Source organism: Babylonia areolata, chromosome 22, assembly GCF_041734735.1.
Source record: "Babylonia areolata isolate BAREFJ2019XMU chromosome 22, ASM4173473v1, whole genome shotgun sequence".
NCBI classification, from domain to species: domain Eukaryota; kingdom Metazoa; phylum Mollusca; class Gastropoda; order Neogastropoda; family Buccinidae; genus Babylonia; species Babylonia areolata.
Window position 1 is genome coordinate 16,402,855 of NC_134897.1, and position 72,089 is coordinate 16,474,943.

The following is a 72,089-nucleotide window of genomic DNA, read 5'->3' on the forward strand; positions in this document are numbered from 1 at the left end:
AGACAAAATTACGTAAGCTTAGAGTCAGTTGAAATCTTTAGACTGACGAACGATTAACTGAAATCAAGTATGCTTCTAACTGCTTTGAATGTGTGTGTAAGCACAACAAATATAATATTGCAGTGAACAATACCGGGATTTGATTTAATATATGGTTGGAGCCTTTGTCTAAACGTGGATTTGCATTCAAACCGGGAATGGCGTCACACATTCTGCGCGGGTCGTTGTAGACCAGCAAGTCAGTTGCGAAAACAGCGTCTGCTATAGCTGGTATGGTAAACAGTTTTTGAAGCAAGCAGAGCACTTGGTTATAACAAGAAGGCAATGGAAGGCAACAGATTATCAAAAACTAAGCGTAACCCCCCCCCCCCCCCCCCAAAAAACAACAACAACAAACAAACAAAAAAACAAAAACAAACAACAACAACAAAAAAACAAAAAAACAAAAAAAAACAACCTAGAATAATTACAGTGATGAGCATGAACACCCTACACACACATAATATATATTTATATACCTATCAGAATTGATTTTTTTCTGCAGAAATTTGCCGGAGGACAACACTTCTGTTGCAGTGGGTTCTTTTTCAGTGCGCCAAGTGCGTTCTGCACACGGGGCCTCACTCATCTGAATGACTATATGCCCAATTTAATTTTCTAGTGAAAGTGCGAGAGTGGGATTCAAACCCAGACCCTCACGGGCACTTAACTGGCACTGTGTGTGTGTGTGTGTGTGTGTGTGTGTGTGTGTGTGTGTGTGTGTGTGTGTGTGTGACAATTAAAACTTGAAAAAACTTGAAACGTGTGTGTGTGTGTGTGTGCGTGTGTGTGTGTGTGTGTGTGTGTGTGTGTGTGTGTGTGTGTCCGGGCATGCATGTTTGGACCAGGAGGAGGACAGGGCCTGACGATGACCCTGGCCACAGTAGCACAGTACGTGGGCATGTTCGCCGTGTCTGGTTCCTACTCTCTGCTCTTTGTTTACTACATGGAGGTCTTCCCCACAACCATGAGGTAAGCAGGCCTTGTGTCCGTCTGTCAAGTTCTCAAAACTTATGCAAACTGTCCAGTTATTTATTTATTTATCTATTTAATTTTTATTTTCACCTGACTTCCAAATCACTAAATGGACACACACACACACACACACACACACACACACACACACACACACACACAAATTTCCTGTACATTGTTCAGGAGGCAGACGATTGCCATTGATAAAACAAAATCTGCTTACTCAAGTTTTCACACAAAATTAAAGAAAAAAAAAGAATAATAATGATGATGATATAGTAGGGGGAACTGTGGATTTTTTTTCGTTACAACATCTGCATGCGTTAATCTGTTTTGAATCTTGTCTTGCCACCATGTAAGCCATACGGGTATGCACCACATGTAAGTAAATCAAAAAATAATGACACAAATGTTCAAGAAAAAGGGTCCAGAGGAATTCATTATATCACACGGGTTGTTTCTAATTTCCATGTGAAATCTTGTGAAATAGTAAACGTAAGCTGTTTGTTTTAGAAATATTGGCACAGGCGGAGCAGGAATAATGCCCCGTGTATCCAGCATGGCAGCTCCTTTTCTGCTGCTGTGGGTAAGTCACGAGCATAGATTCAGTTTTGAGATAGAGTAAAGAAGAACGTAAACCTCTCTCTCTCTCTCTCTCTCTCTCTCTCTCTCACACACACACACACACACACACACACACACACACATGCGTGCAAGTAAGCATTATAATCACAGACGTGCACGCAGATACACGCAAACACACACGCACACACACATACACACACGCACAAACACACACACACTCATGCGTGCAAGTACGCATTATATTCACACACACACACACACACACACACACACACACACACACACACACACACACACACACACACACACACACACACACACACACACACACACATTTGTTGGAAACCTATCAATTGTTAACAAAACGATTTATCAGAACAACTTAGTTTGGGTGTGACTGTTATCAATGTAAAATATCATTTCAAAACAGATATCAGAAATGATGCATTTTGCAGATGTCTTTCCCCTTCAGTTTTTGTATCTCACACTTATGTAACTGACAGGATATCAGATAAATCTTTTGTCGTACCAGAATGCTGACAGGTTTGTTTTTTTTCTGAAGATCCTCTGTGTGTGTGTGTGTGTGTGTGTGTGTGTGTGTGTGTGTGTGTGTGTGTGTGTGTGTGTGTGTGTGTGTGTGTGTGTGTGATCAGGCTGAAGAGACCCCCTGGGCCCCAGGAGTGATGGTGGGATGTCTGTGCTGCCTTGCTGGTGCCTCCATCTGGCTTCTGCCGGAAACACGTCACAGGAAGTTGCCAGACACCATCGAGGAAATGAAGGCGTGGAAAAACGAGGTGCCTGATATTCAAGAAAGGATGACTGCAGTTATGAGCAGCCCATCTCCCAACATCTAACTATAAGACATCTAGGTACACAACATTACCGGAGTGACGTGACAGTTTTACTTCTCGAGAGTAATTCTCGGTTTTGACCAGATGAGGCGAAGCTGTATGCTTGTGTTCCATTCGTTTGTTTAATTTCTTCCTCAGCAGAATCATGTATGATGAATTCATGGAGTCATGCATGAGTCATTAGCGTCTTTGCTTGATTTTGTATTATGCAATTTTTTTATATCATTTATCTGGGGTGTTTTTGTAACCCTCTGGTTGGGAGTTTGTGTGGAATGGCCCATGCCAGAGGCATTTTCTGGGTTTCCTTTGATAACAAAACTTTGTACTCACGTTCTGTTTTCCTTTTTCAATGCTTAATATATTTTTTAATGTTTGACATATTTCCATGTAGTTTGTTTTGTGACAGTGTTTTCAGCCCGGTTATGGCCCTGAGGGGTCGGCTAATCTCTGAGCCAAAGGTGAATGCATCATGAGGCAGAAAGAAGGAAGCGACAGAGAGGAAAGATGCAGAGAAAGGCTGAAAACGAAAAACATGATAGAAAAGAGGGAGTTTCTGGCACAGAATTCCAAGATGTGGATATTGTTTATCACTAAAAGACACCCCAGAGCGAACATTGACTTTGTAGATGTCTTAGTGATATGTGATATACTTGCAAGTATTCAGATCTCTGTCTTTCAGAACACATGATGGGCATTTGCTTTTCGCCATTGTCTTGGTTTTTATTCATATTCCTTTGATTGCTAAATGTATTTTTACTTTTGTTTATAATTTTTTTCTCAAAGTACATTAACAAAGTGAACTAATTGGTTGATGCCTGATGTATGGCCTGGATTTATTGGTTACAGGATTTAGCAGTGTAGTTATCAATGTAATGGATTTTTAAAAAGTTTAATCTTTATGTCAACGTGTTCAGTTGGGTCTTTTGATTCAAAGACATTATACCATTTTAAATTGTTGCTTTCCTTAATCATAACTAAAAAAAGTCCTACCTGGATGATTTCTTTTTTATGTGATAATTGGTGTGTGCGTAGTGATCAGGGAAGGTGTGTCGGTAACTCTTCTTCTTCTTCTTTTTTTTGTTGTTTGTTTGTTTGTTTGTTTGTTTTGTTTTGTTGTTGTTTTGCTATTTATTGGCGAGCATTTGAATGAGCTGAGAGAAAAAAATGTTCTGCTAGAATCAGATAATGAAAAGGTATTCTTAACTGAATCTGAATTCAAAGGTCTTGTCAATATGTGTTCAGCCTTGATGAGACCTCCGTGGGCGACTGGGCAGCAAGAAGTAATAGGGAGGGTGTGCAGCCCACTTTCGTCATGTACTTTTCGTCGTTCGCAGAGCGAGAAGTGGGTCATATGACGACATGGGCAGCCCACAACCGTAACTGGCTTCTCTGAGTGTGCACAGCTTTTGATTGGACAACATTTCGGCACAATTTATAAACAGGTCAGTTCGAGTATGTACTGGCAGATATATGACAAGAGACACGCTCAAAGTAAATATAGAAGACTAAAGCAAATAATGTATCTTGTAAACTCCGAAAGTGTTCAAAATCTTTCGTCAGAACAGCGATTTCCACGACGAAATTTTAGCCTTTCGTTGACCTGAAAAAAAAAAGGAAATGGATACGCGTATGCGCACGTGTTTCTCGCTAAAACGAGCCAGGGAACTCCGACGAAAATCTGACGAAATCGGGCCTTCACACCCTCCCTGATAACTAAATGTCTGCGCACTCCTTGCGGATTGTAGTCATGTTAGAATCTTTCTGACCTCTACTATGGGTAACAATGTCTATTGGTAACGGGATTCCACTCCATGTATGTCTTGGTGAAAATGACCATTTAAAGAATATACAGTCCACTGGCTTTTGTTTTGATTATTGCCAAATTGTGTACAGTTAAGATATGTTTCCTTTTCTGTTATTTTCAACACCTGAATGTAAAGTTAAGACTAGGCAATGTCTTTAAATCTTTAATTAAAAAGATGGTGGAACGATTATAAACCATTTTTTGCCATGCACAGGGAATACGGATATGTAAAATCATTATTTTGAAAATGCACTGACTTGGTTTCACAACGTGTAAGTTTTATACCCAGTTGTAAACGTAATTTCCTAGTTTGTTTCCTTGTTATTTGAATATTTATCATTTTAATATTAGTTTGATGCAGTGATTCTGAATCACGTACATAATACAGCTTGGCAAACTTTAATCATATCGTAGTTTTTCATAATTCGCGATACCAAATAACTGTGTTACTATGTTTTTGACCAGCATGTATCAAGGATAATATATTGGTGGCGGGGTATCCTTTGTCAATAAAATACAGATGCCAAAGTCCTGTGTTCCTTGACTTGTTGAGCACCGTGTGGGTCTGACCTGACTGTTCGATGTACAGATGGAGTGTGCCAAGGCGGGTGATTACGTGTGATTCCATGTTTTCTGTAGGTTCTGTCAAGGTGGTTCTGCCCCACAGCTGTGATATTGGCATGGCTGAGACTGGTGGGGACTGTTGAAATGGGACCAATACGGGATGGTGTCAATGTAGTTCAGCCTGATTTACTGATTGCAAATGCCCCGTAAAGCGGTCATTACATGTACGGCCAGGTTCGCCCACTTATCATTTGCAGGTCAGAATGTTCACTATCTTGATGGATCTGGACTGGTGAGTGTTTTTTGCGAGCTAATAAAGGGACAGATTTTGCATTTGATGTCGTAACAGGTATTACAGCCATGGGGTGTGGGGGTATGAGTCCTGGGGGTTTGGAAAAATGGCACCAAGTTCAGTAATATTATGTTGTAGGAGGTTAAAGTTCCTTAGGAGGACATTGCGTACAGGTGGGTTGCGGGGGTGAAAGACAAAGACTGCCACTGGACAGTCTTCAGAGTCTAATGTCACCTTGTGAGTCAGGGTAAGTTCCAGAGCTTGTGTCAGGACAGAAATAGGGTATTGCTAGGAAACCTTGAGAAGGAAGGAATCTTTTCAGCCTGGGTCTCAAAGTCTCAGAAATTACTGCACACGCGCCGCAGTCTCAGGAATCGTAAGTGAGGAATGTTGTTCTTGGTGGTCTGTGAATGGTTGGATGAGCAAAGCAAGTACATGTGTGAATGTATGGGTTTGTAAAAGACGCTCATGTTGAGGGTCTTGCTATCAGGTCGGACAGCAGTGGTGATGTCCAAAAACGAAACTGATGTAGGGAAAATATCATGTATATATCTGAGAGTAGGGTGGAAGTAATAACGTATTCAGTAAATTTCCCTTCATGTTTCTCCTTCTTCTTCTGGAAGTAGTAGTAGCAGTAGCATTGTATCTTTTTTGTTTGTTTGTTTTGTTTGCTTGTTGAATTTCTTTGCCCTGAGGGCCGGATGAAAAAACCAACATGTCCTTGCTTATCCCACTTCCCTCATTACAGGAAATTCATTCTCATTCTTCGTCATCTGTTTCAATTAATGTAATACTACAGGCTTGGAAGATCTTCACGGTCACGGTACTTAAGAAACCAATCCCCAGCAGTAAAATCATTACAGACCTGTGGATGTGACAGCATTTCACCCACTGTAGGAAGACATTGTCGGGAATGGCCAGATGGCAAAACTGAGGCAGAAGTGAAGCTACTCATAAAAGAAAACAGTAAAGAAGAGGACATCATCATATGCGCAGATGGCTCAGTCACCAAAGACTAATCCCGTTGGGGATTCACTGCGAAATAATTGTTTTATGGAAAAAAAAACAATTAGGGAAGAGAATGCTGCCTACAAAGTCACAACCTCCAGGCTTACGATAGAAGTTGAAGCTGTGACACATGCTCTCCAGTAGCTATCATCTATCCATATGCCGGGAAACCAACATGCCATGATTCTAACGGACTCAATGAATATCATACAGAAAAATGAAAGTGGAATGGGAAGCCCAGAGTGGCATGAGGCAATGCACAACTTTCAGATTCAAAAGCGTACATGGTCACACTGCCTGGGACATGCATGTGATAAGGGAAATGAGCGAGCTGACAGACTCACTGGTAACGCAACAACTAGGAAGATCGGAAATCCTCAGAAAAGTCAAAGAATTCCAAAAAGAACAGGTGGAAGGCCATCACACCATCGATCGCCTCAAAGAAATAAAGGTAGAGTAAGGGAACGGCCGTTAAGTATAGCATGAAAGGTAGAGCACGATGCTTTGCAAATCAAACGAATATTAGCATCTTTTCTAAACCAACATTGCGCAGATTTCTTCAAAACGAAACTGCGTTTTCCCAAGTACAATATAGACTGAGCAACACGCTAGACGCGACGTTCCTGGCATCAGAGATCTTTTTCCAACCCCTCTTGCGGCCAATCAGTGGCAACCTGTGTGTGGTGCGCGCGCGCGCGTGTATGTATGAGTCCGTGTGTGCGCGCTCGGGTATGTAAGTGTATACATGTGTCATGAGAGCTCTCTGCACGTGTGAGCACATACATATGTGTATTTGCTTAAGTGTGTGTGTGGGTGTGGATGAGGGTGTGACGATTGTGCGTCGCGGGGGCTACGATGTATGTGTGTGTGTGTGTGTGTGTGTGTGTGTGTGTGGTAAATGGCAATGAATTCTTTTTTTCTGTCGCTACTTTGTCTGTCGACTCCACATCTGGCTTCAAAATAGAGAAAAAAGCATTTCTTTCCATACATACCAAATGTATGACAATGCACTATCTCTGGGGTCCGATCGTTCCAGTTTGCCTTTGGCCTCGACCTCTCTAAGTGCTAATGTAGTTATGCAAGAGAGAATGAGAGAGACGACAAGTCTAGATGTTGCGTTGGTGGATAGATATTTCCGAATGGAACTGATGCGTCGCAACTGACAGAAGCAGGATTGACATGCCTGACTGATAAATGTTTGCATGTACAGTGTGTTGTCAAGGTTGGATGTACTGCCAAGTTTGATTGTGTCACTTGTGATGGAAGAGAGTTTTTGTTTAGTTCCTATGATCATTACTTCGGTTTTGTGTGTGTTCAATTGTAACTTATTTAGATTCATCCACTTTTGAATGTCCAGGAAGTAGTCAAATGTTTCTTGCAAAAGCTAGGGCAATTTTTCAGGGGTATCACTCTTCTGAAGTTGAGTGTCATCAGCATAAGAATGATTACTAACATTGTGGTGGTTGATAATTTCAGCCAGAGGAGCAGTGTACAGTATGAAAAGAACTGGACCTAAAACAAATCCGTATGGGACTCTGTGCATTACCTGTAATTGGAGAAATTAAAAAGCATGTTGGTGACAGATCAAAACGTGAGTTTTGACAGGAATCTCCAAAATTGTGTCGTTTGCAAATAGACCATGGGGTATTTTGACGCGAATTATTTGCGAACGATTATGCACAGTTACTGAGCGCTCTCACAAGGGTGTGTTTGTGTGTGGTGTGGGGCATGTGTGTGTTTGTGTGTGTGTTTGTGTGTGTTTGTGCATGTGTGATCAAAACCAACAATATAACTACAACAGTCTGGTGTGATGTTCCAGTACTATGTTATATCTGATGAATTGAAGACCTGCTCCTGTTTTCATTGCCCACATGCACCAAAACTCATGTTCGCAACCATACTTACCAGTTCCTTTATCTTCAGACACTTCTGATATTTCAAACGTTAAAAAGGAGTAGACGAAGTCTTACATTTGATGATTCCACGACCTGTTATCTGTTCATATGTGTTTATTCATTCATTCGTAAATTCTTCATTATTGATTGTTGTTTTCTGCTTAAATTTTCATTTATCATTTATTTCGTCCAATCAGTTATTTAGCTTTTGTATTTCCTTTTTCACCTCTACCGACATACATTTACTAACTTACTTTCAGTTAACAGCAACAGCTTCCTCTGTTTTGTTTTTTTCTGAAGCCTGTATATCAATTTAGCATTGGAAATCATTATCTGGCCACATTCAGTCATTATTCAGGAAATGTGCGGGGAACTATATGCGCATGTGTGCACTTGCATGTTAGCGAAAGTGTATTGAATATGTGTGTGTCTGTGTGTGTAAATGCGTGCATGCATGCATGTATGCTTGTGTGTGTGTGTGTGTGTGTGTATGAAATGTTATCAAACTGCTGTTTTAACCCACTGTTCTTATTCCATGATTCTTTTTCCCAATAAAACATAACTGTTTACTTGCGCAAACAAGTACACAGTTACATTTTGCCACATCTATTGTTGATTTTTGCTTTTGATTGTTTTGACTGATTTATATTCTTTTTTTAAAATGTATTTATTAATGGTTTGCGTATGTAAACACACGTAGATCAAGAGAGAAAGAGCACACCAAGCAGACAGAGACACAGAGAGAAGGAACTGAAAATTGTGCAAGAAGAGGGAACAGAGACACAGAGAGAGATGGTGAGAAAGAGAGAGTCAACACTGCATTATCACCAGACAGGTCAGGCAGAACACGCCACCTTGTACGCCATAAAGATAACCGCAAGGGTGTCAAGTGCCAGTCAAGTGTCCCTCGGCGTGACTATGATCTCAACTCACGCTGAATCCTCGATCCTCTTCTAGCCTTTATCTTTTCCCAGTGTGTCGCACAGCTTCTCCCCATAATCACCAATATTGTCAACTCATCCCTTCTCACTAGAACGTTTCCATCCACTTTCAAAACTGCAATCGTCCAGCCTTTTCTGTAGAAACCCAACCTTGACGCAAACCTTCCTTTCCTGTCCAAACTCCTTGAAAAAGCTGCCCTGAAGCAGCTCAACAACCACTCGTGCTTCAACAATCTCTTCCACCATTTTAGTCTGCTATCGTGCTGACCACAGCACCAAAACCACTATCATTCACATCCTAAACAATCTACTGCTAGCGTCCAACTCGGGAAATATTTCCCTTCTCACTCTTCTTGACCTGTCAGCCGCCTTTGACACAATATACCATTCAATCCTTCTTTCCCGTCTTCTTTTTACATTTATCAACGGCATTGTTCTCAACTAGTTCAAATCTTATCTCACTGATCGATTCCAGTCTGTCATCGTCGATAATTTCCAGTCTGAACCCGTTAAAATCGAACACAGAGTCCCATAGGGATCTGTTTTAGGCCCAGTTCTTTTCATACTGTACACTGCTCCTCTGGCAGAAATTATCAACCACCACAATGTTAGTAATCATTCTTATGCTGATGGCACTCATCTTCAGAAGAGTGATACCCCTGAAAAGTAGCCCTAGCTTTTGCAAGAAACATCTGACTACTTCCTGGACATTCAAAAGCGGATGATTTTAAATAAGTTATAATTGAACGCAGACAAAACCGAAGCAATGATCATAGGAACTAAACAAAAACTCTCTTCCATCACAACTGACACAATCAAACTTGGCAGTACATCCAACTTTAACAACACACTGTACATGCAAACATTTATCAGTCAGACATGTCAATCCTGCTTCTGTCAGTTGCGACGCATCAGTTCCATTCGGAAATATCTATCCACCAACGCAACATCTAGACTTGTCGTCTCTCTCATTCTCTCTTGCATGACTACATTAGCACTTAGAGAGGTCGAGGCCAAAGGCGAACTGGAGCGATCGGACCCCAGAGGTAAGTGCATTGTCATACACTTGGAATGTATGGAAAGAAATGCTTTTTTTCTCTATTTTGAAGCCAGATGTGGAGACAGACAAAGTAGCGACAGAAAAAAAAGAATTCATTGCCATTTACCACACACACACACACACACACACACACACACACACACACACATCGTAGCCCTCACGACGCACAATCGTCACACCCTCATCCACACACACTTAAGCAAATACACATATGTATGTGCTCACACGTGCACAGAGCTCTCCTGACACGTGTATACACTTACACACTCGCGCGCGCACAAACGCACTCATGCATACACACACATGCGCGCACGCACCACACACAGGTTGCCACTGATTGGCCGCAAGGGGGGTGGGTAAAAGATCTCTGATGCCAGGAACGTGGCGTCTAGCGTGTTGCTCAGTCTATATTGTACTTGGGAAAAGACATTTTCGTTTTGAAGAAATTTGCGCAATGTTGGTTTAGAAATGATGCTAATATTCGTTTGATTTGCAAAGCATCGTGCTCTACCTTTCATGCTAGACTTACGGCCGTTCCCTCACTCTACCTTTATTTCTTTGAGGCGATCGATGGTGTGATGGCCTTGCACCTGTTCTTTTTGGTATTCTTTGACTTTTCTGAGGATTTCCGATTTTCCTAGTTGCGTTACCAGTGAGTCTGTCAGCTCGCTCATTTCCCTTGTCACCTGCATGTACCGGGCAGTGTGACCATGTACGCTTTTGAATCTGAAAGTTCCGCATTGCCTCATGCCACTCTGGGCTTTCCATTCCACTTTCATTTTTCTGTATGATATTCATTGAGTCCGTTAGAATCATGGCATGTTGGTTTCCAGGCATATGGATAGATGATAGCCACTGGAGAGCATGTGTCACAGCTTCAACTTCCATCGTAAGGCTGGAGGTTGTGACTTTGTAGGCATCATTCTCTTCCCTAATTGTTTTTTCCATTAAAAAAAAAAAAATTTCGCAGTGAATCCCCAACGGGATTAGTCTTTGGTGACTGAGCCATCTGCGTATATGATGATGTCCTCTTCTTTTCTGTTTTCTTCTATGAGTAGCCTCACTTCTGCCTCAGTTTTGCCATCTGGCCATTCCCGACAATGTCTTCCTACAGTGGGTGAAATGCTGTCACATCCACAGGTCTGTAATGATTTTACTGCTGGGGATTGGTTTCTTAAGTACCGTGACCGTGAAGATCTTCCAAGCCTGTAGTATTACATTAATTGAAACAGATGACGAAGAATGAGAATGAATTTCCTGTAATGAGGGAAGTGGGATAAGCAAGGACATGTTGGTTTTTTCATCCGGCCCTCAGGGCAAAGAAATTCAACAAGCAAACAAAACAAACAAACAAAAAAGATACAATGCTACTGCTACTACTACTTCCAGAAGAAGGAGAAACATGAAGGGAAATTTATTGAATACGTTATTACTTCCACCCTACCCTCAGATATATACATGATATTTCCCCTACATCAGTTTCGTTTTTGGACATCACCACTGCTGTCCGACCTGATAGCAAGACCCTCAACACGAGCGTCTTTTACAAACCCATACATTCACACTTGTACTTGCTTTGCTCATCCAACCATCCACAGACCACCAAGAACAACATTCCTCACTTACGATTCCTGAGTCTGAGGCGCGTGTGCAGTAATTTCTGAGACTTTGAGACCCAGGCTGAAAAGATTCATTCCTTCTCAAGGTTTCATAGCAATACCCTATTTCTGTCCTGACACAAGCTCTGGAACTTACCCTGACTCACAAGGTGGCATTAGACTCTGAAGACTGTCCAGTGGCAGTCTTTGTCTTTCACCCCCGCAACCCACCTGTACGCAATGTCCTCCTAAGGAACTTTAACCTCCTACAACACGATACTGAACTTGGTGCCATTTTTCCAAACCCCCAGGACTCATACCCCCACACCCCATGGCTGTAATACCTGTTACGGCATCAAATGCAAAATCTGTCCCTTTATTAGCTCTTAAAAAACACTCACCAGTCCAGTGGGCAAGTTTTCTGTGAGGTCTACACTCAGCTGCAGATCCATCAGCATAGTGAACATCCTGACCTGCACCATGTTTAGCAAATCATAAGTAGGCGAAGCTGGCCGTACCTGTAATGATCGCTTTACGGGGCATTTGCGATCAGTAAATCAGGCTGAACTACAAATGACACCATCGCGTATTGGTCCCATTTCAACAGTCCCCACCACAGTCTCAGCCATGCCAATATCGCAGCTGTGGGGCAGAACCACCTTGACAGAACCTACAGAAAACATGGAATCACACGTAATCACCCACCTTGGCACACTCCATCTGTACATCGAACAGTCAGGTCAGACCCACACGGTGCTCAACAAGTCAAGGAACACAGGACTTTGGCATCTGTATTTTATTGACAAAGGATACCCCGCCACCAATATATTATCCTTGATACATGCTGGTCAAAAACATAGTAACACAGTTATTTGGTATCGCGAATTATGAAAATCTACGATATGATTAAAGTTTGCCAAGCTGTATTATGTACGTGATTCAGAATCACTGCATCAAACTAACATTAAAATGATAAATATTCAAATAACAAGGAAACAAACTAGGAAATTACGTTTACAACTGGGTATAAAACTTACACGTTGTGAAACCAAGTCAGTGCATTTTCAAAATAATGATTTTACATATCCGTATTCCATGTGCATGGCAAAAAATGGTTTATAATCGTTCCACCATCTTTTTAATTAAAGATTTAAAGACATTGCCTAGTCTTAACTTTACATTCAGGTGTTGAAAATAACAGAAAAGGGAAACATATCTTAACTGTACACAATTTGGCAATAATCAAAACAAAAGCCAGTGGACTGTATATTCTTTAAATGGTCATTTTCACCAAGACATACATGGAGTGGAATCCCGATACCAATAGACAGTATTAAACATAGTAGAGGTCAGAAAGATTCTAACATGCCTACAATCCGCAAGGAGTGCGCAGACATTTAGTTATCAGGGAGGGTGTGAAGGCCCGATTTCGTCAGATTTTCGTCGGAGTTCCCTGGCTCGTTTTAGCGAGAAACACGTGCGTATACACGTTTCCATTTCCTTTTTTTTTTTCCCCGGTCAACGAAAGGCTAAAATTTCGTCGTGAAAATCGCTGTTCTGACGAAAGGATTTTGAACACTTTCGGAGTTTACAAGATACGTTTTGTTTTATAATCACACCTATTATTTGCTTTAGTCTTCAGTATTTACTTTGAGCGTGTCTCTTGTCATATATTTGCCGGTACATATTCCAACTGACCTGTTTATAAATTGTGCCGAAATGTTGTCCAATCAAAAGCAGTGCACACTCAGAGAAGCCAGTTACGGTTGTGGGCTGCCCATGTCGTCATATGACCCACTTCTCGCTCTGTGAACAACGAAAAGTCCATGACGAAAGTGGGCTGCACACCCTCCCTATTACTTCTTGCTGCCCAGTCGCCCACGGAGGTCTCATCAAAGCTGAACACATATTGACAAGACCTTTGAATTCAGATTCAGTTAAGAATATCTTTTCATTATCTGATTCTATCAATTAGAACTTTTTTTTTCTCAGCTCATTCAAATGCTCGCCAGTAAATAGCAAAACAACAACAAAACAAAACAAACAAACAAACAAACAAAAAAAAAAAAAAAAGAAAGAAGAAGAAGAAGAGTTACCGACACACCTTCCCTGATCACTACACACACACCAATTATCATATAAAAAAAGAAATCATTCAGGTAGGATTTTTTTTTTCCAGTTATGATAAAGGAAAGCAACAATTTAAAATGGTACAATGTCTTTGAATCAAAAGACCCAATTGAACACGTTGACATAAAGATTAAACTGTTTTAATCAATTACATTGGTAACTACACTGCTAAATCCTGTAACCAATAAATCCAGGCCATGCATCAGGCATCAACCAATTAGTTCACTTTGTTAATGTACTTTGAGAAAAAAAATAAACAAAAGTAAAAATACATTTAGCAATCAAAGGTATATGAATAAAACCCAGACAATGGCAAAAAGCAAATGCCCATCATGTGTTCTGAAAGACAGAGTTCTGAATACTTGAAAGTATACCACATATCACTAAGACAGCTACTGCTTGCTGTATAATGACGCAAGAGATTCCATTACATAGTCAATTTTCGCTCTAGGGTGTCTTTTAATTATAAACAATATCCACATCTTCTCGGAATTCTGTGCCGGAATCTCCCTCTTTTCTATAATCCTTTCGTTTTCAGCCTTTCTCTGCATCTTTCCTCTCTGTCGCTTCCTTCTTTCTGCCTCATGATGCATTCACCTTTGGCTCAGAGATCAGCCGACCCCTCAGGGCCATACCCGGGCTGAAAACACTGTCACAAAACAAACCACCTGGAATTATGTCAAACATTAAAAATATATTAAGCATTGAAAAAGGAAAACAGAACGTGAGTACAAAGTTTTGTTATCAAAGGAAACCCAGAAAATGCCTCTGGCATGGGCCATTCCACACGAACTCCCAACCAGAGGGTTACAAAAACACCCCAGATAAATGATATAAAAAAAATGCATAATACAAAATCAAGCAAAGACGCTAATGACTCATGCATGACTCCTGATGAATTCATCATACATGATTCTGCTGAGGAAGAAAATAAACAAACGAATGGAACACAAGCATACAGCTTCGCCTAATCTGGTCAAAACCAAGAATTACTCTCGAGAAGTAAAACTGTCATGTCACTCCGGTAATGTTGTGTACCTAGATGTCTGAAAGTTAGATGTTGGGAGATGGGCTGCTCATAACTGCAGTCATCCTTTCTTGAATATCAGGCACCTCGTTTTTCCACGCCTTCATTTCCTCGATGGTGTCTGGCAACTTCCTGTGACGTGTTTCCGGCAGAAGCCAGATGGAGGCACCGGCAAGGCAGCACAGACATCCCACCATCACTCCTGGGGCCCAGGGGGTCTCTTCAGCCTGATCACACACACACACACACACACACACACACACACACACACACACACACACACACACACACACGCACACACACACACACACACATGCACGCACACACACACAGGATCTTCAGAAAAAAACAACAACCTCTCAGCATTTTGGTATGACAAAAGATTTATCTGATATCCTGTCAGTTACATAAGTGTGAGATACAAAAACTGAAGGGGAAAGACATCTGCAAAATGTATAATTTCTTATATCTGTTTTGAAATGATATTTTACATTGATAACAGTCACAACCAAACTAAGTTGTTCTGATAAATCGTTTTGTTAACAATTCATAGGTTTCCAACAAATGTGTGTGTGTGTGTGTGTGTGTGTGTGTGTGTGTGTGTGTGTGTGTGTGTGTGTGTGTGTGTGTGTGTGTGTCTGTGTGTGGAAATATAATGCGTACTTGCAAGCATGAGTGTGTGTGTGTGTGTGTGTGTGTGTGCGCGCGCGCGCGCGCGTGTGTGTGTGTTTGCGTGTATCTGCGTGCACTTATGTGATTATAATGCTTATTTGCACGCAGGGGTGTGTATATATATATGTGTGTGTGTGTGTGTGTGTGCGTGCGTGTGTGCATGTGTGTGTGTGTGTGCGTATGTGTGTGTGTGTGTGTGTGTGTGAGAGAGAGAGGGGGGGGGGTTACGTTCTCCTTCACTCGGCTATGTTTTCTATTTCAAAACTGAATATATGATCGTGACTTACCCACAGCAGCAGAAAAGGAGCTGCCATGCTGGATATACGGGACATCATTCCTGCTCCGCCTGTGCCAATATTTCTAGAACAAACAGCTTACGTTTACTATTTCACAAGATTTCACATGGAAATTAGAAACAACCCGTGTGATATAATGAATTCCTCTGGACCCCTTTTCTTGAACATTTGTGTCATTATTTTTTTTTATTCACGCACATGTGGTGCATGCCCGTATGACTTACATGGTGGCAAGACAAGATTCAAAACAGATTAACGCATGCAGATGTTGTAACGAAAAAAAATCCACAGTTCCCCCTACTGTATCATCATCATTTTTTTTTTTTTTTTTTTTTTTTTTTTTTTTTTTGTTGTTGTTGTTGAAAACTTGAGTAAGCAGATTTTGTTTTATCAATGGCAATCATCTGTCTCCTGAACAATGTACAGGAAATTTATGCGAGTGTGTGTGTGTGTGTGTGTGTGTGTGTGTGTCCATTTAATGATTTGGAAGTCAGGTGAAAATACAAATTTAATATAAAATTACCTGGTCAGTATGCATACGTTTTGAGAACTTACAAACACAAGTCCTGCTTACCTCATCGTAGTGGGGAAGACCTCCATATAGTAAACAAAGAGCAGACAGAAGGAGCCATTCAAGGCGAACATGCCCACGTACTGTGCTACTGTGGCCAGGGTCATCGTCAGGCCCTGTCCTCCTCCTGGTCCAAATATGCATGCCCGGACACACACACACACACACACACACACACACACACACACACACACACACACACGTTTCAAGTTTTTTCAAGTTTTAATTATCAAACACACACACACACACACACACACACACACACACACACACACACGCACGCACGCACACACACACACACACACACACACACACACACACACACACACAATCACACACACATACAGTGCCAGTACAGTACCCGTGAGGGTCTGGGTTCGAATCCCACTCGCATTTTCACCAGAAAATCAAATTGGGCATCTACTCATTTGGATGAGACGATAAAGTGAAGTCCCGTGTGCAGAACGCACTTGGCGCACTGAAAAGAACCCACGGCAACAGAAGCGTTGTCCTCTCTCAAATTTCTGCAGAAAGAAATCAATTCTGATAGGTATACAAATATATATTATGTGTGTGAAGGGTGTTCATGCTCATTACTGTAATTATTCTAGGTTTTGGAGGTTTTTTTTACGCTTAGTTTTTGATAATCTGTTGCCTTCCATCGCCTTCTTGTTGTAACCAAGTGCTCTGCTTGCTTCAAAAACTGTTTACCATACCAGCCATAGCAGACGCTGTTTTCGCAACTGACTTGCTGGTCTACAACGACCCACGCAGAATGTGTGACGCCATTCCCGGTTTGAATGCAAATCCACTTTTAGACAAAGGCTCCAACCATATATTAAATCAAATCCCGGTATTGTTCACTGCAATATTATATTTGTTGTGCTTACACACACATTCAAATCAGTTAGAAGCATACTTGATTTCAGTTAGTTGTTCATCAGTCTAAAGATTTCAACTGACGCTAAGCCTACGTCATTTTGTCTCGCCACAAACCACTCCAACTAAGTGTACATGATTGCCCAAGCTCTAATCTGTGTTTCTGACACAGCGTATTTAATAATATCTCTTTTGTCAGATCAGTAAACTACAAGTATTATATACTGGCAGAATCGTCCCAATTCCATCTTTAAATCTATTCTATCTATGTTTGCCTACATTAAACTGATTTAATGCAGTTTGTAATTTTCTGCAATGAGCTCACTAAAACTGACCCTGTTCAGGTGAATTGAATTAAGATTATAAATTCATCTTAAATAACCAACACTTGATTTTATACTCATTAGAACGTAGGCGTTGAGCTCTTTCTTTTGCGACTTATCCAACGTAAATCGGTTCAGGAATCATTTAGAAATCTATCACTGAACACCTTGTAACTAACACACTGCTAAGCAAATTTAGGAGGCTCGGGCACGATTCGCTTCACGGGCCACGCTTGCGTCAGTGCAGTCCGCTTAACTTGCATAAATAATTTGGTGGAGTGGGTATCAAGTAGTCACTTTCTACCTGGTCAGTCATTGACCAGAGCCGCTCTCTTTCTCTCTTGCTGTTTTGCAAGCAGTGTGTGTGCGTTGTCCCAGAGGCTGATATCTCGCTAAGTATCACTGTAAGTACCCCATTTAGAATGTGCTGATGATTTGTCAATTGTATTCTTTGACACAGTACTTTGTGTTCATACGAGTATGTTCAGTTATTGCTTTTTTCAGTTAATTCTTTGTTAAGTTATTGCTTTGACATGTAGTTTCATTTTCATCTCTCTCTCTCTCTCTCTCTCTCTCTCTCTCTCTCTCTCTCGGCCCCCACCCCCACCCCCCACCCCCCACCCCCACCCCCACACATACACAACTCACACACACATACACACACACACACGAATGCACGCACGCACATATTCATATCTATGGCATAATGAAACACATCAAAGATGACGGAACGGATAGCCGAACATTTTTTCAAGCCACACGCTCAATCCTATGTGGCGAAATCAATTTCGATTATTTTTTCCTTGCTCTATCAAACACTCATTTAAGAAGTAAATTCAGCCCAATTGAGAGAACACTTCTTTGAAGTGTCTGTCTCACTAACCCAATGCTGCCATTCCAACAGAGATGAACAGAAACAATCCAGCCAGCAATATATAAACGAATGCCAGTGGTCTGCGATTGAATCTGAAAAAACAAACAAACAAGCAAACATCTCTACAATATAAGCATATAAAATGTGAGGTAAAAAATGTAATGAAGCAAACATGAACAACATCATATATGCCTTATCTCACGAACACTTAGTACAATAGACCTACAATTTAGGGGAATATATAAAAGAGAAAGCCTGAACTTCCTCTTGCATTCTTTCTTGAAGGTGGATTTTGTGCATGTGTATAACATTAATTTTGTTCAGTCACACGGCTGGTGACTTTGTGCAGAAGAGGGGATGACTGGCTGTTGCAGGATTCCAAGAATTGTGGAGATGGACTTTAACTATGCGTCTGGTAGTGATTGTGAAGAGAGTCTGGAAGTATTCACATTATCGGCTGATGATGGACATCTTGTCTGTGAGACAAGCCTGGCCGGCCATCTGCACCACGCAAAGGACTCTGGACCTGGTGTGAAGGGCCGTATAACGCCTTCGGGGCTTCTGAAAAACCTCAGTTGTTACCAGCGTCTGCGCAAAGCTGAGTTCTTTTTGCGAGTTTGTTCCGCCACTCGCTCTGGATTACTCAAAGCTCTGGTTCCCTTTTTGTCGTATTCTGACATTACACGATTCGCTTAAGCTGCTCTTTCTCATACCCACACCCTTGCTACAGGCACTGAATTTATTCAGTATATATTCATTATGCTTTACACCAGCGGATGAAAGACAAAGTTAAAACAGTTTCAATAAAGCATCTATATAATCCTGCAACTCGTTTTTGCAAACAAATACATTAGAATTAACTTTGATGTCTGTCCTTTTGCATCCAACAAATTCGAAAATGGCATTAAAATTTGTATTAGAAGGAACTTCAGCTTCTTGTCAATAATGGTTCCTAGGTGTTTGCACTCATGCAATCTTTAAGCCGTTACATCATCGATAAACAGATCAAGTACTGCAAAGGGATATTTGTTCAGTAAAATCTTTTTTTTTTAATTTGTTTTCTGAACATATAGAGCAACGCAGTCCTCTTTACACTTGGGGAAGATTTTTGACTGGCTCAAAGTAAACTTTGTCATGATTTGTCAGATTTCATCAGGCTGTCATCAGTATACTGCAGCAAAGGAGTTGTGTTTAAGCCAGTGCATTCATTTGTATACAGACCAAACTTAATAGGTGGCAGGACTGTCCCTTGGGGAGCACCAGTGGAGAGCAGACGGACTGAGTTCTGTTAACAATAAAACTGTTGACAAAAAATAAGGCTTGAAATGATATAAGTTAAATGGGGATTCGTTTCATTAATTGCAGATGAACGGCATAAATGCCCACGAAAAGTAAATAAATAAAATGCTTACAAACGAATTCCATATCTCCATGTGAGTGTATGTATGGTGCAAGTGGGAAGGTAGTGTGGTGTGACTGAACAGATAGCTTAACTCACATTCCTGGTGATTAATTTCGAACAGAACACCCAATTCAGAAATTGACTGACCTTTGCATGAGAAACAAAGCCACAAGGGTGGAGGGGATGTCTTGGAGGTTCAGGAGAGCAAAGTTGAGGAACCTGTTCCCAGACAGTTTGGCAGACCCCAGCATCACCGAGTAGTAATACAGACCGGATGTGACCCTGATCACACAAGAACACTGGTAAGCACATCGACATATTCCAAATTCATTGACATTTTACAGATTGCTGTAAGACGAAGGTGAGGAGTTTTGCTTTATATGGCACACGTGGTAACAAGATACTGTTGCAGTGAGTAAATTCAGTACAATAACTGGATATATCTGACAACAGAAAAAAAGGTCTATAATGCTGAATACATACAAATACCAATGTACTTCCAAACACAATTATTAGATTTTATGTCAGGTCAGGTCATTAGATCTGCTACTGGTAACCTGAAATCCAGTACAACCTGTTCAGGGTCGGATTGCCGGCGACTAAACCGGCAATCCCACCGCTCCCTTCCGGGACTGGTGAGGCGGGTGGCTAGACACCCTTATGGAATTAAAAACGATATCCATAAAAGGGCGTCGGCTCAGGAGAGCCACCGACGGCCATCTAGCTCCACCGTGCTGTGTGCATGCTACACGCAGTTGGTCCCCGAGGTGTGTCTACCCATGCATGCGAAGTCTGGATCCGGCAGAATCTGCGGAAGAAACCTACCGGTTCAACGGATAGGAAGGCGGTTACAGCAACGCACTGTGGAGTGCAGAAAGCAAGATGAGACACCAAAAGGATATCTTGGTCACCCACTGCATCCGTGCTCATCCTCCAGTCGTCTCGACTTAGTCTTGCCACTGGAAATTGGTGGACCCGGACGAGAGAGTGAGGTTGATGTTGCGCAACTCCTCTTCACTTTAAACAAACTCATCGCGCAAGTCATCAGTCATCCTTATTGACCTTTCATCCTTCATCATTTCATCACCCCCAAGTCCTGTGGCGACAGGTGAGCGACGAAACGACAGGTGTGGGTACACTGGCAGTCACAGCCGCAGACCTACACGCAGGTGGCTCAGGCCATAGGGTCGTTCTTCATCGACAGGAGCAGCGATGGAGCTCGGCAGCCGTCTGAGCGTCTGAGCAGCCCTCTTTAGGAATGCACTGCACACCTCCCTGGCATGAGGAAGGGGCTAGAAAAGGTGCCCTAAAAACTGCCTGCTCCATATCACCCTGGCCAGCATACCGCGGCTGGTGGGGACCCTACATCAGCGGTCGAAACAAAGAGAAAGAAAAGAAAAAAAACAAGGATCGTTCCTCTCACCATTGGTGCTTGGAACATAAGGACTCTCCTGGACAGAGACAACGCGGACAGTCCCAAAGGAGAACGGCACTAGTTGCATCCGAACTTTCCAGATACAACATCGATATTGCAGCCTTGAGTGAGACTCGGCTTGCAGGCGAAGGCGAGCTCTGTGAACGGGGATCTGGTTACACCTTCTTCTGGAGTGGACGAGGAAGCGAAGAGCGACGTGAGGCTGGCGTTGGTTTTGCAGTAAAAACAGCACTTGTCAGCAAGCTAGCTGGAATCCCAAAGGGAGTCAATGATAGGCTTATGACCATGAAACTCCCACTGGCATCTGGCCAGAAGCACCTCACCATTGTCAGTGCCTACGCCCCAACCATGACCAACCCGGATGAAGTGAAGGCGAAGTTCTATGAGGACCTTCACTCTGTCATTGCTGCTATCCCTAAAGCAGACAAGCTCATCATTCTTGGGGACTTCAGTGCTAGAGTTGGCTCTGACTACATCTCCTGGGATGGAGTGATTGGAAAGCATGGCGTGGGCCACTGCAACCCAAATGGATTGCTTTTGCTTCAGACCTGTGCAGAGCACGAACTACTGATAACCAACACAGTTTTCTGCCTCCCTACCCGTAACAGGACGTCATGGATGCACCCTCGCTCAAAGCATTGGCATCTCATCGATTATGTCATCGTCAGGAAAAGGGATAGGCAAGATGTACGTGTAACAAAGACCATGTGCGGCGCTGAGTATTGGAGAGACCATCGCCTTGTAGTCTCGAAGCTGAATATTCGAATCCAGCCCAAGAGACGCCCCCAAGGCCAGAAGGCTCCAAAACAGCTGAACATCGCTAAGATGAAAAACATCACCATCAAACAGACCTTTGTGGAGCTGCTGGAAGATCGTCTGGAATCCGCCTCTCTGGACAACCAGAATGTGGAGTCCGACTGGAGGACCCTGTGCGACCTGATCTATAGTACAGCTTCAGAGACCCTGGGACCCATGACCAGAAAGCACAAAGACTGGTTTGATGAAAACTGTGATGAAATCAAGCAGCTTCTGGATGAGAAACACCGTCTGCATCAAGCCTACCTGAGCAACCCAAAGTCCACATCAAAAAAGGATGCGTACAATGCCATCCGCAGGACTGTTCAGCAAAAGTTACGTCAGGTGCAGGATAAGTGGCTGAGTGACAAAGCTGATGAGATCCAGGGATATGCTGACAGGCATGATATGAAGAGGTTCTATGATGCCTTAAAAGAAGTCTACGGCCCCGCATCCTCAGGATCATCCCCCCTCCTCAGTGCAGATGGGAATACCTTGATCACCGAGAAGGAGAAAATTCTCAAACGCTGGGCCGAGCACTTCAACAGTGTCTTAAATCGCCCTTCCTCCATAAATGATGAAGCCATAGACCGTCTCCCACAAGTCCCCATCAACGAAGCACTGGACGATCCGCCAACACTTCTTGAGACCCAGAAAGCAATCCGTCTGCTATCCAGTGGCAAAGCACCTGGCTCAGACTCCATACCAGCAGAGGTCTACAAGGATGGAGGCACTGTGCTGACTGAGAAGCTCCATCAGCTGTACTCACTCATGTGGAAAGAAGAGACGATCCTCCAGGATTTCAAAGATGCATCTATCATTCACTTGTACAAGCGAAAGGGGAACCGGCATGCCTGTGATAACCATCGGGGCATTTCCTTGCTCTCCATTGCAGGCAAGATACTTGCCAGGATCCTACTAAACCGCCTCACAGCACACCTTGACCAAGGTCTTTTGCCTGAGAGCCTATGTGGATTCCGGAAAGAGCGCGGAACCACCGACATGGTGTTTGCTGCAAGGCATCTGCAAGAGAAATGTCAGGAGCAAAATGCTGATCTGTTCTCCACCTATGTCGACCTCACTAAAGCCTTCGACACCGTGAGTAGAGAGGGACTGTGGAAGATCATGGCCAAGTACGGATGCCCTCGGAAATTTATTTCCTTGGTCAGCCAATTCCATGAAGGCATGCAGGCTCGAGTCCAGGACAATGGCGAAATATCTGCTCCTTTTGCTGTCACAAATGGTGTCAAGCAAGGCTGCGTCCTGGCTCCAACGCTGTTCAGCCTCATGTCCTCTGCAATGCTTACTGATGCCTTCAGAGATGGTGATGTTGGAATCGGCCTAAAGTACCGAACAAATGGCAAGCTGTTTAACCTCAGAAGGCTTCAAGCAAAAACGAAGGTCATGACAGACATCATTAGAGACTTTTTGTTTGTTGATGATTGTGCCCTCAACGCTGGATCTGAAGCTGACATGCAACTCAGTGTCGACAAGTTTGCCACTGCCAGCAGGAACTTCGGCCTTACCATCAGCACGAGGAAAACTGAAGTTCTCCATCAGCCAGCCCCAGGGAAACCCCACGTTGAGCCCAACATCACAGTCAACGGTCAGAGACTCAGTGCGGTGGGGCGGTTCACATACCTTGGCAGCACACTGTCACGAAATGCGACCATCGACTATGAAGTGAATGTCAGGATTGCAAGAGCAAGCGCAGCTTTTGGTAGACTCTATGCAAATGTCTGGAACCGAAGAGGCATTGGTCTTGAGACCAAACTTAAGGTCTACAGAGCAGTAGTTCTCCCCACACTACTGTACACCTGCGAAACTTGGACAGTGTACCAACGACATGCCAAGAAGCTGAACCACTTCCACACAACGTGCCTAAGGAAGCTACTGAACATCAACTGGCAAGACAGGACCCCAGACACGAACACGAAGGTGCTTGCAAAAGCCACCCTTCCCAGCATCTTCACCATCCTGATGCAGTCCCAGCTTCGCTGGGCTGGACACGTGGCGCACATGCCAGACCATCAGCTGCCCAAAAGGCTCTTCTATGGCGAGGTACAACAAGGGAAGAGATCACACGGAGGTCAGATACTCTGAAAGTCTCTCTGAAAGCGTTTGATATCAACCCTGACTCCTGGGAGGAATCTGCAGTGGACCGTGACAAATGGCGTGCTGCTGTGCACAAAGGCACCAAGTTGTGCGAGGCCAACAGGACTGCTGCAGCTGTTGAGAAGAGGCAGGCCAGAAAGTCACGGGCAAACAAGCTCCCTGACAATGATATGCCTGTCTTTGTCTGCCCCAACTGTCAGCGAACATTTCGTGCGCAGATTGGACTATTCAGCCATCTGCGCACTCACAGATAGATTCATGAGCATCCCCCCCAACCACCACCACCACCCTCCCCCCATCCCCCAGCTGGATGACAACGATGGTCATCATCGATCTCGATGGACACACACCACCATTGGATTTTAACATGTGTGTGTGTGTGTGTGTGTGTGCGTGCGCGCGCGTGTGTGTGTGTGTGAATACATACCAATGTATTTGAAACTCAAATTAGCATATTTTAACTTGTGTGTGTGTGAGTGTGTTTGTGTGTGTGTGTGTTTGTGTGTGTGTGTGTGTGAGAGAGAGAGAGAGAGTGTGTGTAGTGTGTGTGTGTGTGTGTGTGTGTGTAATAAATAGATGGATAGATAGAAGGAGAGAGAGAGAGAGAGAGAGAGAGAGACAGAGAGACAGAGAGACAGAGAGAGAGGGGGGGGTGGTGGTTACCAGACAAATGTGACGACAATAAATGGCACAAGAACGACACGGTGTCGAAACAAATCCAGCACTGTGTACTTTGCGGAGAACACCTCAGTTTCTGGCATCAGCTGGCTGCTCCCTTCGTCACTGTCATTACCAGGACCACCCTCCTCTGGATCTCTTTGATCCGACCCACTGCCTCTTCTCTCAGCAGAAATATCATCAGTCTTCTCGTCATTCAGCATGTCTTCAGTCGTCTCTTCTTTGTGCTGGTCTTTCTTGATGACGCTTGAGATGGTTATCTGTTCTACAATTGTATGGGAAGAATCAGTTTGATCACAGTCATCAAAGTTGTTACGAGTGGAGACTGGTCCCTTCAGCAATGTTTTGATATTCTCAAAGTCTTTGCCATTCATCCGACAGGCTTTCTTCAGGATTCTCTCTGCTTCTTCAATGTGTCCGGTTGCCAACAGCCAGCGAAGGGATTCGTCCAAGAACCTGCACAGAATGATGTTTAAAAACACGGAAATAGTAAGTACCGTAGTTTAACGACTGAATCTGCTTCAAAACTAGAGTCGAAAACCACTGAAAATGGGTTACAATATCTACTAATTGTAATATCGTTCATGTATGACCGAAATTTGCCGGTAAGACGAGCCCCTGAATGGAGGACGCTAAAATAGGATTTTACCACCATGAGGTGCTTAACGTACATTGTTCCGGAGCAGCATTGTGCTGCTGAAGTGTTGCGAGTCATGTGTTGTGCCTACAGTGCCGCAATAGCTGAAATGATGTCATAGGAGTACGGTTAATCTCCGTTGCGGCGTTTCTGTGTCTAGAGGTCAATTTGTCAGCTAGTTAGTAAAATAACATTTCCATGCTATCCCATCCAGGTCTCGAATGGCGTTTAACAGAATGTCAAAAATATGTGGACAAATCTGCACTGCTGTGATCAGCTTCTCGTCGTCCTTGATGTTTCCGTGTTTGTCAAGGAAAAGCAATGCACTATCAAAGTGTCGAAAACCATGAAACTTCCAGTCCCTTGAACGGACGGATGAAGAAACAACAATAAAAACACAACCGTGCATGCATGTTTGTAAAAACATCGTGGAATGTCGTCTGTGTTCAGCATGAACGTTCATGCTTTTTGGATTGCAGCTTATCTTTCGTTTCAGTCTTTCTGTCTTGAAGCCCCTGCTTTGAACGTCATTGGCAGTCTTTAGAAGAACTCTCTATATCTCTTCACACACAGTAGATATGTAGATGGATAGACAGATTGATACATGGTCGGATGGAAGGGCAGATAAATGGACGTATAAATAAATACGCGCCCATGTGTATGTGTATGTGTGCGTGTGTATGTATTTTGCGAATGCGTATGCGTGTATGCATGCACGTATGTATGCGCGCGCGCGCGCGCGCGCGCGTGTGTGTGTGTGAGCGAGAGAACTTTGCAAAGTGCTCCCATGCACGTGCGTCGGTTTACCATGGTGAAAGAAGACTGAAGACATAAAGAGAGCAGAAGGTCAGGCTGAGGTATCTCCAGGACACTCCCTGCAGACAGTAGGCCACTATGGCCATGAAGACACAGCCTCCGGCCCACATTGTGTTGGACATCACACTTCCAATGCTTCGCCATTTGCGGTCTATCAGCTCCATGAACATCGTATAGCTTGAGCGAACCATGGCCTTGCAGACACACAAAGTAAATCTAATAGTTGTGCTTCAAAGTGCATTGGTATCATATGTATTCACACAGACAGACAGACAGACAGACAGACAGACACACACACACACACACACACACACACACACACACACACACACACACACACATACATACATACATACACACACAAATCATTACACATTTCCCATTCTCAAACCTAGGGTAGGCTCCTATGGACTGACCAGCACGTTGCGTTCATGAGAAGGTCAGGCATCTGCTCACCGTCCCCTCTTTTTTGTTGTTGGTGTTCCAAAGCAGATGTGTAGCTCGTATGGATCAGTCTACACTCTTAGACACCTCCTAGGACGGGCGCAACAGCCGAGTGGTTAAAGTGTTTTACTTTCAATCTGAGGGTCCCGGGTTCGAATCCGGGTCACGACGCCTGGTGGGTAAAGGATGGCGATCTCCCCGGTCAACAGATGCGCTGACCTGCCAGTGCCTGGGCCCACGTCTTGTGTATACCCATGTGGGATATAAAGTATGCACGATAAAGATCCCGTAATCAAAGTCAGCTTTCGGTGGGTTATGAGAACAAGAGCATACCCGGCATACCCCCCCCCCCCCCCGCTCCCCGTGCTGCCCCCCTACCACCCCACCCCTGATTATATGTCGGGGATAAAAGCAACAACAACAACCACAACAACAAAAAATCATATTCGCGCGCGCGTGCGTAGACAGACACACACACACACACACACACACACACACACACACACACACACACATTGTTGTTGAGTTTTGTCTTTCCTCACCATTTCAAAGAACCCTGCACAGATTTTGCACACCAGGAAAAAGTAGTAGTTGGGGACGAAAGCCATTGTGAAGACGGACACCATGGTTAACAAGGCACAAGTCACGGACACTTTCTTACGGCCGTAGCGGTCAGCCAGTATTCCGAGCATCGCATTACCCACCAACTGGCCGCCAAAGACCCCGGTTTGAGTGAGTTTTGCCAGACCTGCTTTGTCACACACCAGTGACCACTGAAAACAGACGATACATTCTGCTCCCAGCATTTTTTCTTCTAAATGGTGTAAAGGATTCTTGTCAACTGGCTTTCTCAGACGATAAGAAGGACATTATAAAGTAATCGTTCACACAGTAACCGGTATCATGGTAGTTGTAGCGACTGTGGAAATCGCCATGACACATACCATTACGAATTAACATATCCAGAGCAATGCACGTGTTAAAAAACAATTGACAATATTTTTCAATGACCTGTCCAGAGCATCAACAGTAGTCAAGGGCTGACTCGCACACTAGAATTCTAAAATATTTTCATCATATTTTCTATGACAGTTATGTGTAACGTTAGAAGTCTTACAAATCGTATCATCGCAAAATGACAGTAACAACCACAATAATAATGACAACACTACTGCTGCTGCTGCTGCTACTACTACTACTACTACTACGACCCTTTTACAGCCAACTGGAGACGAGCTGTCGCGCTATCCATCATTCCGTCACAAAGATGTACGCAGAAGAAAACCTGAACGTCACCACCACACCATCACCACAGACAACGGGAAAGTACCACCGAAGGTCGTGCTTGCTGGAGATAAACTGTGAAGGGAGGAGCTGAGGAGAGGCAAACCACACAACGTGTCAAGAAAGGGGAATGGGAGACGGAGCTAGACTCATGTTGCAGCCAATCCAGATATTTCGACTTCCCAATGCAACATCTACAAACGAGAAGCCTGTTCCAGCATTTGGTCAACCAGTCAAGGACAGCATTTCAATATGGGTCCGCCCGAAGATTACTGAACACAACACTTCCCCTTTGTCAGTGTTCGTTTACCTGATAATGCTCAGGTCATCATAAATCGGAGATGGCAACTCCTGCTGGGAACATATTTTGGCCCTCCCTCACATACTTTTGGATCCGTAAGTCTAAGGTGTGAAAATGAATTATCTATTCCCATTTTCAAATATCATCCTCTCACACGCAGTCTTGTGAAGTCATCAAATTTTGCCTTTTCTCCTGTAGGCAATGGGAACGCCACTTAATTTTAAGTATTATCTCTTAATTTCAGACAATAGAAGATGCTTCACTGTCATCGTCAACACATCCATAGGGGACACAACTAGAAACATATCAGCTTTAACAATTACTTTCTCCTTGTATTGAAAATTCAATGGCCTCAAGTTGTATTTGAAATGTTAAAACCCTTCTTCCCACCCTTCTTTTTCCCTTTTATTGTGATAATCTGAAGCATCTTTGTTAAAAGATTATTTCATAAAGATAGAATAATTGTTGTTCTACGATTGCATTCGTCAACCATCATTGTACACATGTGTATCAGGGCAGACTTTGCGTGGCCTCAGATGGACAGGGTGTGGGAGTACCTCAGTGACAAAGGAGGTGTGGGAAGGCATGGAGAAGTTGACACCAGCCACACAGGGAAGAGAGTGAGTGGAGGATATACCGGAAGTGTTGACAGTGACGTCAATGCTACACTGATGATACTGGATGTCGTGGAGTGTGAAGTCGGTGACGTCATCAGGGAGATAAGCTTCCACCTGGGTGGTGTTATCCACCTGACTGCACTGGTGATCTGGCTGGTAGCCTTTGAAACAGACATATGGCATTAACCCAAATCACTCCACTCCACACACACACACACACACACACACACACACACACACACACACACACACACACAGATATATCAGTCTTTCGGAAACGGTAGTGTGGAAAGCAATTAAAACTACTACTACTATAAATGATAATAATGCACATTTATATTGCATTTACCCTGCGGCTCCAAATGCATTTAATGATGCATGTTGCATGAATAAGGTAGCCATACTGTATAAAAGATAGATACAAACCCACTAAAAAATAAAACATCACTCAAAGCACACACCTCCCCATTTTCTCCGCCCCCTCTCCCCACTCCCTCCAACATGCACGAATATACACACACACACACACGCGCGCGCGCGCGCGCGCACTGACTGACTGAAACAATTTATTGTCAGATTAACTTTTTGTTGTATTGACATTTTAGCAACCATTTGAATAAATATTAACTGAGCAACACAAAGAAAATCAAATTTAAGAAGAAAAAACAACAACAAAAACCAAAACAAACGCAATGATATGAATTTAAAAAGAACAACATATTTAACAAATCAATTTACCAAATTTCAATAATATCTATATCTCAAAAAATGTTTTAACACACACACACACATACTCACAGACGTGTATCCACCACCCATCCCCTACGCACATCCATGCATGCACACAGACGCCCATTCAAAATTTCCTCACCTCATCCTTCTACCCCAAGTACGCTTGTGTAGTCACATTTTGATTTCATTCCCCCGCCCCAAAGACGTGTATGTGTTCACACCCACGTGCACAAGCTCTCTCCCTCTCTCTATCCCTCACACACACACACACACACACACACACACACACACACACACACACACACACACACACACTGTCTCTCTCTTACTCTCTCACCTACACTCCCACCCACCCCCACCCATATACATTTGCACTAACATACCTTCACACACACACACACACAGAAACACACACACACACATACACATATATATATATATATATATATATATATGTATATGTATATATATATATATATATATATATATATATATATATATATACATGTCTATCTATCTAATCTTTAACAAAGAAGAAGAAGAAATGGATAAATTAACATTAGAGATAAAGAGAGAGAGAAGATTAAGAAGACAAAAAAGTAGTGTACTTTCCTGCACACATGCAGTATGCAATCATTAAATTAAGGTTTCGTAATAATAAAAAAAAAATTATAATCAAGACGAGATATTACATGTTAGAGTCCAACAGTTCCACTAATTAGAATAATGAGAACTTTGCTCTACAAGTAAATCTGACGCTATCACCCAAAATGAAACAATACTTTGGATTAAATAAAAGAGAGAGTAAACTCTGCAGCATATAATACAGAAAAAAGAAAAGAAAAAAAAGGATGAAACGAATGAGAAAAACCGACCAGTTGGATGGCTTTTGATTAAGTCAACTACAGTTTTTGTCAGTGACCAACCATTTTCTTTGCTAGGGTGAAAAACGCTGGACATGGCAAATGGAAGATTAATAGGATGTAATCATATCACGAAGGGGTTTGGAATGTGAATGTGTGTCCGAACATTCGAGCAAAAAATGTGGGATGTCAAGGGTCTCACCACAAACACACAGTTGTGACGGTTTCAAAATCTGCATAACCATGCATTAGTCCTTAGCCTGTGTACACACACACACACACGCGCGCACACACACACACACACACACACTATGGACACACAAAGGCAGCCTTGGGGTGAGAAAGTTCTATAGTTTAAAACTTTTTTTTTATTTTTTATTTTTTTAAGAATAACCTGAATTCTAAAGACGAACCATTAAAACAATTGTCTGATATTTTTCCGGAGGTGATTTCATGAGATTACTTACCAGTAAACACAATGTCCATGATAGCAATGGCTCCTAAAAAAACGAAGAATATGTTCAGCATCAGCTGGGTAACCTGGTAACGGCCCCTGCCTCCCAGGTGCTCCAAGATGGAGTCCAAGTCCACACCTTTCTTTCCATCAGAGTGTGACATCATCAGGGTTACCTTATGTCACGTGCTTTGTTGCGTCCACCCTTATCGGAGACTGAGGAGGAGGAATTTTGTTTAATGTCCTGTCACACAAATCAGTGATCGAAGACATTTTGTTAAAGTATGAATGTATACATTTGAGTAATATCGTTTAGAAGGGGTGGGGGATGTGAATGAATGGAGAGTTGGGGAAAATGGGCAAATGAGGCAGGGGTTAGTTAAGAATTATGCTTAACTGTCAAGTTACTAAAGCATATGCACTTGACATTAGAACAATACCGTAATGAATTTGATAATAGTCTGAGAGTTAAATTCAGAATTGGTCTACGAATCGGACCAAAGTCTGAGAGAGTCAAATGAAGAAGATTTAGACTTGAATTCAAGCATCTATAAAAGTCTCTTTCAAGTTTTTTACTTATTTCCTTGTATGACAATGGGTAATATATTTTTATACTATCTGTGTAATTCTTTGCTCCCCTTTTTGCTGCTCTGTCTGCTTGGTCGTTATAAAGGAATCCAATATGGGTTGGCATCCAACAAAAATCAACATTTGCACCTTTCACAAATAGGGAGTGAAATAAATACCTAATTTCAAATAATAAATCTTTTCTCTGATTATTCTCAAAAAGGAGCAGACTTTTTAAAACAGATTGAGAATCAACATAAAAAAGGAAATTACTTATCATCATTGGTGTATGGACAAGATGATTTAAGGCCATAAGGATGGCCACCAATTCAGTTGTAAAAAATTGAATGTCCCTTACCTAGATAATATATTTTTGTTTTTAGGCCAGGGATGACAAAAGCAGATCCTGCACTGCTGTCATCCAGAACTGAGCCATCAGTGAAAACTTTTAAATGATTATCAAAATTTTCTTCCAATTCAATTCTGACAGATACTGCCATCATATGTGGAGATTCTCCTTTTGTTGTGTCAGAAGCACAAAATTATGTTGACGTTTGCTTTTGTTAACTTCCAGGGAGGGACAGGTGACACCTGAACACGAGGTGCCATATCATGAAAATCAATGTCAGAAGAATGTAAAATATCTGATACATATGTGCGAATGGTTTGTAGATTTAAGTTATTTTGAGCATTAAAAAAATCAATATCAGACCTAATACTTAATTCCTCACAATCCTCCACTGTTGTACATCTCACAATGTATTTAGCAGAACTTAATTTTCTGATTTCATATAGTGGTAAAATACCCGCAAGCTTATAGGCCTCAGAGGTCTTAGTATGCACAGGCACCCCTAAAGCCAGTTTCACATCTTAACTGTGAATTATTTGGAGCTTCTTTAGAAATTTCGGCGGAGCGGAAAAGAAGATTTCTTGACCATAGGTCAATCTTGATCTTACGAGAGAGGTTGCTAAATGTAAAAGAATTTTGGAGTCCTGTCCCCAAGGAGAGTGACTTACAATTTTTAAGAAATTTAAAATTTTAACTGCTTTAGTCACTATTGAATCGTTGTGTTTCTTCCAGTTTAGTTTTGAAGTGAATAGGATCCCAAGAAATGTTATTTCCGACTTGGAAAAAATTTCACGCCCTCCCCCCAAAAATCGTGATAGTTTGCTGGGATTATAACCTTTATTAAAGAGGATCAAGTGCGTTTTTTCTACAGAAAACTCAAAACCATTAGAGTGCATATAGCTACACAGTCTGCCGAGTTTACCCTGAAAATGTTTCTGTGTGGTTCGTCCGTCGGGATCGACGAGGACCATCTAGTCATCCTGGGGGTGGGTGGGTTGGGCTCTGTGGCTGCGCAGTTGACTGGTCAGGCCAATCCGCGACCGGAAGGTTCTGACGCAGTGTGGACAGGGGATGGTGGCCGCTGTCGGGGACTTGCTGGCACTGCTTTTCCTGGCCTGCGTTGCTCTGCTGCAGCGATTCTGTTGGCCTCACCGGATTTGGCGCCTTTGTGGACAGCTGAACGCCACTTTGGTCTGTCCATTGCATTCAGCTCCCATGTGTCGTGGCTGATGTTGAAGGCCTTCAGGGAAGTTTTCAGAGTGTCTTTGAAGCGCTTCTTTTGGCCTTCATGGGAGTGCTTGCCATGTTGGAGTTCGCCGTACAGCAGTTTCTTGGGGAGCCGGTGCTCTGACATGCGAACTACATGGCCTGCCCAGCGCAGCTGGGCCTGCATCAAGATGTTGTAGATGCTGGGCAAGTTTGCACAAGCGAGTACCTCTGTGTCAGGGATCTTCTCTTGCCACTTTATGCCGAGAAGTTATCTGAGGCTGGTGGTGTGGAAGTGGCTCAGCTTTTTGGCGTGGCGTTTGTAGACCGTCCATGATTCACATCCATAGAGCAGTGTGGTGAGAACTATGGCCTTGTATACTTTGAGCTTCGTCTCCAGGGTGATGCCTCTCCTGTTCCAAACGTTCTTATGGAGTCTGCCGAAGGCAGCGCTGGCTTTGGCGAGTCTGGCATTCACCTCGTCGTCGATGACAACTGTACGAGAGAGTGTACTGCCCAGGAATGTGAACTTGTCCACCGCGTTCAGTCGTTGCTCGTTGATGAAGATGCTTGGTTCAACGTAAGGCTTTCTTGGAGCTGGCTGGTGCATCACCTCAGTCTTCTTTGTGCTGATTATGAGGCCAAAGTTGTCACAGGCAGCAGAGAACTTGTCGACGCTGTGTTGCATGTCAGCTTCGGAGGCAGCGTTGAGAGCGCAGTCATCAGCAAATAGGAAGTCGTTGACGGTGTCTGTCCTCACCTTGGTTTTTGCTTGAAGCCTCCTGAGGTTGAAGAGTGAGCCATCTGTTTCTGTACATAACTGATGTAATGCAGGCTTGTTCTTTTCCTCAAGGATGTCTGAATCCATGTAGTAATATCATCAGTATATTAAGCCAGCTTGGTAGATGATGAAAAACATGTGTAAATCATAAAGCATAATGTTGAACAACAATGGAGAAATAATAAAACCCTGCGGGATTCCCATATCTATAGGCCTAGAGGTTGAAAAAGTTACTCCCACTTTTGCCACTATATATCTTATACTCAAAAAGGATGTAACATAGTCATAAACATGACCCGGCAGACCATTTTGTTTCAGCTTAAATAACAGTCTGCTACCACACTCGGTCATAAGCTATAGTAAGATCGAAGAAGGACACAGGGATACTTTTTCACTTAGAAAACAGAATTTTTTAATTTCGGTAGTGAGACGGGTCAGATGATCTGTTGCAGATGTTCATTTCCGGAATCCAGTTTGAGCTGACGGAATTATTATATTTTGGTCACATTAATATACCATTCTAATATTTACAATTTTCTCCATGACTTTCCTAACGTGGGAGGTAACCCAAATAGGTCTATAGCTGGAAGCTTCTTTTCGAGGTATAGTCTGTTTTAATATAGGAGTTACAATGGATGTTTTCCATACCTCAGGGATTTGTCCACATTCCTAGCACTTTTGAAATAATGTATGTAATATAATTATCTAGTTTTCTGGTAAATGGTTTAACATGGTGTAATATACTACATCCTTACCAACTGACACATTTTTGTGCTCAACAAATGAATAGCGCTCTTTACCTCCTGTAAAGGTATTGCCGAGTTGATTGTATTATCATTTTGTGGGATGGGATCTCCATATTTGTCATTGGTTTCTTCTTCCTCTCTTAATGTCTTTTGTTTATTTGACAAACTATACACATTACCTGTTTTAGAACACATACAAACAAATTTCTCGGTCTTCTCTTGAGGGGAAGAAACTCTTTATCCATCGTTTCAATACGATAGTCTTACAATACAATGCCTGATTTTATTTCTTTCATTTTGGCCCACACGTTTTTCATATCCTTATGGTCAGATACTTCAGTCAAACACATCTGTGACCAGCATTGTCTTTTATTCTTAGGCTATGACTTCATTCGCCTTGATTTTTGTGAAACATATTTCTTTATGAGCGGCTTCTTTTACATCTTTAACAGGTACTTTAACCATGCTATGTATGCTAATTTATTTGCATTTACAGCATCCGCACATGTATTATTCCACCAAACATTTCCAGAAAAAGTGTCACCCATCTTTGAACCTTTATGTGGGAAAAGCTGTTTCAGCAGCTCCAATAATTGCTTTTTGAAAGTTGGTATAAAAACATTTAAATCTTCACAAAAATTTTACTTTCGTAAGATAGCTTTGGAATTTTTTTCCAGTTTGCATATTTATAATTAAATTTGGGGATTTTATCTTCTCTGCTGTATTTAGATATGGTACAATCCATAAAAGACAGTGTGATTGGCACGTGATGACTGCCAAGTGGATCATCCCCAGTATTCCTCTGTACTGTTAAAGCTGGAAATGGTGATATGAAGGTTTGGTCAAGTGCCGATGCTCTGTGATAAGCTACATCTGGGATACGTGTAATCGTCCTATCATTAAGGAAATGCAACGACGAATCAACAATATCTTCAACAAAATCAGGATGAGATACCTTTTGACAGTCACTATCCCAAAAGGGCGCATGGGAATTTTAATCTCTTCCGACGATCCATTTTTCTTTTGAGCATTTTAATGCTCGCAACCAATTTGTATTTTGCTTTCCTGGACCTTTGGGACAGTAGACTAACGCAAAATATATGATTTTATTATTTGAGACATGCAGTTTTACAAACGTGGCTGACATCTTTTCAGTATAGTTTGAAATAGGAGATGGATGGACACTTGCATAATTCAAACCACACTGCACGTAAATAGATGTACTGATTTGTCAGAATCCTCGCTTGTATGATAAACTGGATGATAATAATAACCTTTCACATTCGGTAATTTGTTTTTAGTAACATTTAAGGACTGAAGGAGGAGAATATGATGAGAGTTTTCAAAGAGGTAAGCACGCATATTATCAATATTTATACTCAAAGACGGGAGTTCCATTGCGAGACTGTTTGATTCCCACATGTTAGTTGCAACTTCTTAGCCATTTATAATAATAATAATAATAATTCATAACTTTTCTATGGCGCGATACTAATACAGTACTATTGCTGCTCAAAGCGCCTTACATCATCGAGCCAGATATAAACATAACATAAAACATTACAACAGCTCAATCCAATGCGTTCACAGAATGAATAAAAACGCATGATACACCAAACAATAAATATAAATAATGCTTAGATTTTAAAGAAATGCATTCCTTAAAAACACACATTCATGCGCGCGCACACTCATATTCACACACACACACACACACAAGCACACACACACACACACACACACACACACACACACACACACACATATATATATATATATATATATATATATATATATATATATATATATATATACATGCATGCGCGCGCGCCCAGACACATTAAATATATCAACTGCACTAAAACAGGATTACTCTAGAATATCTCTAGCATAAAACTCCATGTGGCGAACAGACTTTGGACTATCCATCGTGCTTAGTACAGAAATGTTTGCGGAAAAGGTGAGTTTTCAGATCTGACTTGAAGGTCTGGAGATCAAGAGCATTTCTGAGGGATGATGGCAAAGAATTCCAAATTTGAGGTACTTGAGCCCTGAAAGACCATTCCCCTGCACATTTTAAATGAGTTCTTTGGACTTTATGTAACAGTTCAGAACTGGATCTTAGCGTTCTACATGATTCGAACGTTTCCAGCACAGAGGGGAGATACGGGGGAAGAGATTCATCAAAATGACGGAAGGCAAGTGTCGCTAGTTTATAGTGAATGCGGGATTCTATAGGAAGCCAGCGTAACTGATGCAAAAGAGGTGTGACATGATGAGATTTCTTTTTTGCTACGACAAGTCGTGCAGCATTGTTCTGTGCTTTCTGTAGTCTAATAAGAGAGGAAGATGGTAAACCTGCTAAGGTACAATTGCAGTAATCTAGCCTGGACAGGACAAAAGAGGAAAACAACTGAGCCATGTTTTTTCTCCGTTAAGTATGGTCTGACTTAGGCTAGTCTGTGAAGATGAAAATTGTATGAGCGACACAGGGATGAAATGTGGCCAGCCATGGTCAAGGTCTGATCAATATGTACACATATGTATTAAGCTGATGATTGCAATGTAAATGTAGAAGTGCCGAGAGTGACTGGGACCTATTTTATTTCATTGAGACGAGCTCGGTCTCCTATCGGCTAGAATGAATCGTAGAACAATTATTCTAAGGCAATGAGATATCGGAATAAAAGAAGAAGATCATCATCATGGCCTGGCTTCGCTGACGAAGATCTAAGAAGGGCGTTGTCCACGTCTGATGCAGGCACGCTCATGGCTGAGATATCGGAATAAAAGAAGAAGATAATAATGGATGAAGGACCTTTTTTAACAAAACACAAGGTAATCAGGTGTTCTTCGTATAGATAGACAATGTGATGACTGATTTGATGCAATGTCAGGTAGTTAACAAGAAGTAGTTTTATCTCCTCAGATGACAACGAAAGATGGTCTTCATGTAGACTAGGCGTTGTCTCCGCAGATGGCGACCTCAGATAATCATCATACAGTCCAGGTTTTGTCTCCACAGATGGCGACGTCTGGTGGTCGTTATGTAGACTAGGTGATGACTGTTTAGATGCTGATGTTATGTATTCATGTGGACTAAGTGATGACTGTTCTGATGATGACGACAGGTGATAGTCATGTGGATCAGGCGTTGTCTCCCCAGTTGGCACTGTCAGGTGGTCGTCATACAGATTATGTAATGGCTGCTGAGTTGATGCTGTTAGAAGACTTTCATGATGGCTTTACAGTTAACGACGTCAGGTGGTCGTCATGTAGAACAGGTGATTCATTTTCAGATGATGATGTTAGATAGTCATTGTGGAGAACAGGTGTGACTCCTCTGATGACGATTTCAGATGATAGTCATGTAGATCAAGTGATGTCTCCTCAGATAACAATGTCAGATGAACGTCTAGAAACCAGCTGATGTCTCCTCAAGTGACGATGTCGGGTGGTCGTCATGTAGATCAGGTAATGTGTCCTCAGATTACGATGGCAGGTGGTGGTTGAGTAGACCAGGTTTTGTTGAAGATGACAAGTGGACGTCATGTAGACCGGAAGTTTTATGGTCTGATGATATTATCGTGTAATCATCATATGCATGTTTCGACACTGATTTTTCATCAAGGACCTCAGTTTGTGTTGAAACACTATCATAATGTACATCAGTCTGTGTAGACTTGGAACACAGTTTATGATTACCTTTAACAACATCTGCATAATTATGGGGTTTTTTTTCCGCACACATTTTGATTTGTATTCAGCTTTCCTTGTCGAAATGCTTCTTGAAATGAAATGTAAGTTTTAGATTTTAGTTTATTTGCTTCTATTGCGACGATTTTGGCCAGACAGCCATGGAAAGCAGCTGAATGGTCTCCCTTGCAGTTTCGACAAAACCTTTCAGCAGTCCATTTCTCTCGAGAATGAGACGACTATCCACATCTGCTGCATTGAGGAGTATTACTGGAACAATGTTTTTAGTGTGATGTAACAATTGACAAAAAGTCCATCTTACGACCGGAGAACAATATGGATATATCTTTTAATGAAAATCGTCAAAGCTTAGATTTTTCTGGAAGGTCACGAAGTTTGATTGTTATTACTATCGCTGGACTTTTGTTTTTCAGACGGATTTTCAGAATGTTACTCACAATTGGTATACTGGAAAGAAAACTGGTGTCAGCTTCTCCTAAAACCACTGTTTTCCGGCTCAGGCTTTGAATCTACGACAGAAATGCCCGCGATGCTTTCCCCACTTAAATTCCATCATGATAATGACGCAAACTGTATTGACGACATAGCTCATCCAGTTACGTCAATGCAAGACGTCATATTCAAAGAAAAAATGACCTTGTTATCGTAACAAAGGGTTGGGGAAAAAGGTAAATACACGAAGGACAAAGCAAATACTGATTTCGGCTTCATGTTAATTGTGGTGTATAATATTCTGGTTGGAGAGCACCGCTCCCAAAGAGGCTGCCGGTACAATGGCTGAAGTACAGCCATGAACACAGTTCGACGCACGAATGGACCTTGTAGCACTCTCCTACCCAATCAACTGCACGGAAACTCCGATTTCACGTCACCAAAACACAGATGAATAGGAAAACAAATCTTATGATATTAAAAAAAAAAATCATAACAGTTTATGACAGAGCTGTTTGTTCCTGCTGCTTGACGTTATCCATGGACAGGTCCGAGACTGAAAACACTGATGGTGACAATGTCCCAAAAGCACATATCTGTACAAATGCCAGGTCAGTGTGTGTAGTAGTAGTAGTCTTCAGTTTAGCGTCTTCCACTTTAAGTGATATTGGACGATAAAAAAAGGGGTGGGGGGTGCAGGGCGGGGCGTGGTGGTGGGAACGGTAGAGGGTGAAGAATGGTGTGTGTATGTGTGTGTGCGCATGTGTGTGTGTGGTGGGGAAAGATACAGAGCATTGGAAAAAATGAAACATTAAAAGGGGAGACATGGGCACAATATAGAAGGAAACGCTAACATCAAACAATTGTAACAACTATAACAAATGTCCAATTGGACTATGCAGCAAACCTTCTGCAACAGCAGATAACATCTTGAAATTGTCAAAAATACACTCAAAAGAATTTTCCGAGAAGTTTGGTTAAAACGATTTCAGATTCTGACATTCAAAGAGTATGTGTTTGCTAGAAATAGATTCTCCACATATGCATTTAACATCTCTGCTGAACTTTGTTATAAAAGCGTTCAGCTTTACATTTTGATAATGTCTGAATTTGCCTTAATCTGAATAAATAACTGAATGTATTTGATTGATTGATAGATTCCGGTTGTTGAATATCATTTATACTTTTATTTAAAACTTTGCCATTTTGCTGGTATACTTCCCTGACTTTGCCCCATGATGCTTTTTCCAGTAAGCGATACCCCTCTTGTACAGACAAAGGCACATAAAGGTCTGTAGTGTTTTGCACCTTTTCTTGCAGCCCTGTCAGCCCATTCATTATATAGGAGACCAAGGTGAGAAGGAACCCAACAAAAAGTTAAATGTGTTCCTCTCAGATTCAAAAGATGTACAATGTGACATTTCTATTATTATTTTCGACTTGTCACAATTTGATTAGTTTAAAGCATATACTACAGATTTGGAATCAACATAAAATAAGACTTGTAGAAGGCAAACTGGAAGATCAAGATATATATATATATATATATATATATATATATATATATTGGCTTAGTTGTCTGTGAACAGTACCACAGAGCAACAACTTGGTACCATCAGTAAAATTAAGACGTCAAAATGTAATACTCAAGGCCATGTGCAACATAACATAACACTGCACTTCTGACAGTCAACAAAGACAATGTCACATACTGCAAAGATGAACTTGCTTTGGGACAGCCACAGACACAGGACGCCGCTGCACCTGCACACGATCACTGGGATGGAGACATGTGCGTGAAACTGGCCAAGTGACAGCTAATTAACACGAACAGAGTGACAGCACTGGGTCAGTTTGACATACAAACAATAAAAACAAAACAAAAACTAAAGAAAAAAAAACATAGTTTCTCTATGGCGCGATGTCCAGCTGTCATCCAGTTGACAATAAACATGCATAAAAAAACCCAAAAAAACACATCAATCGCTATCTGACAATGGAAAACATCCAATGTGTTCATATGGATGAAAAAGCACACTTAAGAGATGAATCAGATTATAAAATCTATGAAGTAAATAAGGCTTAGATTAAAACAAAATGCATTTCATAGAACACACACACACACACACACACACACACACACACACACACACACACACACACACAAGCACACACACACACACACACACACACACACACACACACACACACACACACATATATATATATATATAGAGAGAGAGAGAGAGAGAGAGAGAGAGAGAGAGATGTCCCTCCCTTACACACGCACACACACACTCACACACAGACACAGACACGCTGACATTAAATATCAACTGCACTAAAAACCAAATTGCATAAGCATTAATCTATTTCTTATTTTCTAACATAGAATTCTGTTCGGACATACTAACATGCCTACACACTTATACACGCGTACCAGAGCACTGTACCCTCACAAACACATGTACGCACGCACGCGCGCGCGCGCGCGGACACACACACACACACACACACACACACACACACACACACACACACACACACGCCCATTAAAAAATAACCAGATTATAAAACTGCCATCACATCATCACACCAAAACTATATAAAATACACAATGCATTGAAAAGGGACTGCAAAAATACTAGTACAAAGATACTTGTTAACAGGCATACCTTAGTTTAACCGTTACGCCCAGAACAAAAATGCTTACGGAAAAGGTACGTTTTCAGATCTGACTTAAAGGAATGTAGGTCAGAGGCATTTCTAAGAGATGAAGGTAGAGAGTTCCACACTTGGGGAACCTGAGCTCTGAAAGTCCTATTTCCAGCGCATTTGAGATTAGTCCTTGGAACTTTAAGCAGCTTTTCAGAACTGGATCTTAATGTTCTGTGCGGTTCATATGTTTCCAATACAGAGGAGAGGTACAATGGAAGAGACTTGTCAAAATGTTTGAAGACGAGTGTTGCTAACTTATTGTGAATGCGGGACTCAATCGGAAGCCAGTATAACCGATTCAGCAGAGGTGTAACATGATCAGACTTCTTTTTGGCGAGAACCAGTCGTGCAGCATTGTTCTGAATTTTCTGTAATCTGTTGATGGAGGAAGATGGTAAACCTGCAAGAGTGGAATTGCAGTAATCCAGTCTGGACAGGACAAAAGAGGAAACCAACTGAGCCATATTTTTCTCTGTTATGTAGGGTCTGACTGGGTCTAGCCTTCGGAGATGAAAATTACGTGAGCGACACAAGATTGAAAGTTGGTCGTTCATTGTCAAGGTTTGATCGAGATATACACCCAGGTGTTTGGCTGATGCTTGGCCATTGTTGTGGCAAAGTGGTTAGCGTTGCGGACCGACGAGGACGTGGATAGGAGTCCCAGCAGATTTTTTCATTTTTTCCCCCGTTGCTAGCTCTTGCCCAGAGCTGAGTGTGCCACGGGCTCAAATGGGACAACCAGGACTGCACAGTCGAGGATCATCCACTTCACGGATGCAGCGAGTGTCGCTTTAAATTACCTGATGAACATTACAGGTGTGTGTGTGTGTGTGTGTGTGTGTGTGTGTGTGTGTTGGGCCCGATTGACGCTGAGACATATTATGAAGAGTAGTCTGCAGCCCAGCAACATAGTCGCAAACTCAAAACAGACTTCCTGTAGGAGCATCATGATCATTATTTAGATAAATGTCCATGACTATGTGGCCTTTGATGCCCAGATCATGTGTTTGCCTTACTTTTGATGCCCGTGTATTTCCATGATTTGGGTAGTTTCTGTCATGGTCTTTGGCGTCAGCGAATCATAGGAGGCCTATCGCTGGAGGAACATAATGGTGGTCTTCACTCTGGAAGGGACGTTCACTAAGTCTGGCTCCTCGACTTAGTGATTATTATCTCACCAGGAAGGCATTATATATGGCGTCCTTTGTATGTCAGATCTAACTTACCGGAAATTTTCTTAATCGATTATGGTCTGTATTTAATGGAAAATTGATTCTATATTGTTACTTTCAAATGCTGTTTGCTTGTCAGGGTTTTTTTTTATTTTTTTTTTATTTTTTTTTTTTTTTTTTAAAGCAGTCACTGGAGTAACTCAGCATCAGCGCATGGTGTCATGTGGAGTGTGGCCACCCACCTGGCGACCGATCATTGCTAGCTCCGTGTGGACTTCCGGCGCTGTGATTGCGGCAGACAAACCGAATGGGAGACTCGACCTTAGAAGCGTGGGAGAAATGCCACTGAAACTGTACACATGCAAATCGAAAACTGACAAGTAAAATAGTATTTGAAAGCAACAGTGTGAAATCAATTTTCTACTCAATACAGACCATAAAAAAGTTAAGAAAAAAATAATAGAATGGATGAAAAAATACAAACTGTGTGTATGGTTGTTGTTGTTATTGTTGCTTTTGTTCTTCTTCTTCTGTCCCGTCGTCTCACAGACCTTAAAGGCACTACTGATGACATGGCAACCAATGTCGCTACTTTTGGATCTAAAAGTGGAAAGAGGAAAAGATACACTCTTGTGGCTGGATGCAGACCCTTAATCAGTGAAGTGATCAGTTTCCCAGAGTTTCCAACACAAAAAAGAAGAAAAAAAGAGAAAGAAATCCCATACTTGCTTTACCACAGTAGATAAATTTTGTTGACCAACTGAATGAACTGGAAACCGAATAGTAAAGGAAAACGTGATAAGATGGTAATCTTTAGTGTCAGTAAAGATTTCACATCGTTTAAAATAAAAAAGCTAAATCTCGTTTGTGACAAAAATATTTAATATGATTCTGCACGCGGATCCAAAAATAGATACAAGAAAGGGAGGTCATTCTTGAGACTAAATCTATGAAGTGGTCATTTTCATGGTGGCAAGAGCGCAGTTACTTTTGACAAAGAAGTCAAACATCCCTTTGTCTCTCACTGTGCCTCTGCCTCTTCCTCTTTCTGCTCCTGTCTCTGTCTCTTTATCTCTCTGTTATTCTGTCTTTGTCTCCCCTCCTCTCTCTCTCTCTCTCTCTCTCTCTCTCTCTCTCTCTCTCTCTCTGTCTCTCTCTCTCTTTCTTTCCGCTGGTATGTTTTTGAAAATGTTTCTGGTTTAAAATAAAATGTGAAAAAAGCAGTGCAAGATGGTTAGGGAGTATAAAGGAATCCAGGTAAGATCATGCCTCACTTGCGCATGAAATGCAACCGGAATCGTTGCGAACATTGGGATGGAAGAATTACAAGAATTATACAGTGGAATGTTATTTTCTAGAGAGATTCATAAGATTAAAGAGGTGAAACTGGTGTGGCTTCAAATTATGTCAGTTCGTAGGATTTTGATAACAAATTTAATGCAATGCATATGAAATATCAATTGATATATTTCCGATAAGTACTCATTTTAAAATGCACGAAAAGAAAATATTTAACACGTTATTTTGGGGTGTCATTTTGTTCAATCACTCTTGAATGATTTTCAGACTGCTCTCACTCAGATGTGTATACTGGTCAGTGCATTCCGCTTCCATGAACATATCCATACTACCTGGATTGAACAAAATGTTAAAACTGATGAAAATATTGATCTGATTATTTTGTTTGCGAAACTATATTTTTACAGATGTAAAAAAAAAAAAAAAAAAAAAAAGAAAAAAGGAAAAGCGTTGCACACGTTCTGGGGGTTCACTTGCACTTTGAAATAAAGATATGAAACAGAAAAGCATATTGTCTGTATCCAAATGTAATACAACAAATTTGTTCGACCCTGAAACATATACAGAGATATTTATCTAGAAAGTTCAGACCAGGCGGAAGAGGAAACCTTTCCCAAAGGCTGTGAAGGCGGAAGAGGATGACCAAAGGGCAGGGGGAGCTCTTATCCTTGGCTGGAAGTCCTCCTAGGAGACGGAACTCCGAAAGAAAACCTGCACCTCCCGAGCTCGTTTTACACTTGGCAGTATCTGCACCTGTGGGACTGTGAGCGTCGGTAGGCGATAGAGTGGGGAAGGGACTGCACAACTCCTCTTCACTAAAAAAAAAAAAAAAAAGTCACCTGTGCTGGTCAGGCAACGAGGCTAATGTCGAGAATCGGCCTCTTCTCCCATATGAGGACACACACCGACAGATAAACCTGCTTGCCTACTCATCCGTCGGTCCGACGGGAGACTCCATCATCATCATCATGGCCGCTTACACACTGGCTTACACAGTTTTGCTGTTATTCTGACGGAGTTGTATTCTGAATGTTGTTCTTGATACCGATATGCTTGGACACACATGTTGCGTCTTCTCAGTGGTCACTTAATTAAATATTCTTTTCAGTCTTCAAAATAGATAAATAATGAACTGGATATGTAGACAGATGGATAAATAAATGAATATATTGTTGATGTCATATATGACTAATTCTATCTTTCAGAAACAGAAATGAATAAAACGTGAACGTTTTGTACAAATGGCTGGTTTCTAATCATTGATTAGATAATATCAGAGAGAGAGAGAGAAAGAGAGACAGACAGACGGACAAACAAACAGACACACACACACACACACACACACACACACACACACACACACACACACACACACACACACACACACACACACACACACACACACACAGATGAGTGAATGAATGACTGATATATATCTTTATTTTCAAACTATGCAGATACTGTCATATCGTGTGACCTTTATATCTGCTTATGACTTGACACAAAAGCGTACGTCTTGCACACATGTATATGAACATGTCTGAATGAAACAGCACTGTGAACTGGTTCATAGAGTGTGAGTAATACACAGATATAAGAAGATCCTCACACACACACACACACACACACACACACACACACACACACACACACACACACTTACATAAAGACTGGTGAAAGTGCCAGTCCAGGTTATATTGTCAGTGTAATGGTAAACAAGAGAGGCAAGGCCTTCAAGACTCACTTGTGATAAGCTTTTTAAAAAAAATCTAATCGTTAAAATGTGTTCTGTATTTGTTATTATAAAGCTTCGGGGTAAAAGAAAAAGAGAGAGATAAAAAAAATTCCTGACGGCAGATTCGAACCCGCGTGTTCGGATGAGAAGAAACTGTCTTAGCCATTACACAATCGTGGCTCCTTCACTGACGTTAAAAAATATATAATATATAAACATGCTTTTTATAAAGGGCGATAAATCGATTACGGTATTTGCAGTGAGAACGCTGTTTAAATCGTATTATTCTGGTGTATCTTGGGCGTTCAAAAATTTTTAAGGGCAATTATTTTTTTTTTAAGTCCACGGTAAAGGAGACCTGGCTATCACCGCAATCACACTGCAACATTTAGCCGTTTTCTCTGGATCTAGATATATGTACAACTGAGTTTAGTTACACCCAGTTGACACGGTCGATTCAATTTCTCTTTTTTGTTCATTCTAATTTTATAAAGTTGATATGAAAATTGAGTATTTTGTTAAACTAATAACATGTAGAGCCAAGTACAAGTACTTCTAAGCGTCATATGAAGTGAAAAGGACTTCATTTTGAGAAAAGTCAAGACTGGAAATTTTTGCGTTTCAGACTATTCAAGGGTATTAATTTTCATGGTTTATTATTTTTAACTGTGAATTCCGACTGATTCTCTGGATATTTTTATGGCAGTTTGGGGCATAATCCAGTAAGTGATGAAGCGTTCACAAATCTTTCTCTGAATAAATATTTAACGGTCTCCTTCTCCAACTTTCCATCACGACATGTTATCGTGTATTGTCGATTGAATATAGGATTGAGCGGACAGGTCAACAACTTGAAACAAAATGGCGTCGTTCGCGTTCGTGAAGAATATGAGCACGCGCTTTGATTATGTGTAAATATGTGTACGCAATTGATTTTTGCCCATGACCTTCAGGGCTCAGCCAACAGATCTGTAAAGTCCACTCGTCGTATTGATTTTAGTATTTTCCCAAAAAGACCACTTGGACGAATGAACATAGTGAAAGCCCTGTACACTGAGAGTAAAACACACAAGCTTTTTATGTATTGAGTATAATTTCAAAATGTAATGTTTAAGATGAGAAAGATCAGTTTAAAGCAAATTAAGTCCCCTAGCATTAATTACAGAGTAATTTCCTTTTTTTACTATCTGCACCAAAACGTTTGCAAAATAAATAAACTTCCATGCTTAGCAAAAGAAGTTCCTGTTTGAACAAAAAATGATAAAAATGACTGCTCTTGTTGTTGTGTCAGAATATCAGATCAAAGTGCCAAGTTTAGAGAACAAAAAAAAAAAAAAAAACATATAACAGTAAATTCAGTTTGTATATAATTTGGCTTCTTTTTTAATTTTTTGGTGCCCATCCAAGAAGTGAAATAATGTTTTAAACAAGATGACTGGAAAGAACTGGATTTTTCCTATTTTTATGCCAAATTCGGTGTCAACTGACAAAGTATTTGCAGAGAAAATGGCAATGTTAAAGTTTACCACACACACACACACACAGACAAGCGAACACCGGGTTAAACTATAGACTCACTTTGTTTACACAAGTGAGTCAAAAATGCAAACAGCAGACACGGCAGACACAGACACAGACATATGCAACAAACATGCAGTCTCACATATATGAGAACACAAATCCACACAGGCCCAGCACTACACATGAAAACATATGGGGCTTCACACACACACACACACACACACAAACGACCATGAATCACGAATATTAAAGCAGTCGTAAAACAAAGTGTTTCTTATTAATTTTTCTAATTAAATTTTTGAAAAAAAGGTATAAAAACAACAACTATAAATCCACAATGTGAAACCCATCACAACTTTGTGTGGTCTAAATTTTTGTATGTTGGGAGATGCACATAACCTTTGTTTTGTAAATCTGCATTAAGGTTAATATTGGCATTTCCACGGCTTCTACATGTGATACAGAAACCAAAATTGGCAGGATATACATATCAATAAGGCCTTAACTCACTCAGTACGGCCAGTCCTCTCTTCTCCTCTACACAGACCCCTCGGATGTCCAGTGGGTGTCTGAATGACCCAACCTTTAGCTTCCGTCGTCAGAATTGTGGTATTCTTTGTCAACATTCACCTCTTCAGTATAAGAGCCTCCCGCTTGCAATATTTTGATGATGGTAATTGGGGTGAAACACTGTTAACGTCGTCTCTTTCGCCGTTCGTATGGAAAGAGTTAAAAGTTACCCTTTTGTGATGATATGGTATGCAGGGTGAGAAGTTCACTATTTAGCAATATCCGAAAAAGCTTGATTGAGATTGGTTATAAACAGCATATCTGTGGTTACAGGTCGGAAACATTTATGCTTGCAAAAGAGGTAAAGTCTCATATAATCTTTAGCAAACTTGGTTATAGCTAAAAAAAAAATAAAAATAAAAAAAAGTGAAAAGAAACAAGATCAGCATCACAAAATGGCCTGTTGAGGAAATGAAAAACCATGATAGAACTTTGGATTTTTCAGCTGATTTTCAGTTACCATGGTGTATCATATAGTGATTTTGTTTTGCCAGAACTTCAGTGCTTTGTAAATTTATATCAAAGGTCATGTTAACATCATTGTGTCTTTTTGCCTCATTGTCTGTTCTGAACTGATTTGTGTGTGTGTGTGTGTGTGATTCATTTGTTGTAATAAGTGTGTGTTACAAGTGAGTCTTGAAGGCCTTGCCTCTCTTGTTTGGCTTAGATTTAGAGCACGTGGACTGAATGCTGTTCAGCTTGCAAAATATATCACTGAGAGTAAACATATTCAAATATTTTCCATTTTCCTTACGTTGTTCAAACTTTGGAATCAAATGACAGAAAAAACGACAATTGCCACACGAAACTTTAAGCTACTGACAGAAAAAATAAAAGTGTCAAGCAATTCTTATCTTTTATTAGCTATTTACTCCAATTTTTTTCTTCCTTGTCCCTTCTTGCTATTTGCTATAACGATTATTGTTCTGATCCGTACGCCAACGTCACAAGAACTTTACAGCTAATGATATCAAAGATTTCAGTTTTCTCACAAACACACACACACACACGCACGCACACGCGCGCACACACCCACACCCACACCCGTCGTGGGGGCTACGATGTATGTGTGTGTGTGTGTGTGTGTGGTAAATGGCAATGAATTTTTTTTTTTCTGTCGCTACTTTGTCGACTCAACATCAGGCTTCAAATTAGAGGGGAAAAAAGCGTTTCTTTCCATACATTCCAAGTGTATGACAATGCACTCATCTCTGGGGTCTGATCGCTCCAGTTCGCCTTTGGCCTCGACCTCTCTAAGTGCTAATGTAGGCATGCAAGAGAGAATGAGAGAGACGAGAAGTCTAGATGTTGCGTTGGTGGACAAATATTTCCGAATGCAACTGATCCGTCGCAATTGACAGAAGCAGGATTGACATGCCTGACTGATAAATGTTTGCATGTACAGTGTGTTGTCAAGGACAACGCCGAGGTTCCTGGCTGAGCTAGAAAGAGGGATGGATGTACTGCCAAGTTTGATTGTGTCACTTGTGATGGAAGAGAGTTTTTGTTTAGTTCCTGTGATCATTGCTTCGGTTTTGTCTGCTTTCAATTGTAACTTACTTAGAATCATCCACTTCTGAATGTCCAGGAAGTAGTCAGATGTTTCTTGCAAAAGCTAGGACAACTTTTCATGGGTATCACTCTTCTGAAGTTGAGTGTCATCAGCATAAGAATGATGACTAACATTGTGGTGGTTGATAATTTCAGCGAGAGGAGCAGTGCACAGTGTGAAAAGATCTGAGCCTAAAACAGATTCCCGTGGGACTCTGTGTTCGATTTTAACGGGTTCAGACTGGAAATTATCAATGATGACAGAATAGAATCGATCAGTGAGATAAGATTTGAACTACTTGAGAACAATGCTGTTGATAAATATAAAAAGAAGACGGGAAAGAAGCACTGAATGGTATATCGTGTCAAATGCGGCCTGACAAGTTGAGATGAGTGAGAAGGGAAATATTTCCCCCGAGTCGGACGCTAGCAGTAGATTGTTTAGGATGTGAAGGAGAGTGGTTTTGGTGCTGTGGTCAGCACGACAGGCAGACTAAAAAGGGTGGAAGAGATTGTTGAAACAAGAGTGGTTGTTGAGCTGCTTCAGGACAGCTTTTTCAAGGAGTTTGGACAGGAAAGGGAGGTAAGAAACTGGTCGATAATTTTTCATAATGTTTGCATCAAGGCTGGGTTTCTACAGAAAAGGCTGGACGATTGCAGTTTTGAAAGTGGATGGAAACGTTCCAGTGAGAAGGGATGAGTTGACAATATTGGTGATTGTGGGAAGAAGCTGAGACACTGGGAAGGCTGGTAGAGGATCGAGGTCACAGGATTTTATTGTGTGAGTTCAGCGTGAGTTGAGATCAGTCACACCGACAGACACTTTACTGGCACTTGACACCCTCGAGGTTATCTTTATGGCGTGCAAGGTGGCGTGTTCTGCCTGACCTATCTGGTGATAATGCAGTGTTGACTCTCTCTTTCTCACCCTCTCTCTCTGTATCTCTGTTTCCTCTTCCTGCACAATTTTCAATTCCTTCTCTATTTGTCTCTGTCTGCTTGGTGTGCTCTTTCTCTCTTCATATACATGTGTTTACATACGCAAACCATTAATAAATACATTAAAAAAACATGAATATAAATCAGTCAAAACAATCAAAAAGCATAAATCAACAACAGATGTGGCAAAATGTAACTGTGTACTTGTTTGCACAAGTAAACAGTTATGTTTTATTAGGAAAAAGAATCATGGAATAAGAACAGTGGGTTAAAACAGCAGTTTGATAACATTTCACACACACACACACACACACACACACACACACACACACAGGCATATGACTGAATGTGGCCAGATAATGATTTCCAATGCTAAATTGATATACAGGCTTCAGAAAAAACAAAACAGAGGAAACTGTTGCTGTTAACTGAAAGTAAGTTAGTAAATTTATGTGGGAAGAGGTGAAAAATGAAATAAAAAAGCTAAATAACTGATTTGACGAAATAAATGATAAATGAATTTTTAAGCAGAAAACAACCAAGAATGAACGAATTTACGAACGAATGAAGAAACACATATGTACAGATAACAGGTCGTGGAATCATCAAACGTAAGAGTTCGTCTGCTCCTTTTCAACGTTTGAAATATCTGTGTCTGAAGGTAAAGGAACTGGCAAGTATGGTTGCGAACATGAGTTTTGGTGCATGTGGACAATGAAAACAGGAGCAGGTCTTCAATTCATCAGATATAACATAGTATTGGAACATCACACCAGACTGTTGTAGTTATATTGTTGGTTTTGATCACACATGCACATACATACACAAACAAACAAACATGCAAACACACACACGTCCCACACCACGCACAAACACACCCTTGTGAGAGCGCTCAGTAACTGTGCATAATCGTTCGCAAATAATTCGCGTCAAAATACCCCATGGTCTATTTGCAAACGACACTATTTTGGAGATTCCTGTCAAAACTCACGTTCTGATCTGTCACCAACATGCTTTTTAATTTCTCCAGTTACAGGTAATGCACAATTCATTCAGTCAAATCAGCTATTTTTAAACTGTTCAAAGTTCAAGTCCTATTTCCTTGCTTCCCTTGATTTTAGGATTGTGAGAGCACGTTAGTGAACTTGGTCAGCAGTGGCTTCCCAATTTCAAGAAAGAGCGCGGAAACAGCTAGAAATGGCTGATGTTTCACTGGTTCCAGGAAATGAAGATTCTCTAATATATCAGAACGAGGTCGAAGCAGACGTTAAATTGTAAAATGTGTGTGGTGAGAACGTTTCGAAGTTGGCAGTACACGAACAGTCCGCAATTACACGCTGGTCGCAATTAGGGATACCTAACCTACAGAATCCGATTATCAGCAACAACAAAACCGACATACCACAAATAATTCAAACATAATAACCAAATCTATATTCTCAAAAAGTAGTCTTCGAATAACATAATAATAGTAATCTCATAAGAGCAGCAACAGCAGAAACAACAACTGAAACAGCAACAACAAACATCAACAGTATGAAGAAGAAGAAGGAGGAGGAGGAGGAGGAGGAAGATACAATGATGGGTTTAGAATCCGGAAGTAGAAAGAAATGACAATACAAAAAGGTAGAGGGGTAAAGAAACAGAAAGTTGGGAAGCTTAATAGAGAAATGGAATGCATATTGAAAAAAACAACAACAAAACAGAAAACAATCCTGAATGCTTTAAGTGGAACAATTTCTTTTCTTTTTCCACGCCTGCATTTCTTCGATGGTGTCTGGCAACTTCCTGTGACGTGTTTCCGGCAGAAGCCAGATGGAGACAGCGGCAAGGCAGCACAGACATCCCACCATCACTCCTGGGGCCCAAGGGGTCTCTTTGCGCTAGGAACACGTATACAAAAAAGGCCTAATTCATCAAAATCGCTGTGTTCCTGAAAAAAATATAATGTGAAGGAACACTGATAGTATTACAAGACAAGAGAGATGAAATGCAAATTTCGAGATAGTTTTAACTGCCAGTGATAATCATTGCAGTTGAGTAGCCTGAGTGTCCCCATTCCTTGACATTTTGTGCAAGTTTACAACAACAGCACATAATGATATCCATATATCAGTATCAGATTCAGTAGCTCAAGGAGGCGTCACTGCGTTTGGAGAAATCCATATACGCTACACCACAACTGTGAAGCAGATGCCTGACCAGCAGCGTAACCCAACGCGCTTAGTCACATATGCTAAGTAGTAGAGGCGCAGTATGTTAATAATTAAAGAGCTGTTGTAAAGTCGGTAAGACGCTGGATTTCTTATCCTTTTCGGCATGATGTTGTGTTCTGGAGAAAGTCATTTTACTCCAATTTTCCTCACTCCACCCTGGTTTGAACGGGTACCTAACTTCAATTGGGGAAGATTAAACGACGAAAGTAGAGAATTTGGCCTCGCTTTCTTATGCCGAGTCCCAGACACAGTGTCACAGTCCTAGTGGCTGTAAAAACTCGGGGAATATTTCCCTTCTCATTCTTCTCGACTTGTCAGCCGCCTTTGATACGATAGTCCATTCAATCCTTCTTTCTTGCCTTCATTTTACATTTGATATTAACGGTACTGCTCTCAGAGGGTTCAAATGACATCTGAACGACGGAGTCCAGTCTGTCTTAGTTGATAATTGTCAGTCTGAACCCGTTAAAGTCGAACACGGAGTCACACATGGATCTGTTTTAGGCCCAGTTCTCTTCACACTGTACACTGCTCATCCAGCTGAAATTATCAATCGACCCAATGTCAGTCACCATTCGTATGCTGATGACACACAACTTCAGAAGTGATACCCCTGAAAATTAGCCCTCGCTCTTGCAAGAAACATCTGACTGCTTCCTAGACATTCAAAACTTAATGACTCTTAATAAGTTACAATTGAACACAGACAAAACCGAAGCAATTATAATAGGAACTAAACAAAAACTCCTTTCCATCACAAGTGACACAATCAAACTTGGAAGCACACCCATCCCTCTTTCCAGATCAGTCAGGAACTTCGGCGTTGTCCTTGACAACACACTGTCCATGCAAAAATCTATCAGTCAGACATGTCAGTCCTGCTACTGTCAATTGCGGCGCATCAGTTCCATTCGGAAATATCTGTACACCGATACAACATATCTAAACTTGTCGTTTCTCTCATTCTCTCTCGCATTGACTACTGTATCTCTCTATTGTCTGGTTTGCCTGCTTCATCCATTCAGTCCCTTCAACGCATACAAAAAGTCTGCTGCACGACTTGTCAGAAAGATCTGAGCACATCACTCCTCTTTTGCAACATCTCCGTTGGCTTCCTGTCTGACACAGAAGAAAGTACAAGATCAGCACACAATGTTATAAATAATTATATTCACAAATCTGCCCCTTCCTATTCCTGTGGCTGCCTTCACCTCTACACCCCATCTCGCTCTCTACGTTTGGCTCCGGGTGCACTCCGTTTACGCATACCCAGATTCAAACACTCCACTGTCGACGTCTGATATCACTCAAATTGAAAAAACGTTAAATTAAAGAAAGAACTCCACTGTCGACCGGCGTTCTGTCTCTGTCTCTGGACCCTGCTTTTGGAATGAACTTTCTCTTTTGCTTCGTCAGGTCTCCGCATTCAGCTCTTTCAGGTCTGGGCATAATTCCTTCTCTTTCCATGATAGCCTCCCTCCCCTGCCTCTTCTTTGTCTTCACTTTCTCATGTTTAGAGTTATGCATACGTGCGAATGACTGGTGTGAAAGCGCTTTGATTTGTCTCTGCATATAAATACTGAATATTATAATTACTATTATCATTATCAAAAGGCTGTGGGACGTTAAACTGAAGACCCATTCTTTATTGGATTTACTTTGGCGTCTAATTTTATGCTGGCAGAAACGTTCATCAATCTGATAAGTGAAACTGACTATACCTACCCACACCAAGAGAAAAGGAAGAGCCAGGCTAGTCAACCTGATGATGCCTGCAATGGTTCCTGTACCTACAGATCTGAAATAGACAGAATTTTGTAGCAAACAGTCAATATCTCTAAACGTGATAAAGACGAACTCGTCTTCAAGAAAAGCAACAAGAACGAAGGCATAACTATCAGCCTCTACCAGAATAGACTGATGTTATACGTAATTTTTCTTTCTTTTTGTACAAAACTAACAGGTTTAGAGAAACTGTCGTTTCATAGTCTTGTTTCCATTGTTTATTCAACTGCAAATGTTACTGGAGAAGCAGTCATTTCATTGTCTTGTTTCCATTGTTTATCTATCAGTAAGTTATGTTATTGTCTTTTGTTGCTGTCCAAATACCCCTTCATGAGGGGCTGTAGCCTATATATAAATAAACCGTTCATTCGTTTTATTTCTCTCTCTGAACAAATAGCTCCCTAACTCTTCTCATCACACACACACACACACACACACACACACACACACACACACACGCGCACACACATCCACCCCCACTCCCCCACACACACCCCAACACATACAAACATACAAAACTACCCCACCAACACAAACTAACGTACTTCATGTATCATTATCTGAACATTGTAGAGTGATCGCAGCGGGCAATACACAGACCTCATGGTTGTGGGGAAGACCTCCATGTAGAAAACAAAGAACACAGAGAAGGAACCATTCACTGCGAACATGCCCACGTACTCTGCTACTGTGGCCAGGGTCAAGGTCACTCCCTGCCCTCCACCTGGTGAACACACACACACACACCACACACACACCCCTGTAATGTTCGTCAGGTAATTTAAAGCGATATTCACAGAGTCACATCCGTGAACACATACACGCACACGCACACGCACACGCACACGCGCGCGCACACACACACACACACACACACACACACACACACACACACCACACCACACACACACCACACCACACGACACACACGCATGCGGGTGCGCACACACATAGTGGAAAACAAAAGCACAGTTTAACAACTCTAACATCACTAAAAAAAAAAAAAAGGGTGACTGACTGTTCAAACATTGGTTTTACTGCATTTCCTGTAGAATTCGCCCTCAATGTGATGCCACTTAATACATCATCAAGAGAAGGGAAATAACTCTGGAAGGCTGAATATTTGATCGAGAGTGGTATATCTCCAAACCATTTTCTCGAGATCTCACCTTTTGGCTGATTTTTCTGGATACTGACTTATGACTTGAAACACCGCTTTCTACTAATTTTTCATCGGCACTCAAGGGGTTAAAACCAAACAGATTTTATTTCTATAAAACGGGGTGAAGGTGTAAAAGAGATTCTCAACCTTTTGAAGACAGCAAATCAGTGCCATTTGAATACTGCATCTGACAAAGTGCCATTTGTCTCTGTCTCATATGGCTTTTCCTACTACTACTGCTACTTCTGCTAATATAATGATAATGAAATACTGAAAATAATAAGAAGTAGCAGCCTAGTAGTAGCAGTAGCAGTAATAGTTCTAAAGTGTGCAAATACAGAACACTACAGGCTTTGAAATGACACTCCGAAGACTTTTATTAGACATCACGAAGACATTTCAAGTTTCACACTAGATAAAAAAAAAAAAAAAAAAAAAAAGACAAATAAACAAATCACGATGACTTTACATGCTGCACTGAACAGCCTGAGACAGGAAATATCAATCAGCCAAAAGGGTGTCCCTGACGCTTCTTTTCCTAAGCAGTGAAAATGAAAATGTTTATGGGTTCATTAACAAGGCTATACAGGAGATGATCAGTCCGCCAGTGAGTGTCCCTATGATGTTTATACGTCCCCAGTAGTTGTCACTCACCCAGCGTTGAAAGGCCCACCGACACGAACAGAGACAATCCCGTGAACAGGCCGAAGAAAAACCCCAACGGTCTGCGACGGAATCTGAAAGGGGCACAGCAATCATCAACAAGCTACATGAACTTGACAACACCAGTAACAACAACAACAATAATAGTAATGCTAGTAATAATAATAGTAATAATAATAATATTATTATTATTATTAACATTAATAATAATAAAAATAATAACGATAATAACAACAACAACAATAGTAATAATGATAATAATAATGATATCATCATCATCATCATCATCATATATCATCATCATCATAATCAGAATCATTAAAAACATGGAAGTATCAACAATGATTATCATTGAAACATCATTATCTTTCTTTCCTGACACAAGCGAGGAAAGAAACAGAATCTAAAGAATCTAAACGGTATCCACAACGTTTCCTGGTATCCCGCGACATTGGCGAAGTCCACTGTCCCATCAAAACTTCCAACCATTTCGCTGCAGCACAACACATCTAGTTTTTATTGGCTCACTTGTGTAAACAAAGTGAGCCTATGTTTTAACCCGGTGTACGGTTCTCTGTGTGTGTGTGTGTGTGTGTGTGTGTGTGTGTGTGTGTGGTAAACTTAAACATTGCCATGTTCTCTGTAAATACTTTGTCAGTTGACACCAAATTTGGCATAAAAATAGGGAAAAATCACTTCTTCCCAGTCATCTTGATTAAAACAATACTGCACCTCTGGGATGAGCACAAACAGGAACTTCTTTTGCTAAGCATGGAAAATATATTTCTGGTGTATGTCTCTGGTGCAGATAGTAAAAAATGGAATAATGCTAGGGGGGTTAATTTGCTTTAAACTGATCTTTCTCATCTTAAACATTACATTTTGAAATTATACTCAATACATAAAAAGCTTGTGTGTTTTACTCTCAGTGTACAGGGCTTTCACTATGTTCATTCGCCCAAGTGGTCTGTTTTGAAAAATACTAAAATCAATGCTATGAGGGGACTTTATAGATCTATTGGCTGAGCCCTGAAGATCATGGGCAAAAATCATTTGCGTACACGTATTTATACATATTCAAAGCACGTGCTCATATTCCTCGCGAACGTGAAGGACGCCATTTTGTTTCAAGTTGTTGACCTGCCCATTCAATCCTATAATTATTCAATCGACAATACACAATAACATGTGATGGAAAGTTGGAGGAGGAGACCGTTAAATATTTATTCAGAGAAAGATCTGTGAACGCCTCATCACTTACTGGATTATGTCCCAAACTGCCATAAAAATATCAACAAAACCAGTCGGAATTCACAGTTAAAAATAATAAACCATGAGAGTTAATACCCTTGATGAAACGTACAAATTTCCAATCTTGACATTTCTCAAAATTAAGTCTTTTCACTTCATACGACGTTTAGAAGTACTTGTACTTGGCTCTACATGTTATTAGTTTAACAAACTACTCAATTTTCATATCAACTTTAAAACTATAAAACTGGAATGAACATAAAAGAGAAATTGAATTGACCGTGTCGTACATTCCCGGCGGGTGTAACTAAACTCATACATCTATCTAGATCCAGAGAAAACAGCTAAATGTTGCAGTGTGATTGCGGCGATAGCCACGTCTCCTTTACCGCGGACTTAAAAAGAATTCTTAATTGCGCTTAGATTTTTGAATGCCCAAGATACACCAGAATAATATTATTAAACAGCGTTGTCACTGCAAATACCGCAATTGATTTATTACCCTTAAAAAAAGCATGTTTAAATGTTAAATCTTTGAATGTCAGTTAAAGAGCCACAATAGCGTATTGAGTAAGACAGTTTCTTCTCACCCGAACATGTTGGGTTCGAATCTGCCTTCAGAGCTTTTTTTTTTTTTTTTAACCCGAAGCTTTATAATAACAAATACAGGACACATTTGAACGATTAGATTTTTTATTTTTTTAAGTGTATCAAGTGAGTCTTGAAGGCCTTGCCCCTCTGTACTTTTTTACGTGGCGATAGCCTTGAGATGGCCTTAGTGGTCGGCGAGGCTCTAAGCACCATAATGTGAATTTGATCAGTCGTGTTGGGGTACGCTGCTGGTCAGGCATCTGCTTAGCAGATGTGGTGTAGCGTATATGGATTTGTCCAAACGCATTGACGCCTCCTTGAGTTACTGACACTGATACTGATTCTATTTTATTTCCATCCCAGCCTTCCACTTCATGATCTGAGATGGCAGATAATATGTACACCGATCTTAAAACACATTTGATTTTCATTCCTGAACATTGAATGATAAAAATGAAAAAAAAAAGTTTCCAAGGAGGCTGAGTCAGGGTGTTTGATCCAGTATTCAGCAGTGAACAATGCACCGTTTCGGCATGCTGTTACGACTTTGGAAAGGACCTTCACTCCAGTTTTATTTACTCTAACCCGATGTGAATTGTTACCTGCCTTCAGCTGGCGATGGTTAAAACGGCGGAAGGAGAGGACTGGGCCCCACCTTCCTATGCTGATCCTTAAACACACTGCCCCGGTGGCATTGAAATGACTTTATAACAGGCGCAATAGCCGAGTGATTTAAGTGCTGGACTTTCAATCTGAGGGTTCCGGGTTCGAATCTCGGTGGCACCTGGTGAGTAAAGGGTGGAGATTTTTCCGATCTACCAGGTCAACATATGTGCAGACGTGCCCTCTTCGTGTATATACGCACGCAGAAGATCAAATATGCACGTTAAAGATCATGTAATCCATCCAGAACATCCCCAGCATGCACACCCCCGAAAACGGAGTATGGCTGCCTACATGGCGGGGTAGATGAAAAAAATACGGTCATACACGTAAAATGTTAAATGTTACATGTTTGTCTGAGTGTATAGGTGTGCGTGCCTGAAATCTGACTGAATGACACAGGAAACGAATGATGAGCGCCCAATGGCAGCCATCAGTCGGCTCTACCCAGGTAGACAGACTGTTGTGTAAATGACTCCGTATTTGTAAAGCGCTAAGAGACTGGTCTCCGACCGAGGATAGGCGCTATATAAGTATCCATATCAATCAATCAATCAATCAATAAAATGTGATCGTTCAATTTTCTTGGCGAAAACTAATTTGATAATAATAAGAATGATAATAATAATGGTAAGAAGAAGAAGCAGGAGAAGAGGAAGAAGAAGAAGAAGAAGAAGAAGCTTCGGTAACCAGTGAATCCAGTGATCACCGCAACACAGACCTACACGGACCCACCTTGGCATCAAGAAGAGTGCCAACAGAGTGGAGGGGATCTGTAGAAGAGACAGGAGACCAAAGTTGAGGAACCTGTTCCCAGACAGCTTGGCAGACCCCAGCATCGCCCCGTAGTAGAACAGATTGTTGGCCAGCCTGGATAACATGCATTCAGTCTTTTTTTTTTTTTTAAAGGAACATTCTTACTAAGTAAAAGGTGAGCTCAATCATCATACAAAATACTTCTTCGTTTGTCTGGAATCAGATACCCCTACCGTCAACAAACCCGTAGTGACCATAAACAGTCCACGAGTCCATTCGCTTGAACACGGATGTTCTATCAGACAAAGTAAGTACGTTTTGAAGGGATCGACCGTCTAATTATCTTTGTGTGTGTGTGTGTGCTCGAGGAAGCTTATAGTGCCCTGGCCATACCCTCCCAAGTAAACACATCGGAGAAAATCTAACGAAGAAATACCAGGCCACTTTTTTTATGATACAGGCCTATTTATTGCCCCGTACAGGGTTACAAACACAAATACACATAAAAGAAAAATTCAGCCATTGCAACCAGTGGATAATATAAGATTGAAGAAAAAGAAAATTAATAGCCAGTCACCACGGGTTGATAGAAACAGACAGACATGCAAAAAACGATAACAAAAACAGAAACGGGCAATGTGTGTGTGTGTGTGCGCGTGTGTGTATGTGATAGATATTGAGAGACAGACAGGAAGACAGGGACAGAGACAGGTGACAAGAAGTTAAGAGAAATGGAAAAAAAGAGAAAGAGAAAGATGAGATACAGAAAGAGAGGCATACTCTACAAACACACACACACACAAACACACACACACACAAAAGGGACAGGCACAGACACATACTTTACCAGACAAAGGAGCAGACCAGGAAAGGCACCAGAACAACACGATATCGAAACAAATCCAGCACAGTGTGTCTGGTAGAGATCGCTTCCACCCCATCTCTCCCAGGAAGTTCAGTTTGGTGATGAACACAAGCATCAATAATGTCATCCTCGGTTTTTGTCACAAGAACGTCTGTTTGGTGAACAACAGCATCCCCTTCTTTGCAGGCAATGTCAACGCCCGTTTCTTCGTTCTCATTCAAGTCTTCATCCGTATTTTTCTCAGAAACAAGTACTGGTTTCGTTAATTCATCTTCGTGGCCACTGATGACAGTGTTCCATCTATTCTGAACAGGGAGACTGTTGCCGTTAAAGGCTTGCTTTTGGAGGAGGGGCTGAATGTCTGCGAAATCTCTGCCGTTCATCTGACAGGCTTTCTTCAGGATCCTCTCCGCTTCCTGAATTTCTCCTGTCGCCAACAACCAGCGGAGGGACTCGTCCAAGAAGCTTTTGCGTGAACAGAATGCAAAAGTGAGAGCTGGTCTTTACACTGTGTATGAGGTTATTGAAGTATATCAAACACACACACACACACACACACACACACACACACACATACACACACACACACACACACACACACACACATATATATATATATATATATATATATATATGTGATGATGGAGTCTCCCGTCAGACCGACGGATGAGCAGGCAGGCAGGCTTATCTGTCGGTGTGTGTCCTCATATCCTCATATGGGAGAAGAGGCCGATTCTAGATGTGCAGCACTTCCCACAGGTGTTGCAAGGGAAAACGTCTCCAGAAGTTGAGCCCAGCTTCCTTCGCTCACGCTTCTCCTTAATGGCCTGCGTTATCTTGTTTTCAAACGTCTTTATGCTACCAGAGCACAGCATCCTCCAGCGAGAGCGGTCAAGGGCATCAGTTTCCCAGGAAGCGATGCCTATGTCACAGGCTTTGAGGTGTGTCTTCAAGGTGTCCTTGAAGCGCTTGCAGGGTCTTCCAAGTTCACGGTGGCCTTCCTTCAGCTTTCCATGCAAAAGCATCTTCGGGATCCTGCTGTCTGTCATGCGGACAGCGTGTCCTGTCCAGCGTAGCTGGCACTGGATCAGCAGGCCTTCAATGCTGGGCAGGCCTCTCTAGGACCTGGAGGCTGGAGACCCTGTCGTCCACTTTATGCCGAGGATCTTTCGTAGGCATCTCTGGTGAAACTGCTCAAGTTGTTGAATGTGACGGCGATACGTCGTCCATGTTTCACAGCAGTGCAACAATGTGGTCAGCACAACAGCTCTGTAGGTTTTGATTTTGGTGCTGAGCCTGATACCTTTGTTGTTCCACAGCCTGTTGTTGAGTCTGCCAAAAGCGGAGCTGGCCTTGGCGATGCGCAGTGTCCCTTCTGCATCAAGGGCTCCACTGCTGCATAGGGTGCTGCCCAGGTAGCAAAACTTGTCGACTGACTTGATCTCTGTGTCATTGATCTTGATTGCTGGTGGGGGGGGGGGGGGGGGGGGGGGAGGCACTGGCGTTCTGTGAGCTAGCCGGTTGGTATATGGACTCGGTCTTGCTGAGGCTGATGGTGAGTCCAAAGCACCTGCAGGAGGTTGGAAACCTGTCCATAATGAACTGCATGTCCTCTGTCCTCATGGGTGTGTGCAGCAAGCGCGCAGTCATCAGCAAAAAGGAACTCTCTCAACAGTGCCTCAAACACCCTGGACCTGGCATGGAGTCGCCGCAAGTTGAAAAGTTGGCCATCTGTGCGAAACTGAATGTAGATGCCCAGTCACAGTCTTGGAAGGCATCAATCAGCATGGCAGAGAAGAGAATGGAGAACAATGTGGGTGCCAGGACGCAGCCCTGCTTCACTCCATTTACCACAGGGAACGGATCCGACATGTCCGTATTTTCCTGTACTCTCGCCTGCATGCCATCATAAAGAAAATTAATATGTATTGACATAAAGCATTATACTACACTACACTACACTATGATATAGTATTACAGTACCTGTACTGAATCACGTCATTCACACCAAATCTGCTAAGGAATTCCTTTGATGGAATCCTCTGGGGCAACGTATGGTAAGATGGAGTTACAATAGTGGAAAGAATAGTTCAATTTCACTCTTCTAACGGAGCTGGGCCACTGCTTACTGAAGGAATCTCAACAACATAACAACTGCTATCACATGATCAAGGTCGAAGCACTATGAGAGAAAAATGGCAGATGACAGCCCCAACTCCCAGAAGCTGGTTGAAAAAAACCCCAACACAAAACAAAACAAAACAAAAAACACCTCGGTAACATGTTGACCAAGAAATGACAGTTGTACTTGAACATAGCTACCATTTACCAAGGTAAGAGGAGGCTGGCGAAATACACGGAGGCAAGGGCAAGACTGAGGTATCTCCAGGACACGCCCTGCAGACAGTAGGCCACCACGGCGATGAAACAACAGCCACAGGCGCACAATACGCCATCCAGAATGCTGGCCAGACATCGCCATTCATGGGGCAACAGCTCCATGACCATCATGTAGGCTACGTTGTCCATGCCCTGTCAGGATAAAAAAGAAAAAAAGAAATTAAGGATCCCCATCCCCCTATACACACATACCTTCATCTCCCCTACCCCTGCAAAAACGCCATCAAAAAATGAAAAAAATGTCACTATTTCTGTCCCTCCAGTATTGTGCAATACTCTTTCTATCCTCCTAACCTCTTTTCAATATGTACAGTACAGTGCAATACAGTAAAACACTACATAACCTTACCACCCCCTGAAAAAACCCCACAAAAACCAAACAACAACCACAACAACAACAAATTAAAATAAATGAAAAAAAAAAAAAAAAAAAAAAGAATAACACAGATTCTAACTCACGGATGCGAAAAAGCCAGTCACGATTCTGCAAAACAACATGATTTCATACATGTTGATGAAAGTCATGGCGACAAGAGACGCCATAGTGGCCACAGCACAGGTCACGTACACTTTCCGCCGGCCGTAGCGGTCAGCCGGGACAGAGAAAAGTAGAGCGCCAACTGCCTGACCAGCGAAGAACCCTGTCTGGGTGAGCTCCGTCAGCCCTGTCTTCTCACACACCAGCGACCACTGAGGAATACACACAGAAACGTCATGGTTCTTTGGCGATGCGCTTCTGCTGGAGCTCAGAGAGCAGACCCCTGAGCATGTTCAGCTGCATGTACAGATATATCAGTTCCATATGGCCAAGTGAAATGGGACAAACTGTCCCACCAAAATCAAAATTTAGTACTGTGAAGGGTAACAAATTACGCAATCTCAAGTCGTCTGTCCGCATCACTCACCATTGTTTGACGGTGGTTGGAACTTTTCTTTTCCTGGTCAGATCATATTCATGTTGATGTGAAACCACATCAAACGCAAAACAACCCACATATTGAAAACATACATCCCAAATGTAAAAACAGCAATGTCATCTCTTCTGTGCATTTTATACACCAGTGAGAACGAACACAAACATGATTCTCTTTTGATTAGTGATACCTATTCTGTTTAGTTTCAGTTTAAATGAGGTTTCAAATTCTGTGAACAGATTCATATATGCAATACAAAATCTGCTGTTGAAAAAGGCAGCAGACTGGGAGTGTGTGTGTGTGTGTGTGTGTGTGTGTGTGTGTGTGTGTGTGTGCACATGTGTGGGGGGAAGAGTGTGGCGGAGGAGTCTGGATGTGTGTGTGTGTGCTTGATGATAGGAAGAAACACACACACACACAGACGCACACACACACACACAGACGCATGCACGCGCGCGCGCGCACACACACACACATGGTTTCACGCCAAATTACCTCAGTGACAAAGGAGGTGTGGGAAGGCATGGAGAAGTTGACACCAGCCACACAGGGAAGAGAGTGAGTGGAGGATGTACCAGAAGTGTTGACAGTGACGTCAATGCTACACTCCTCAAACTGTGTGTGGTGGAGTGTGAAGTTGGTGACGTCATCTGGGAGATAAGCTTCCACCTGGGTGATGTTATCCATCTGACTGCACTGGTGATCTGGCTCGTAACCTGTAAGACAGACATATACATACAAGTATCACACGTGCGAACACACAAACACACACACACACACACACACACACGCACGCACGAACACACACACAAACAACACAAACACTCACACACTCGGGTGTCTTTTAATATCCAAGCAGTGTTTACCACATGATTTTAACAGGAACAGCCCTTTTGTTTGCTGAGGGCAGCCTACATTTGTGTGCATTTAATTCATGCTGTGCACGGGACATGGGTTTACCGTCACGTCCGAATGACGAGAACAAAGACCACCACTTAAAGTCCTGTGGTGGCTGGGGGTGTGGGAGTAAATATCCGGAGTTTATCGGGCTCGAACCCGTGAACCCTAACTCCCAAGTCGGATGCGTTACCACTAATTTCCAGTCATGTTGACAGAGATGTGTTGTATTGTATTGTATTGCATTGTATTGCATTGTATTGTATGGCATGATGCATGGTATTGTAATGTATTGCATTTCAGTGCTTTGCGTTTTTGTGCTGTGTATTGTTTTGCATTGTAATGCACTGTACTATACTGTACAGTACTGTATTGTAATGTATTGTATTTCAGTGCAGTGCAGTGTACTGTATTCTATTCTTTTGTATTTTATGAAATGGTACTTCAGTGCATTGCATTGCATTGTATTGTTATGTATTGTATCGTGATGTGTCGTCCTGCATTGCATTGTATTGTTGGCTACCGCTATTATCAGCTGGTCAGAACTGTTTCAACAGACTGACCTATAAAGACAACGGCGAAGACTGCTACGTTGTTGGCAAAGCTGGAAAACAGGTGGAGCATTAGCTGGATGAGCTGGTACCGGCCCCTTCTGCCAAGCTTCTGCAGAATGGGCTCCAAGTCCACGGCACATGTTTCGTCTGAAGGTGATCTCCCTTGGTGTGACGTCACGTCACGTGTTTTTCCGTGTCCCTCCGCGGGGGTGATGGTGGCTGCTTCGTTGCCTTTCATGGTGACGTCAGGTCAGTGACAGTGCTCGGCGATGGTTACGTCTGTCCCTGAAGATGAGTGGGGGAAGGATGAGAATGGATAAGACGTCGTTTATTGTTCTGCTGTAGTGTTCATCTGTTTGTCTGTCTGTCTGCCTGTCTGTGTGTCTGTCTCTATGTATGTATGTCTGCATTAATGATGTCCACTAAATGGCATGAATGAACAAAACGTTTTGCTTTCATCAGGGAACTATAAAAACCATTGTACGCCCCAGCTGACTTTTTGGCTCATGTGAATATATGTAATAACTGTTTGTGTGTGTGTGTGTCTGTTTGTCTGTCTGTCTGTGTATTTGTATTCTGTGTGTTTGTCCGTCTGTCTGTCTGTCAGTGCGCCCCTGGTAAATCTTAACACTTTGTCTGTCGACACCACATCTTAAAATTGGACCAAAAAACACACAGAAAAACAATTCTTCCCACACATTATAATACAAGTCCAAACCAGATTCGAACCCTGCATGTTCGGGTGAGAAGAAACTGTCGTACCCATTACACCATCGTGGCTCCTTAACTGACGTTCTAAAATTTAATATTTGAACAGACTTTTTAAAGGGCGATAAATCAATTGCGGTATTCGCAGTGACAAAGCTTTTTAAAACATATTATTCTGGTGTATCTTGGGCATTCAAAAAATCTTTAAGGGCAATTAAAAATTCTTTTTAAGTCCGCGGTAAAGGAGACGTGGCTATCGCCCCAATCACACTGCAACATTTAGCCGTTTTCTCTAGATCTAGATAGATGTACAAGTTTAGTTACACCCGCCAGGAATGTAGTACGACACGGTCGATTCAATTTCTCTTTTATGGTCATTCTAGTTTTATAGTTTTAAAGCTGATATGAAAATTGAGTATTTTGTTAAACTAATAACATGTAGAGCCAAGTACAAGTACTTCTAAACGTCGTATGAAGTGAAAAGGACTTCATTTTGAGAAAAGTCAAGAGTGGAAAATTTTTCGTTTTATCAATTCAAGGGTTTTAACTCGCATGGTTTACAATTTTCAACTGTGAATTCCAACTGATTCTGTGGATATTTCTATGGCAGTTTGGGGCATAATCCAGTAAGTGATGAGGCGTTCACAAATCTTTCTCTGAATAAATATTTAACGGTCTCCTTCACCAACTTTCCATGACATATCGTTGTGTATTGTCGATGGAATATAGGATTGAACAGGCAGGTCAACAACTTGAAACAAAATGGCGTCGTTCGCGTTCGCGAAGAATATGAGCACGTGCTTTGAATGTGTATAAATATGTGTACGCAATTGATTTTTGCCCATGACCTTCAGGGCTCAGCCAATAGATCTATAAAGTCCACTCGTAGTACTGATTTTAGTATTTTCCGAAAAAGATCACTTGGGCGAATGAACATAGTGAAAGCCCTGTACACTGAGAGTAAAACATACAAGCTTTTTATGTATTGAGTATAATTTCAAAATGTAATGTCTAAGATGAGAAAGATCAGTTCAAAGCAAATTAAACCCTTTAGCATTAATTACAGATTGATTTCCCTTGTTTACTATCTGCACTAAAGACATGCACCAGAAATATAACTTCCATGCTTAGCAAAAGAAGTTCCTGTTTGAACAAAAAATGATAAAAATGACTGCTCTTGATGCTGTGTCGGAATATCAGATCAAATTACCGAGTTTAGATAATGAAAAAAATATAAATATAACAGTAAATTCAGACTGCATATAATTTGGCTTCTTTTAATTTTTTTTTCTTTAAAACTATAAAACTAGAACATAAAGGAGAAATTGAATTGACCGTGTTGTACAATCCCGGCGGGTGTAACTAAATTCGTACATCTATCTAGATCCAGGCTAAATGTTGCAGTGTGCTTGCAGGGATAGCCACGTCTCCTTTACCGCGGACTTAAAAAGAATTTTTAATTGCCCTTAAAGATTTTTTGAATGCCCAAGATACACCAGAATAGTATGATTTAAACAGCGTTCTCACTGCGAATACCGCAATCGATTTATCGCCCTTAAAAAGCATGTTGAAATATTAAATTTTTGAACGTCAGTAAAAGGAGCCATGACAGTGTGTTGGGTAAGACAGTTTCTTCTCACCCGAACACGTGGGGTTCGAATCTGCCTTTTTTCTTCCTTTTTTTTTTTTTTTTTTTTTAACCCAAAGCTTTATAATAACAAATACAGAACACATTTTAACGATTAGATTTTTTTTTTTTTTTTTTTTTTTTTTTAAGTGTATCACAAGTGAGTCCTGAAGGCCTTGCCACTCTTGTTCTTCAAGTAATTGATATTGAGGACGAAAAGCATTTAGGAAATTTACATTGCTATTTCTGTGGCAGATAAGGAAATGCTAGAGCTTTAGCTTCCATTTGTTTTGATCATCCACAAGGAGGATGTTGCCTGCCATTAATAGAGAGGGCTCTTGTCCTGACGGTGACGTAGTCTGAAGTAAATATTTGATGACACTTTGTACTCCATTTGTCTAGCCACATATATGGACATAGATTTTTTCACTGTGCATGAGGGCAATTTTGCATCAATGTTCACAGGGCAGCTGTCCATTTATTTATTTATTTATTTTAGTCAGATACGCTTATGTTATCAGTCGATATTTGTAATCTTCCGTATCTAAAACAATGAGTAACAATATCAGAAATACCAAATCTAAATTTTGTCGATGCACATTTATATCTGTTCAAGTTTCAACTCAATGTATGGTTCAATGGCATGTGATGTTTTGAAAAGTCTAAACTGTGCAAATCCATCACTGGTTTGAATATGATCCTGCCAGTCTTGCCACCTGCAATAAATAATTCGTTGTCTAAAGCACTTTGAAAAACATGCAATATCTTCAACCTCCTGACTGTCCCACACAAATGCAAAACCATAAGTATTCAAACACTGCCGAACACTGGTTGCTCACGTCTTTTTTGCCAATATTAACGAAAGAATATAACATATTATAAGCTTTAAATGGAAATCTGTTTTCATCCATTCTACTCAATCTCAACCAATATTTGATACATTCAAAATATAAATTCAAATAAATCGGATATCTCCCCAGATCACCATAAACAAGATCATTTGGAGATCGACTGTCAACATTGAGAAACCGTTTCATTGCACATAATGTGTTTTTCTGTTGCTACATTATTTTCCAGTCCCCAGATTTCTGCTCCATAGTGCAATATTGGCTGAACTTGAGAATCAAACAACCTACCAAATACACTAAATCAGTTACAATCTATTTTATACAAAATAGGAAGTATTACAATAACTGCTTTCTTTGCTTTGTTAGCTATATCCTGACATGCGAAACTGAAACTGAGTCTAGTTGGAAAATAAATTCCAAGATATTTGTACACATTAACAACAACAGTTCTTTCGTTACCATACAACCATCTTTCATTTCTTGCAAAAAACAACAATACTCGTTTTATCCATGTTTACTATTAAGTGCAAATTACTAGCAGCAGTATATAAATTATTCACTTGTTGCTGTAAACCAACTGTTGTTGTAGATAACAAAATCATATTGTCAGCAAACAGTAAAACAAACAATTTAATCAAATCAAAAGTAACGCCGTGCTGACCATTCTGCATAATTTCTAAAGCAAGTTCATTGATAAAACGTTAAAACAAAACAGGGCTACAAACACCACCCTTGTTTAACCCCACGAATACAGTTCACACACTGTGACAGTTTTGCCCGTGATCTCTCTCTCGCTTTCACTTCATCATACATACTTTTCACACAACGATACAACTTACCAGTATACCTCTAATTCCATTTTTCAACAAAACAGGCCATAAAAGTTTTCTAGAAACAGAATCAAAAGCCTTCTCAAAATCCACAAAGCAACATATGATTTTCTATTATTTGCAAAAGCTGAAAGTGAAAGAGAGACAGACACAGAGAGAGACAGAGACAGAGACACAGAGAGAGGGGGGGAGACAGAGGCAGACAGAGAGAGATCCATTTTTCACCAGATGGTATGGAAAGCAGTCAGTACTAACCAGTAAATACAATGTCCAAGAGAGGAATGGCCGATAATAACGAAGGAAATATGTTCAGCGTCACTTGGATAACCTGGTATCAGCCTCTACCTCCAAGGTGCTCCAAGATGGAGTCCAAGTCCACACCTTTCTTTTCATCGGAGTGGGGCATCGTCAGGTTTTCCTTGTGTCGCGTGCATTTTTGCGTCTGCTTCTGTAGGAGAATGACAAAATAACGATTTAATTCCTGAGCAGAGATGAAAACAAAAACTTCGGAAGCAGAAGCTTGATAAAATAACCCCCTCCGCCCCCCAACCCTCTAATTTACTGAAATAATAAACTAGACACCGAAAATACATCTACCCTGTTTTTATCGATTTTAAGAAGGTATTTTCGCGATTGTGGCATGATGTAGTGTGGGCAACCAGGAACACGTTAAAGTGGGTCAGAAGCTGATCAACACCATCAAACAATGCAATACGCAAAACCAACTGTGCAGTACTTTTTTCAAGGAACTGTCGGTGATGGCCCCACACTTCGTGTCCACGGGACGTTTTTCTGTCTCCTACAGTCTACAGCATCTTCCTTGAATGTATAATGACTGGAAGGACACTCAGGAACAACCAACATTTGAAGACGTACAGTCACAGATCTCCGATCTGATTGATAAGCTGACAGGCAGTGAAGGACTAGCAAAGATGGTGAACTGCTTGGCCGAAACATCAACAAAGTACAGAATGGAGATCAGCATCCAGAAGACAAAACACATTTACAAGCTGACCGTAATGAACTTTTCACATGGTGTTGTATGGACGTACTGGACGAGGTTAATGAACATAAATGATTTACTGAAATCAACTTTTGAATCTGGCGATGATCGAAGAACGTCCTGCATCAGGTAGAGTTTAAACTTCGATCAACATATTGTAGAAACAACACTTACTGTAGGTCGTTATACTGCATATATTTTTTTTAACCATGTGGTCTTCTGTTTTAACAGGTTTCTTACATGCTGTCTAATGATAACAAAGTATGGAGTGACAGTTTGCATTTGTATATGAAAAACAAAATCGCAAACAGTATGATTCCGTCTAATGTGTCACTTGTCTCACATGCCTTGTCATTACCAAACTACAAAAGCTGTTTGGTAAATCTAATCGCATTATCACAGTTGTTTACAAAGGTTTGTAGTTCTCTCCAGAAATTTAGAACAACGTTGCAAGACCAGAATAGATTTTTTTTTTTTTTTTTTGAAAAAAAAATCTTTTCCAGAACGTGCATTTATCACTTTCAGTTATATGCATCATCTGTAACGTAACCTAGTCTGATGTGTTTGTTCCAATGATTTTATGGAGAGGTCTGATCTGATTTTTTTAAAACTGCATTTGATAGAAAGTGTGTTCCAATTAATATCATTTGAAAATTCTTTGTTCCATTTGTTAAAGCAGTTTGGTTTGAGTTTATCCATTAGCAAGGTGACAGTATACACGTGTCCTTCCTTTGGTGTCATGAATTATTTATATAGATCTTGGCATGCTTCTTTTTACTTCCACGTAAATCAAAACAAGTATTAGAATGTTGTCTTTTATTGCACATACACAACCTGAGAACTCTTAAGAAATGTGTCTGAATTTCATACTTACCTTTACACTGTCGATATGTCATGGATTTTCCATCTGGATACACAAAGTCTGCAACGCGAAAGATACACCGTACTAACCATTGTTTGAATATTATTGTGGATGGTGCTCTCATTCAAATAAACAAACACAAAGGCTACTTTTGTGATTGAATTTGTAATCTCGTGTTGAGTCAGACATCAGCTGCGCGAAAGTGCCCTTTTACCCAAATCTCTCATAATAATTTACATCTCTCTTCTCATCAATAAAATAAAATATTTTAACGTCAGTGTCATTTTCCTTTGAACACTTGCTGTCAGTATCCTGAAAAGAAACGAAATATAACACTTGCAGTCAGTCTCTTAATTTTCTTCCTGAAATGAAACGAAAATAAAACACTTGCTGTCAGTCTCTTACCTTTCTTCCTGAAAAGAAACAAAATACAAAACTGAACTCAAACTGAAAAAAATGTGACTGTGAGTGTCCTTGTCTAGTCAATTAAAAGAGCATGTGATTGTGATGATCCATGATCATTTAAGTGCATTTAAGTGTCAATGTATTTGGGGTTTGGCTTCACAACTCTCCCGTAGCGGGTCACCACTGGGTCAGGCTTGGCTGGCATCGCTGCTGGCGTCGCCACAGAGGCTGCTCCGGCTGGCATCGGACAAGCAGGGTTGGTAGTGACTGCGGGTTGGCGTGAAGGTGGGATCACCTAGTCTGATGTGGTGGCACTGCGATACAGCTGCACTGTCAGGGATTGCTGCATTGGACCAGTGTGTGCTGATCACGAACACCCTGCAGTGTGGAAGAAGTGTGGTGGGCAAGGGTACAGTCACGTGGGAATTGTAGGTTTGCAGACTGTCTGTGCTGAACCCTTGGTCTTGCTGGATTGCCACGAAACTGCGAGGTTATGGAATTATTGAAAGGGTTGCTGTCAAGCTGTGGACCAGGTGAACGGGATTCTCTCACTGGGAAAAGGTGCTGTCTGTTACGCACGTAGTCGGTTCCATCTGAGGTGACTATGTATGACCTTGGAGAGTGATGAGCTGACTTCACTACTGCAAGTTGCTGGAATCCCTTGTTAGTCTGCATGTGCACCACCTCACGTGGTCTCAAAGGTCTCAAGTCTGTAGTAGATTTATCATGCTACCTTTTCTGCTGTTGACGAGCCTTTTTCAGCTGACTGGAAATCTTTGAGGTGTTCAGGGGCTTGGGTTTCAGTAGCTTTGTTGCAGTAGGGAGTGCA

At 41.4% G+C, this 72,089-nt stretch overlaps 2 protein-coding genes across 2 annotated transcripts in view; both read right to left on the reverse strand.

The window, feature by feature from the left end:
* Positions 1 to 18,834: 18,834 nt before the first annotated feature.
* On the reverse strand, positions 18,835 to 31,121 carry LOC143297050 (steroid transmembrane transporter SLC22A24-like). The gene is made up of 7 exons (XM_076609220.1): positions 30,971 to 31,121; positions 28,849 to 29,069; positions 27,249 to 27,479; positions 26,254 to 26,456; positions 24,795 to 25,265; positions 19,934 to 20,068; positions 18,835 to 18,910 (listed from the first exon to the last, which is right to left on the reverse strand). The coding sequence occupies exons 1-7, from the start codon at positions 31,119 to 31,121 to the stop codon at positions 18,835 to 18,837; spliced, it is 1,488 nt and encodes a 495-aa protein (XP_076465335.1).
* A 19,438-nt stretch (positions 31,122 to 50,559) lies between these two features.
* Positions 50,560 to 72,089, reverse strand: part of LOC143297212 (solute carrier family 22 member 7-like) — a 25,030-nt gene continuing 3,500 nt past the window's right edge. The window contains exons 2-13 of the mRNA XM_076609423.1: positions 70,868 to 70,915; positions 69,246 to 69,438; positions 64,987 to 65,262; positions 64,022 to 64,242; positions 63,072 to 63,302; positions 62,542 to 62,744; positions 60,195 to 60,677; positions 59,327 to 59,461; positions 56,078 to 56,160; positions 54,862 to 54,985; positions 54,202 to 54,274; positions 50,560 to 52,143 (exon numbers count right to left, since the gene is read on the reverse strand). Coding sequence (XP_076465538.1) covers positions 51,985 to 52,143; positions 54,202 to 54,274; positions 54,862 to 54,985; positions 56,078 to 56,160; positions 59,327 to 59,461; positions 60,195 to 60,677; positions 62,542 to 62,744; positions 63,072 to 63,302; positions 64,022 to 64,242; positions 64,987 to 65,215 — 1,941 coding nt within the window. The 5' untranslated portion in view covers positions 65,216 to 65,262; positions 69,246 to 69,438; positions 70,868 to 70,915 and the 3' untranslated portion in view covers positions 50,560 to 51,984. The remainder of the gene's footprint in view (positions 52,144 to 54,201; positions 54,275 to 54,861; positions 54,986 to 56,077; positions 56,161 to 59,326; positions 59,462 to 60,194; positions 60,678 to 62,541; positions 62,745 to 63,071; positions 63,303 to 64,021; positions 64,243 to 64,986; positions 65,263 to 69,245; positions 69,439 to 70,867; positions 70,916 to 72,089) is intronic.

Bases quoted from the DNA above. Each gene is read 5' to 3' on its own strand.
- LOC143297050 (XM_076609220.1), bottom strand. From the start codon at position 31,121: ATGTCACACTCTGATGGAAAGAAAGGTGTGGACTTGGACTCCATCTTG. The intron at 29,070-30,970 runs GTAAGTAATCTC...TCTGTTTCAAAG, and splicing joins CATGGACATTGTGTTTACTG to GCTACCAGCCAGATCACCAG. The intron at 25,266-26,253 runs GTAAACCGACGC...CATTCTGTGCAG, and splicing joins TTCAGTCTTCTTTCACCATG to GTTCTTGGACGAATCCCTTC.